At 41.8% G+C, this 71,794-nt stretch overlaps 2 protein-coding genes, 1 non-coding gene and 1 pseudogene across 3 annotated transcripts; 3 read left to right on the top strand and 1 right to left on the bottom strand.

Moving 5' to 3' along the window:
* The first annotated feature begins 20,703 nt into the window (after positions 1 to 20,703).
* DPPA4 (developmental pluripotency associated 4) lies at positions 20,704 to 29,154 on the top strand. The gene is made up of 7 exons (XM_043448645.1): positions 20,704 to 20,815; positions 22,464 to 22,614; positions 23,741 to 23,910; positions 23,993 to 24,043; positions 24,160 to 24,415; positions 27,090 to 27,285; positions 28,996 to 29,154. The coding sequence occupies exons 1-7, from the start codon at positions 20,795 to 20,797 to the stop codon at positions 29,024 to 29,026; spliced, it is 876 nt and encodes a 291-aa protein (XP_043304580.1). The 5' UTR covers positions 20,704 to 20,794; the 3' UTR covers positions 29,027 to 29,154.
* A 171-nt stretch (positions 29,155 to 29,325) lies between these two features.
* LOC122428776 lies at positions 29,326 to 30,747 on the top strand (annotated as a pseudogene).
* Positions 30,748 to 44,598: 13,851 nt separating this feature from the next.
* On the top strand, positions 44,599 to 56,743 carry DPPA2 (developmental pluripotency associated 2). The gene is made up of 7 exons (XM_043449009.1): positions 44,599 to 44,694; positions 47,407 to 47,551; positions 48,953 to 49,113; positions 49,424 to 49,477; positions 49,894 to 50,149; positions 53,285 to 53,480; positions 56,465 to 56,743. The coding sequence occupies exons 1-7, from the start codon at positions 44,671 to 44,673 to the stop codon at positions 56,571 to 56,573; spliced, it is 945 nt and encodes a 314-aa protein (XP_043304944.1). The 5' UTR covers positions 44,599 to 44,670; the 3' UTR covers positions 56,574 to 56,743.
* Positions 56,744 to 61,633: 4,890 nt separating this feature from the next.
* Positions 61,634 to 61,740, bottom strand: LOC122429010. The gene has a single exon (XR_006265881.1). It is a non-coding gene; the product is annotated as a U6 spliceosomal RNA (small nuclear RNA).
* Positions 61,741 to 71,794: the final 10,054 nt, after the last annotated feature.

Raw genomic sequence — 71,794 nt, 5'->3', positions numbered from 1 at the left:
GAAGGAGGAGAAGGGGACGACAGAGGATGAGATGGTTGGATAGCATCACCGACTTGATGGACATGAATTTGAGCAAGCTCTGGGCATTCGTGAAGGACAGGGAAGCCTGGCGTGCTGCAGTCATTGGGCTGCAAAGAGTTGGACACAACTGAGCGACTGAACTGAACTGAACTTCCCTAAAATGAAGCTTCCTGTGCTTGGGGTCTTGTCTGTCTTCTTCCTCTTCTTCTTTTTTAAAATTTATCTGGCTGCCCCAGGTCTTAGTTGCAGCATGCAGGGTCTTTGATCTTTGTTACGGCATGTGGGATCTAGTTCCTTGACCAGGGATCAAACCCAGGTCCCCTGCACTGGGAGTGCAGAGTCTTAGCCACTGGACCACCAGGGAGGTCTGCTTGTCTCTCTTTTTACAGCTTTATTCCCAGCACCTAGAATTTGTTTGAGACACTGTGGGTGCTCAGTAAATACTGCTGACTATCTTTCAGCAAAATGGTGTGGATTTGCTGTCTTCTCATCCAGTTATGGTAATTGGGATGAAACATTAGGATTCTTTACTTTTAATGCATCAGAAAGACAACAAAGTTTTCACGATAGTATTGCTTTTTAGAAGACCTGAAAATTACAGTTCTTCAATAATGAAACACTGAATTACAGAAGTATACTTGCAAATCTGAGGAATTCTCTTCCCTCAAAGTAAGAGGATAACAAAAAGAGATTGGATCTTTAATGCCACTTTAATTTCTGTCACTGTGACTAAAACTCAAATTGGATTCACTGTCTCAGAAAGATATCCTGGGCCATAGTGATATAAAATATAGAGAGAATCAAGAAGAGAAATCTTGGCAAGAAAGGCATCTTAATATTATTGATAACTCACAGAGCATCTCACAAATAAACTTACCTCAAAGAAAAGTTTTATTACAGTTGTGGGTCTGTAACTCATTACCAATATATATTTTGTTCCCCCTCCCCCCAAAAAATTTTTATATATGCTTTGCCTTGTAAGCACTGCTGATAACTGATAAACCATAGCAATTTTAGGAGGAAGACAAATTTGCTGTATTTTATACTGTAAGCCACTACCAGAGTTACTACACCGTGTAAGTTTTCTATAAACTACCTTCTTCTCATATTTCTCACTGTTTTAATTCTAGCTGTGTATTCCACATATATTTAAAGGAGAATTTCTTCTTTAACTGAATCTGTTTTTCACACATAACATGACTTATATGGGGCTGTTACACTCCCGAGAAAGAAGAAGAAAGCATCTGCCACTTGGGCTTTTGTTTAGCTTGTGAGGTGTTTAACTTGAGTCTAATGGAGCAGATGTCATCCAGTTGGCAAAGCAGAGCTTTCTTACCCATCTGTGTGTGCTCATCTCTGCACCTGATTCTCCAGCTGTATTGCTCTCTGCCTCCTTGTGTAAATAACAGTGTTGAAATACTTCCCAAGAAACATGCCACTTTTTCTTAGCTTCTACTTCCTTGCCCACAAAGCACGTGGGAGTCATCTGCACTCACCTCCCAGCGCCCTCAGGATCCCTCGCATGGTACCCAAAGCATCACAGGTGCAGTAATGTTGCCCCATCCGTAAGCGTAAGAGACTTCTGAAGCTGACTCAATCAGCTGGGATTGTAGCCTACTTCTGAGTTCAGCTAGGCTTCATGAAGAGCTTTGGCAGAGATGCTTCCCTTTCCTGAAGGATGCGCATAGATTATTTCTGCAAACTAAGAGCAACTCATGCTGCGCCAACATCAACAAATGATGAAAGCATGTTGAAAAGCATTTTCCCAAAAGCCCCAAAGCCACTGAAACATTTTCATGTCATTAACAAATATTATATATCGGAATAATCTACCAGGCTTATAAATCAATTATACCAGTAGAGCTCATCACTTTGAAATTCATTATTTAGACAATATCCTTCCTATTAGTTAATATCTGCTCTACAAATGCTCAAACTGAGAAGAAAGTAACCCCTGATTCACCAGGAGAATAGGGAAGAAAAACAATTGTTTATATGATAATAGTAATAACTAATATTAATTGGATGGTTACTATGTGTCAGGCCCTGTGGAAAGAGACTTACATCCATTACCTTTTTTCCTTTTTTTGGCCACCCTGCAGAGCTTGTGAGATTTTTAGTTCCCTGACCAGGGATTGAATCTGGGCCCTTGGCAATGAGAGGGTGAACTCCTAATCACTGGACTACTAGAGAATTCCCTACATCTATTATCTTCTTAAACCTCATACGGATCCTAAGATTGGTAATATTATTACCGCCATTTAACAAAAAAGGAACCTAATAATTACTTTACCGAGGGTCACATGGTGGATGGATAAGCCATGCAGGCAAGATTCTAAACAGAATATATATAAAGAAAAAATTACTTTGAATTTTTAAAATTTCAATAAATTCAATAATTTCATAAATTAGGGTTAAGAGAGGAAAAGCTATGGATGCTGGATTTCTCTTTCCATGTTTATTTTGACAGCTTTTAAATGAACACAAATTGGTTGTTGCTGCTTTTTAGGTACTAAATTATGTCCAACTCTTGTGACCCCATAGACTATAGCCTGCCAGGGCTCCTCTGTCCATGGGATTTCCCAGGCAAGAATATTGGAGTGGGTTGCCATTTCCTTCTCCAGGCATCTTCCCAACCCAGGGATCAAGCCTGAGTGTCCTGCTTGGCAGGCAGATTCCTTACCCCTGAGCTACCAGGGAAGGTCACACAAAGCGGAGAGAACACAATCGCGCATTTCCCTAAGCCAAATGTATCTTACCAAATGTCACCTTCCTTCATCTATCCTTCTTTTTCCTCTTTGTATCCCTATTTTAAAACAGATCCAGGGACTTCCCTGGTGGTCCAGTGGCTAAGACTCCACGCTACCAATGCAGAGGGGCCCAGGTGGGATCCCTGGTCAGGGAGTCAGATCCCACATGCCACAACTAAGACCAGTGCAGCCAAATAGATAAGTACTTTAAATAAAAAAATCTATAAATAAACAGGTCCTAGGTATCATATTATTTTGTATCAACATATTTTAGCATGCATCCCTTTAAAATGTGGCCATTTTCTTACTCAACATTCAAAAAATGAAGATCATGGCATCCAGTCTCCTCACTTCATGGCAAATAGATGGGGAAATAATGTAAACAGTGGCAGACTTTATTTTCTTGGGCTCCCAAATCACTGCAGATGGTGACTGTAGCCATGAAATTAAAAGACACTTGCTCCTTGGAAGAAAAGCTATGACCAATTTAGATAGCATATCAAAAAGCAAAGACATTACTTTGCTGACAAAGGTCTGTTAGTCAAAGCTACGGTTTTTCCAGTGGTCATGTATGGATGTGAGAGTTGGACCATAAAGAAGACTGAGGGCCAAGGAATTGATGCTTTTGAACTGTGGTGTTGGAGAAGACCCTTGAGAGTCCCTTGGACTGCAAGGAGATCCAACCAGTCAATCCTAAAGGAAATCAGTCCTGAATATTCATCGGAAGGACTGATGCTGAAGCTGAAACTCCAATACTTTGGCCACCTGATGCGAAGAGCTGACTCACTTGAAAAGACCCTGATGCTGGGAGGGAGGAGGAGAAGGGGACAGGGGGCAGGAGGAGAAGGGGACAACAGAGGATGAGATGGTTGGATGGCATCACTGACTCAATGGACATGAGTATGAGCAAGCTCCAGGAGTTGGTGAAGGACAGGGAAGCCTGGCGTGCTGCAGTCCATGGGGCCGCAAAGAGCTGGACACAACTGAGCAACTGAACAACAATTTTCTTTCTGATTTAAATGTCAAAATCAACCAAACGAAATTAAGAATCATCTTTGATGTTTACTAATAACCAGCCCGGGCTTCCCAGGGCAGTAGTAAAGAATCTACCTGCCAGGGCAGGGCACAGGGGTTCAATCCCTGAGCTGGGAAGATTCCACGTGCTGCAGAGCTGGTAAGCCTGTGAGCCACAGCTACTGAAGCCTGCGCCCTCTAGGGCCTGCAAGCCGTGACTAACGAGCTCGCATGCTGCAACGACTGAAGCCCATGCACCTGGAGCCTGTGCTCTATGGTCAAAGAAGCCACTGCAATGAGGAGCCCGTGCACTACAGCTGGAGAGGAGCCCCCAGCCTCCACAACCAGAGACAGTCCTCACGGAGCCGCAAAGACTCAGGGCGCTCAAATAAATAAATAAAAATAAATAAATCTATTAAAAACATTCCTTCTTGCATTTAGCTTGTTCAAAACGAGATCTCCGTGAGATCCACATGGCACATTTGCTCATTTTGACTCTTGAGTCTCTCTGAGTCTACAGTAGACCACTCCAACTTTCCCCCGTGTCTTTAATTTGTCAGGGAGAATATGCCATATTCTGGATGTGTCTGTTCCATTCCCCGTGCAATCACTTAATTTGTCTCTTTCCCACACTGTTTTTGTAAATGAAAGTGTGCCCCAGAACCTTGATTAGATTCAAGTTCACTGTTTGGGGCAGTAATACTTAGTGTGTGGGTTAAGCACCACGATGTCTGGTTGTTTCTCTATATTTCTGTAGGTATATCAGTATATTTGTGCAGTAACTACTGAATCCCTCCATTGTAAACATAACCATCAGCCTTTCACCTGGTTTCATTCAATGATGTTGCTTGAATTATTACATTAGGAGCTGCAAAACACTGACTTTCCAATTCTATCATTCCTTCCATTTTCTCTACCTGTAACTTCTGCAGAGGAGAACTTTCTGATACTTACTGGGACGATTTCTTAACTTTGTCAGGCAGTCTAATCACATTCTTAACACTGTAGGAGGGAAGTGTAATTCTTTTTATCTAATTGTCAAATTTAAGATAAAAGGCTGATGTTTTAGCAAGTTCTAATGCTGTGCCGTGAGTTGAAGGGGATGAGGTTGGTGGGGACTGAGAGAGGGGCTCTGTTTCCCTCCCATCTGTTCCATTATGACTTTATCCTTCTCTGTTAATAACTATTCATTGATATCATTGATTTCAGAAGTGTCTAGTGTTCCACTGTTTGTCTAGATTAATGGTTCTCAAAATGTGTTCCCTGGACCAGCATCATCAGCATTCCTTGGGAACTTATTAGAAATGCAAATACTTCAGCTTCACTCCAGCCCTACTGAATCAGAAACTCTGTGGGTGAGGTTCAGAAAGATATGTTTTAACAAACCCTCAGGGTGGTTCTGATACCCACCAAAGTTTGAGAGTCAGTGGGCTAAATCATATTTAAATTAACCACTCATTTATTGTTGCTATTATAACCTGCTTTACTTTAGAATGACAAGCAAGCTTTATATCCTTTTCTGGTGAGGCCATAATTATGTAATGGCTGTTTTTGATGGTGGGAGGAGGTGTGGGGACTTTGCTGTTTTGTTATTGCCTACGATTTCAATGTGCTCATCTCAGGGTTTGGCAAATATTGTTTTAGTTCTTTTTTTTTTCTTGTATGACTTTAAAGTAGAAACAGTATTCATATGAATCATAAAAACAAGTATCCAATTTTCATGTTAGAGAATGTAATATATTTATTTCTCAAACAGACAATAATAAGGGTGAAGGAAGTTAGAGTTCATTTGTAACTGCTGCTTTGTTTAGAAGTGGCTGGAAAAAAATGCTTCCCAAAGCAAGGTCAGTTCTTTAAAAAACATGTACATTTAAAGTCTGTTTTTTAACCAATATATTACTTGAGATCATCATCAAATCCAACAGATACTATGTATCAGAATCACTGAGAAAGACACTTGCTTTAAAACATTAAATACTACCATTGGAACTTTGCTGAATCTTATGGACAATTATGAAGATGCCATTAAATTAAAGGAAAGTAAATGTGGAGTTTACAACTAGTAAAGCCCTAATGTTAATTTTTACTAAAGCTGAAATATTCTCCCTATGAAATAGAAGGTTGTTGAAAAGATTTTTAGGTAAGATAGATTTTATTATGCATTTTTTGAAGTAAGAGGAAATCTTTCAAAAAGAAATGATGCAATATAAGATAAATATGGGGTATCACATTGCACTGTAAAGCAAGACTAGCAAAGATTAAATGGGCATGCCAGCTTGAGCCGTTAGAGATTTGGCACATTCCCCTTGGATGGAATACTCTGCACTCCAGGACTTGTTCTTTGCATTTTGTATCCCCGTGCTTAATGCAGTTCCTGGTACCTATTACCTATTTAAGAATTAAGAAAAGGAAACTCAAAATTTGATCAGAATAGTAGAAGGGCATTAAAAATAAATATACCTGTATCTTCTATCCTGTTTTTCCTATGCTCGTCACCACGATAGCCTCCCCTAAGCTCATACCACCACCAACATCACCAGCATGACTTACTCACCAAAGACCTGACTTGTCACACATACTATACATCAGTACTAACTGGAGAGCAGTTTGAGCCAGTGTCGGGATTCCTGTGGCCAGACACCCAAACATCGTCTCAGTAGCAACGAGAAGGACTAAACCAAGCCCCGGAAAGTTTGTTTGCTCATCCATTCAGTCATGTATTCATTACTTAGCCAATATTTGTGTGCAAGGCTCTTAGACATAGGCTGACAATACAAAGTTAAATAACGCAGAGTCCTTTTAATCTAGGAAATCCTAATCTAGAAAATTGTTATAGAATAAGAGTCCTGCAAGATCTGCAAAAGGCAAGGAGGGAAGAATTAAATGGGGTGAAGCAATTTGTCAGATAATTAACTAGGACATTTTTATCAAGCTGGTTTTAATTTGGACCACTAAATGGACTCCAGAATTTTCACTTTTCTTTAACAAAGAAAGATACATGATGATTCTACCTTCTATGCTGACCTCAGAATTTTAACCAAAGCCTGATAGATACTTGATTACATACCTTTGGATTTATTATATATCGGGTGGGTCATGGCAGGAAATAACACCTGTCGGTGGTTGCTAAGTGCTGCAATCTACTTATTTATTTATTTGGCCGTGCTCAGTCTTAGCGGAAGCACGTGGGATCCAGTTCCCCAAGCAGGCATTGAACCCAGGCCCCTGCATTGAGATTGAGGAGTCTTAGCCGCTGAAGTACAATAGAGGTCCCTGTGCTGCCATCTTTAAAGTCCAGGACACGTCTCCCTTCTATGTTCTCTTTGGTTCAAACCTGGTGTTAATCTTACCACCATCTTCCTGGTACCCATATTTAAACTTCACTTTTATAAATAATTTCAGCCCTCCAATATTCCACAACATTCAATCCCCCAATATTTTTATAACTAATCTCAATCCCCCAATAAGTTCCCATGGGATTTTACCTCATCATGCTTCACAGAATCTTCCTTGTCTCTCCAGTTCCACCAACAAAAGCTTCATTCGGGTCTTCGTGGTCTCTGTAAAAGAATCCCACACTCCTTCCTCACCAGAGTAATTTTCATAAAGCACAATTCCCATCATACCTGTCTGAGAAACACAGCTGTGCTCATCATTAAATTCCCGTCAGTGCTGACCCAGAAGCAGTCAACAAATGTTTGTTAGAATTGACCCCTGGCTTCACTAATGAAGTTACCGAGGTAAGCAGAAGGGATTTAATATTCACAGTATCTGCTTCACTGCAGTATCAAGAATGTTTATGTCCAGTAGCTGGAGTTTCTATCTCCTTTGGACAGTTGTAAATAAATTGAAGAACTGACACATTCTTTTTCTCTACTCACTCTTTGGTTTATAACAGGACATGACTGCACTGCCTCTCTGCATTTGTATCCATTTCAAATCAGGTTATAATTTTGAAGTTTACAGATTTTTTTACATTTTTTTTGAATTTCAGGTTGGCTACTTTCTAATGATTTAAAGGGCCAATATTTGTCTGAAAATTGCCTTTGAATCATATCAAATGAGTTATCATACCTGTATATTCTTGCATGCTTTAAAAAAAAAAGGTATTTACCATAAGAATTTTTGTATCCTTTTACCAAACTCATAGCTAGGTCATCTTACTTGTGAATCAGAATGGTTTTCACTGCCTATATAGAATATTCAATCTGTGCAAACAAGCTAATCACATTTGGTATTGTGTGGACTAATATAAGGGTCATGCGGGTTGAATGCTGTCAACTAATCTCTTTAAAACTAGCTCTAGGGACTTCCCTGGTGGTACAGTACATAAGAATCTGCCCGCCAATGCAGGGGACCCGGGTTCGATCCCTGAGAGGAAAAGATTCCACATGCTTCGGGCCATTAAATCCTGTGAGCCACAACTACTGTGCCCACAAGCCACACCTAATGAGTCCACATGCTGCAACTACTGAAGCCCAGGCGCCTAGAGCCCGTGCTTTGCAGAGAGAGAGAAGCCACAGCAATAAAACAAAGCAGCACCATGAGAGTGCCCTGCTCACTGCAACTAGAGAAAGCCCGCGTGCCGCAATGAGGACGCAACGCAACCAACAATAAAGTAAAATAAATTAACAAATACAACTAACTCTACGCATAGGCAACAGAGAAGGCAACGGCACCCCACTCCAGTGCTCTTGTCTGGAAATCCCATGGACGGAGGAGCCTGGTAGGCTGCAGCCCTTGGGGTCGCTAAAGTCAGACACGACTGAGTGACTTCACTTTCACTTTTCACTTTCATGCATTGGAGAAGGAAATGACAGCCCACTCCAGTGTTCCTGCCTGGAGAATCCCAGGGACGGGGGAGCCTGGTGGGCTGCAGTCTATGGGGTCGCACAGAGTCGGACACGACTGAAGCGGCTTAGCAGCAGCCCACATAGGCAATGTGGAAAACTTCCCGGATATGTCCTACACAAGGCTGTACTGACTCCAGTGTATTTCTACCACTATTCTGTGATTATTGCTAACTGACTGTAGTAGTGCAGCTCCTTAGAATTGAGGAACTAAAAATAAACCTTAGGCCGGGATCAGTTCAGCTCAGTTCAGCCAATCAGTCACGTTCGACTCTTTGCCACCCCATGGACTGCAGCATGCCAGGCCTCCCTGTCCATCACCAGCTCCCGGAGTTTACTCAAACTCATGTCTATCAAGTTGGTGATGCCATCCAACCATCTCATCCTCAGGCGTCCCCTTCTCCTCCCACCATCAGTCTTTCACAGCGTTGGGGTTTTTTTCCAATGAGTCAATTCATCGCATCAGGTGACTAAAGTGTTGGAGTTTCAGCTTCAGCATCAGTCCTTCCAATGAATTCAGGACTGATTTCCTTTAGGATTGACTGGCTGGATCTCCTGGCAGTCCAAGGGACTCTCAAGAGTCTTCTCCAACACCACAGTTCAAAAGCATCAATTCTTTGGCGTTCTGCTTTCTTTATAGTTCAGCTCTCATATCCATACATGATTACTGGAAAAACCATAGCTTTAACTAGACAAAGTAATGTCTTTGTTGGCAAAGTAATGTCCCTGCTTTTTGATATACTTGTTGGTCATAACTTTTCTTCCAAGGAGTAAGCGTCTTTTAATTTCATGGCTTCAGTCACCATCTGCAGTGATTTTGGAGCCCAAGAAAATAAAGTCTGTCACTGTTTCTACTGTTTCCCCATCTATTTGCCATGAAGTGATGGGACCAGATGCCATGATCTCAGTTTTCTGAATGTTGAGTTTTAAGTCAACTTTTTCACTCTCCTCTTTCACTTTCATCAAGAAGCTCTTTAGTTCTTCTTCGCTTTCTGCCATAAGGGTGGTGTCATCTGCATATCTGAGGTTACTGATATTTCTCCCTGCAATCTTGATTCCAGCTTGTGCTTCCTCCAGCCCAGCGTTTCTCATGATGTACTCTGCATATAAGTTAAATAAGCAGGGTGACAATATACAACCTTGACGTACTCCTTTTCCTATTTGGAACCAGTCTGTTTTTCCATGTCCAGTTATAACTGCTGCTTCCTGACCTGCATACAGGTTTCTCAGGAGGCAGGTCAGGTGGTCTGGTATTCCTATCTCTTTCAGAATTTTCCACAGTTTATTGTGATCCACACAGTCAAAGACTTTGGCATAGACAATAAAGCAGAATTAGATGTTTCCCTGGCACTCTCTTGCTTTTTTGATGATACAATGGATGCTGGCAATTTGATCTCTGGTTCCTCTGCCTTTTCTAAATCCAGCTTGAACATCTGGAAGTTCACTGTTCATGGACTGTTGAAGCCTGGCTTGGAGAATTTTGAGTGTTACTTTCCTAGCACGTGAGATGAGTGCAATTGTGTGGTAGTTTAAGCACTGTTTGGCATATCCTTTCTTTGGGATTGGAATGAACACTGACCTTTTCCAGTCCTGTGGCCACTGCTGAGTTTTCCAAATTTGCTGGCATATGAGTGCAGCACTTTCACAGCATCATCTTTTAGGAACTGAAATAGCCCAACTTGAATTCCATCACCTCTACTAGCTTTGTTCATAGTGATGCTTCCTAAGGCCCACTTGACTTCACATTCCAGGATGTTAGCTCTAGATGAGTGATCACACCATCATGATTATCTGGGTTGTAAAGATCTTTTTTGAATAGTTCTTCCATGTAGTCTTGCCACCTCTTCTTAATATCTTCTGCTTCTGTTAGGTCCATACCATTTCTGTCCTTTATTGTGCCCATGGCTAGTAGTTACTTTATTGAACGTTATATTATATAAGGGGGCTTCCCAGGTGGCCCAGTCCACCTGCAATGCTGGAGAGTTGAGTTTAATCCCTGGGAAGCTCCCTTGCAGAAGGAAATGACAACCCACTCCAGTATTCTTGCCTGCAGAATCCCCTAAACTGAGGAGCTTGGTGGGCTACAGTCCATAAGGTCGCAAAGAGTTGGACACGACTAAAGTGACTGAGGATGCACATATGCAAATTTCCTGGAGCCATTTGCTCCAGAGTGGGAGTGGGGTGCAGGTGGAGTTGTTTCCCACATCAACAAGTTATTCCCTGAAACCAGCTGGGTGTCCTACAATTCAACTCAATTCTGACACTATGTTACCAGAGAGACTTTCAGATCCCACAGTCCCACAGGACTCCCCCCTACCCGCTACTTCAGATGCCAGTCACAAGGGCAGGCTATCACCTGCATGTTTGACCAACCAGCTAGAGATTGGAGGTTAGAGCAATCACCTCCTCGTGTTCCATTAATGTATGAGAGCAGCTCACAGAACTCAGAGAAACATTTTACTTACTAGATCTCTGGTTTATTACAAAAGGATATAACTCAGGAACAGCCAGATGGAAAGGGGGCCTAGAGCAAGGCATGGGGAGGAGGTACAAGCTTCCAGGTCCTCTCCAAGGGTGTCACTCCCCCAGCGCCGCACAAGTCCAACACTTGATTAAATCAGTGGCTATTGGTGAAAAATTCAATCTCCACTCCCTTTCTCCTCCCCAGAAGTCAGGTGGGAGGGGAGGGAGATACAGGAAGTTTCAGTCCTCCAATTCTCCAGTTGGTTCCCTTGGCAACCAACCCCCACCCCTAAGTACTTTTCAAAAATCACTTCCTTAACTTAAGAAAAGATGCCTTTACTGATCTACCAATTCAGAAACTTCAACAGTTTTAGAAGCTCTGGATAAAAAAGGGGGGAATGAAGACCAAATACACACAACTGATTTTTCTTTTACTACAGATTGTATGTCTCTGGCTAACTGGAGAGCCTCTTTTGGAGATCTTTCAGACATCTAAATGTGAGGCTCTTTGAGAATGTGAAAGCTGGATATCTTGGTTTTCTTTATGGGGGCCACAAAAAATCAGTGGAGCCAAAAAGAAGATTATAACCTGGGGACAGCCCCTTGGAAATCTCTAAGAACTGTTTTACCCTAGAGATCAAAGCACAAGTATGTAAGTTTCTGAGACAAATGGCTGTACATTGAATAATGTATTATTGACAGCTTGCACAATCCAGATCTACACATACAAAGCCAGTAGTGGGTAATGGGTCATTGTGGCCCTATACAAGATTAAGAAGGAAGGTTATCTCCTAAGGAGTTGTGACCCTTGATGAGATTAAGAAGGAATGTTATCTCCTAAGGAGGTTTGGTGAATGTGGATGCACACTAAAGGTGAGGGAGTAGGCCTGAACAGACGGAAAAAATGTTATGCTTAAATTTTTTTCATATTGCCATAAAATATGAATTTTATTTCATTAATGGTAACACCTGGTCTTATTTATCATGAACATTTTAATTATTTGAGGAAAAATATACTGTTTATTTTTGCTTATATTATTTTTTCTATGAGTGATTAACCATCAAAAATGCTCTTGTTTTTAAAAATTTATTTAGAGACTCAGAGGCTTGCTGTGTAATTTCTATTTTGTCAGGAATCAAAAGTGAATTCACATATAGACAGGTACTGTTCATGACTGTGTGGAGCACAATAAACTGGAAAATTCTGAAAGAGATGGGAATGTCAGACCACCTTACCCGCCTCCAGAAAAACCTATACACAGGTCAAGAAGCAACAGTTAGAACTGAACATGGAGCAACAGACTGGCTCCAAACCTGGAAAGGAGTACATCAAGGCTGTATTTTGTCACCTTGCTTATTTAACTTATAGACAGAGTACGCCATGGGAAATGCTGGGCTGGATGAAGCATAAGCTGGAATCAAGATTGCCAGGAGAAATATCAATAACCTCAGATATGCAGATGACACCACCCTTATGGCAGAAAGTCAAGAAGACCTAAAGGCCTGCTTGATGAAAGTGAAAGAGGAAAGTGAAAAAGTTGGCTTAAAACTCAACATTCAAAAAAAAAAAAAAAACACTCAACATTCAGAAAACTAAGATCATGGTATCTGGTCCCATCACTTCATGGCAAACAGATGGGGAAACAGTAGAAATAGTGACAGACTTTATTTTCTTGGGCTCCCAAATCACTGCAGATGGTGACTGAAACCATGAAATTTAAAGATGCTTGCTCCTTGGAGAAAAGCTATATGACCAACCTAGACAGCATATCAAAAAGCAGAGACATCACTTTGCTGACAAAGGTCTGTATAATCAAAGCTATGGTTTTTCCAGTAGTCAAGTACAGATGTGAAAATTGGACCAAAAAGAAGGGTGAGCACCAAGGAATTGATGCCTTTGAACTGTGGTGTTGGAGAAGACTCTTGAGAGTCCCTTGAATTGCAAGGAGATCCAACCAGTCAATCATAAAGGAAATCAACTCTCAATATTCATTGGAAGGATTGATGCTGAAGCTGAAACTCCAGTACTTTGGTCACCTGATGCAAAGAGCCAACTCATTTTAAAAGACCTTGATGCTGGGAAAGATTGAAGGGAGGAGGTGAAAGGGGCAGCAGAGGATAAGACAGTTGGATGGCATCACAGACTCAATGGACAAGAGCGAGCAAAATCTGGGAGATGGTGGGGGACAAGGAGACCTAGCACGCTGCTGTCCATGGAATTGCAAAGAGCCAGACATGAGCAAGCAACTACATAGCAACAATAGACATGTACTGGGCTTTCCCAGTGGCTCAGCCGTAAAGAATCTGCCTGCAAGGCAGGAGATACAGATGACTCAGGTTCTATCCCTGTGTTGGGAAGATCCCCTGGGGGAGGGTATGGCAACCCACTCCATATTTTTGCCTGGAAATCCCATGGACAGAGGAGCCTGGAGGGCTACAGTCCATGGGGTCACAAAGAGTTGGACACGATTGAAGTGACTGAGCATGGTCAGGTACTATGTGAACATTTTCAAGTCACCAAAACAACGCGAGGTTACAAACTCACCAAAGAAAGTGTGTAAAGAGGATCAGTTGCAACGTATTTCTGGAAACTTCTAGATCTACTCTCAATATGCAAAAAAGCTCTTAGTAGTGCAGTTCGGGGCTCTAATAGGCATAACTTCCATCTCTGCCACTGAGCACATCCTGTAAATCTTTTGCCCCTGCAGAGTGACCAGGCCAGCTCTCCTATGAGTTCTTGAAGTGTTAAGCATTGTGATTGAATACATTCTGGGGAGCAAAAGATTGTTTTATGTCCATCTTCATATGTGTATTTTTCCATCAGAACTTCAGAAAAATGTCCATCCATCACTCCTCATTATGTTTTTCTCCATGATAGCAAATGCTTCAGTGCAGCAAAGGCAGACAGTGCTCCGTCGATGTCTTCACACCTCGGGGTTGATGTTAGAGGGGAGAAGAAAGAAACCTGTGTTCAAAACCAGTACACGCTGAATTCTAGAGATGCTTCAACTCCGTGTAATATTTGAGAAGGGAAACACTCAGGAACAAGGAAATTGCCTAGTTGTCATTTTCCACCGTGACACTGCACCAGCTCCCCGCCTTCCTTTGAGATACTCAGATGAAAGGCAGGCTTGTCTGAATGCAAAACGTTATTACCTATCTTGTCTTTGAGGTTGCAGTTATTTAGTAATCATTCTCATTTAAGTTACTCTTCCTGTTCTATGCATGATTATGCTTTTAGCTCAGGAGGAAAGCAGTTCTTATAAAAGCCACCGTACTTCAGAGCTGGGTAACATTTAAAGTCAAAGAGAGTGAATTATATTTAAAAGTAGTTAAGGCTTCTGAGAAGAAAAATGAATACATGCCACAGAATTAAATTAAGTCTGCCTTTCTACAAAATATCACTCCTAAATTCCTTGGGATGGTAGCTTAGGTAAAATTAAAAAAAAAAAAAAATTCATGTATTCCTACTTCCTATTCCCTTTGTTACTAGAACTCTAGAACTGAAAGGACTCCGGGGGACACCATTCAGGCCCCTGTCTCCTAGTGGTCAGCACAGCCTCCTAGAGCAAGCCTTGTGTGAAGGGTGGTTTAGAAAGGGGAGACTGAATAAAGATAAGGAGAGCAAAAAGGAGGCTACGCAGTGCTTCAGGGGAGAAGAAATGAAGTCCTGAGCACAACGGTAGCTGGCAGGATGAAGATGAGGAGTAGCGGCGCTGGGAAACGTCGAGGAGATGGACCCAACAGGCCTTGGTGGGGAATGAGGAGGAGGAGTAGGGATTTGTCTCTCACAACGAAACAGGAGCAATGGTCTCCTCACCGAGTCCAACTTCACACTACTCACGGCACAACACACCAACAAATCGAGAGACGAGCTGCTGGGACAGGGAACAGTGTCGTTATTTGAAAAGTCAGCAGACCAAGAAGCTGGTGAATTCCTGCCCCAAAGAACCATCTTGCCTGAGTTAGGCTTCCGGGTGTTCCTTGGCAGTCCAGTCGTTAAGACTCTGCACTTCCACTGCAGGAGGTATGGGTTCGATCCCCGGTCCGGGAACTAGGATGCCCGCACACCTCACAGTGTGAATTCCGGTTTATTTTATACTAAAAGGGGAGGGAGTAAAGTCAGTCATTATCTGTTCAGCCTCCAGAGTGAGTGAAAAGTGAAGTGAAGTCGCTCAGTCGTGTCCGACTCTTTGTGACCCCATGGACTGTAGCTTACCAGGCTCCTCCGTCCATGGGATTCTCCAGGCAAGAATACTAGAGTGGGTATTCTCCAGGGAATCTTCCCAACCCAGGGATCAAACCCGGGTCTCCCACACTGGGGGCAGACGCTTTAACCTCTGAGCCACCAGGGAAACCTCCAGAGGGGAATGTGTTAATTTCTACCTCTCTGCAGTCATCTGTAGGTGGGCCTGTTTAGGATGTTTCCTGTGAGCTTGAACAAAGATATTTTAGCTTAAGGGTCACTACCTAGAGCTGGGTCCCCAGAGATGTGCCCTCACGTATAATTTAAGCTTATGGGCAACCTCCTTTTAGTGACTGGTTTATAGTAGACTACAGCAGGTTCTTCCCTATCACAGTTTTCGTCACCACGTCTGGTCCAACTCTTTCTACTCTCCTTGCTTTCTTTGAAGAAGGTCACTGTGTCTAGGTGAGTTTGTCTGATCACTAGTGTGAAGACTAGGATGGAACCAGGTATTACCCTGCTTTCAGTTGAAATTGGTTCAGTAAGGCCTGCAGGCTCACAGCTGCCCCTCTTCCCCAGTAACATACAAAGACTTGGTAAATCAACACTCATCAGTCTACAAACACTATCAGTCGGCTTGGTGAAGAACAACTTTGGGAAACATTAGTATCCTCCAGGCAGTGATGAATCTCTAGAGTATTGATGGATAAAATTTATTTTGGCTTCAAAAAGCATTTGAAGATGTCCTCAGTAACATATTTGAAATAAACCAGGGGGACTTCCCTGGCTGTCCATTTCGTTAAGAACCTACACTTCCACTGTAGGGGGCACGGGTTCCATCCTTGGTCAGGGAACAAAGATCCCATATGAAACACAGTGTGGGGAAAAAAGAAAAGAAATAACCAGGTACACCGAACTGCCAGAGTAAAAGTACATTGTACAGGCTGTGGCCTTCACACAGGAGCCACAGAGAAAGGATGTTAATTGAAGCGAGAATAAAGCTCAGAGGCCTCTTGCCAAGCCCTGCAGCCTCACTCAGGGCAGCATCAGCCTGGAGAAAGTGGCAACTTCTTTTTTCTAATTGGCCCAGCTGAGTGGCTGCTTTTTTGCAATTTGCCAGCCCCAAAGTGTTTATCAGTTTCAGATGTATACTAAATTTCAAAGTAATTTCACAACGACTTTGGCACTTAGCATCTACAGGAAGATCGGAAGTTAGAACCCTAATAAGCAAGTAATGACTCTCCTGGAGCAGTTAACTGGAAGGAGAGAAGGGAAGCTGGGAAGGGGAAGCAAAGAACACACTAGATGTGATTGTCAAGAATGCTATTGTTTTGTGCAAACATTGCAGAATTTGTGAATCATCTTTGAGACAGAGCTACAGGACCTAAAACTTGTATAACTGCGGAGTTCCCTGTTTAAGAAAAATAATATAAAATTATGAACACACAACTGCTAGAGTCTTCACAGGAATTGGGATGAGCCAGTGTAAGTCAAGTACCTAGAACTTAAACTTTAGTGCCTTCCTGGTAAATCTGCCCCGATAAGCATGTTGTGTTCTTTAAAGTGGATGTCAAAGGAAACTAGGTATGTAATTCATGCCACTATATTTGCTCATGTTTTGGGAACTTCTACTGTGAAGGAAGAATTTAAACCACCTTCTTATTCAGTTCAGTTCAGTTCAGTTGCTCAGTCATGTCCGACTCTTTGGGACCCCATGAACCGCAGCACACCAGGCCTCCCTGTCCATCACCAACTCCTGGAGTTTACCCAAACTCATGTCCATTGAGTCAGTGATGCCATCTAACCATCTTATCCTCTGTCGTCCCCTTCTCCTCCTGCCTTCAATCTTTCCCAGCATCAGGGTCTTTTCAAATGAGTCAGCTCTTCGCCTCAGGTGGCCAAAATATTGGAGTTTCAGCTTCAACATCAGTCCTTCCAGTGAACACCCAGGACCAATCTCCCTTAGGATGGACTGGTTGGATCTCCTTGCAATCCAAGGGACTCTCAAGAGTCCTCTCCAACATCACAGTTCAAAAGCATCAATTCTTCTGTGCTCAGCCCTCTTTATAATCCAACTCTCACATCCATACATGACCACTGGAAAAACCATAGCCTTGACTAGATGGACCTTTGTTGACAAAGTAATGTCTCTGCTTTTTAATATGCTGTCTAGGTTGGTCATAACTTTCCTTGTGCCTAATACAAGAAGGAAGGAAGACAGGGAGGAAGGAAGTTGGGATGGAGATTATAAAGAGACAGATTTTTTTTCTGCTTCATGATATCAGCTCTACCATCTACCTCCAGTTTTTTCCTTAAACAAGAATTATTTGCTTTTGTCTGTGCTCCATCTTCACGGCTGCATGCAGGCTTCCTCTAGTTGTGGCAGGTGGGGGCGCCTCTGTTGTGGTGCCCGGGCTTCTCACTGCAGTGGCTTCTCTTCTTGTGGCTCCAGGCGGGGGCTCGGTAGTTGTGGCTCAGGGGCCTAGCTGCATCGTGGCACGCGGAAGCTTCCTGGACCAGAGATGAGACCAGTGTCCCCTGCATTTGCAGGAGGATTTCTGTTTCCTGTACCACCAGGAAAGTCCCCAGTTTTTCCCTTTTTTAACCAAAGTTACTAACAAACCTGATGGTCTACTTTACTGTCTAGATTTATTTCTAAATGACTAGCCTGTTTCTTAAAATAAAATAACCCCATAAAGAGCAATAATTTCCCACTATGAGAGATATGATTTAAAAGGTAGGTGGTCACAAATTGTGTCATAATTGAATAATTAAACTGGTAAAAATCATTCTGGATAAGACTTGAATTATATGTACATTTTAAATGGGGCTTCCCTTTGGCTCAGCAGTAAAGAATCCACCCGCCAAGCAGGAGATTCAGGTTCGATCCCCGGGTCGGGAAGATCTCCTGGAGAGTGGAAGGGCAACCTGCCCCGGTATTCTTGCCTGGGAAATCCCTGGAGAAAGGAGCCCAGCAGGCTACAGCCTACGGTGTTCCGAAGAGTGAAACACGACTTAGTGGCTCAACAACAGCAATACATTTTAAGTAAGCCTAACTTTGAACATAGCATTTCTTTTTTTTTTTTTTTTTGAACATAGCATTTCTATGAATACACAGTGCAGAGAGATTCAAACACGTTCTCCAACCAGCCTCCACAGTCACACCTCCCACAAAATCGCTGTCTCCTCAAATGTGACATGGTGGTTGTGTATGATATAATCCTGTTTTGTCTTCTGTGTATGAAGATTAACGACTTTTTAGGAGTCATTGCCTCCAGGTAAACCACTATAGGCTTCATTAACTCAGCTTCCTTTATTCAATCAAAATTTGGGGAGGAAGAGGAAATACAAAAACAAAGAGAAAAGAAAACCTGGCAGAAATACTCATGTCTCTCTAATCTGTCTTCTTTTTCAACACATCTCCACTTCTTTCTCCTCACTGCAGTTGAGAAATCGTTCTTTTATTTTTTTAAATTTAAATTAAATTAAAATTTTAATTTAAAAATTAAAAATTTAATTTAATTTTTTAATAAATTAAATTAAATTTTAAATTAAATTTAATTTAATTTAAAAAATTATTTTGGCTGCGCCAGGCCTTTGGTGCCGTGTGGGCTTTCTCTAGCTGTAATCGGCAGGGGCTGCTCTCCAGTCACAGAGCACAAGCTTCTCCTGTTGCAGTGCACAGCCTCTAGAGGGGGGGCTGAATAGTTGTGTTTCACAGGCTTACTTCCCCTGCGGCAGGCGGAATCTTCCTGGACAGGGGATTGAATCTGTGTCCTTTGTATTGATAGGCAGATTCTTATCCACTGTACAAGCAGGGATGTCCTAGAGAGATCTTTAAAATAATGCTCATCAGAGTCCACCCACTCCCATCCATCCCCACCACCATCTTTAATTTTTCATTAACTTTCTCTTGCTTTCAGCCTACAGATGGAAAGGCCACCCTGTCCAGACCCAGTTTACACTTTCCTCCTCAGAACAGGGTTGGGCTGGTCCCTCCCCACCTTCCTCTGTTCAGTTAGGTAAGCTCTACCTTCAGATCTACTTTCCTGACTTCCTCAATGAAGTCTAAACCCCTATCACGGCTGCCAAATGCTCCTCCTTTTCTTTTTTTTTTTTAAATGTTGATTTACTTATTTAATTTATTTGTCTGCCCTGGGTGTTAGTTGTGGCATGTGGGATCTAGTTCCCTGGTCAGGGATTGAACTCGGGCCCCCTCCGTTGGGAGCGTGGAGTCTTAGCCACTGGACCACCAGGGAAGCCCCAATGCTCCTCCTTTCCAAGCATCATAATTGAATGTTTATTTGCTTGGATTATATATATGTAATATATATATTATGTATATGTATATAATATATATAAATATGAAAAAGTTATTTGGCTTTTTGCTTCATTCAAGAACTCAGTAGTATTATTTTTAATTATGCTCAAAAATTTTAACTTATTCTAATCCTTCTTATTGTAAGACATAAGCTATCCCTTTTTTAAATGGTTGGTGAATTCTTTCAGAATTGTGTTTCCCCAAATGGTGGTTGGCCTAAGAATTTCTAAATTATAATCTCAACACACACCCCATTTATTAACACACAAATTATTGTATCTTGCCCAGGATTAGGTATCTCTTACTTTAGAACTCAGAAACATTACCTTCAGTTACACTGGGAAAATGAAGATGATTCAATCAAGTACTTCAGAGTTACTCAATCAGTTGTGTCTGACTCTTTGCAGCCCCATGGACTATAGCCCACCCGGCTTCTCTGTCCCTGGGATTCTCCAGGCAAGAATGCTGGAGTGGGTTGCCATTTCCTTCTCCAGGGGATCTTCCCGACCCGGGAATCGAACCTCAGGTCTCCCATATTGCAGGCAGATTCTTTACCATCTGAGCCACCAGGAAAGCCCATTTTAAGTATAAATCTTGAGTAGTAAATGTATACTGTTGTTTAGTAGCTAGGTCGTGTCCAACTCTTAGAGTTGGAATTGTAAGTGTTCCCTTGGAATTTTTCTGAAGGAGCTTTCAATTTCCCAAAGTCTCCGGAACCACACCCTTAATGATAATGTTAAAAAACTCACAGGAAAGGGCCTCGAATATATTCATTCATACAATAAAGTGAAGTCACTCAATCGTGTCCGACTCTTTGTGATTCCATGGACTGTAGCTCACTAGACTTCTCCATCCATGGGGTTTTCCAGGCAAGAATACTGGAGTGGGTTGCCATTTCCTTCTCTCTTCCCCACCCAGGGATTGAACCCAGTTCTCCTGCACTGAAGGCAGACGCTTTACCCTCTGAGCCACCAGGGAAGTCCCATTCATACAACAGTCACTCATGAATGAGAAAGCAGGCAAGCTTGGCTTTCACATGTTACGGGGGAGGGGCAGAGGGGAGGAGGAAAAGGAAAGTGCTTACGGCGGCGGCGGAAGGAGGAGGAGACTTTTTAAAGAGCAATCTTGGGCCGGAGCCATTTCAGCAGTAAGGAGAGCCTTCATTTTATCAACCTTGACCTTTCTGAGCATGGGGAGCACAAACAAGGAGGTGAGTACAGTCTGAATGGGTTTGCTTCTGTCTGTCTTGGTGAATCGCTGTCGGGCACACTTACTCTCTCTTTTGAGGAGAACAGAAGGCGCCTTAAGAATTGGAATTCTGAGAGTTCTCTTAGAATCCCTCACTTCTTTTTGAGGAGAAAAGAAGATGCCTTGATTCTTACGTTAAGAATTTCCTTCTCTTGTTAAAAAAAAGAAACTCCTGGATAGGATCATCGCCTGGTATATTGGATGAGATCCTTTAGTTTCCCTTCTATAGACACAGGTTCGAAACCAAAGTCGCTGAATCTGCCTTCACTGTTCCCCTGGGTCATTAGGGCCAAGGAATAATCAGAAATCAGACATACAGAGGAGCACTGCGGACAGCCATTAAGGCTGGAGAGGCTGTGGGGCTTGTCTAGAAACATTGAGCTCCTCTGCCAGAGAAACTTGAGCTTTCTCCAGATCTGTTTCTCAGAACCAGGTCATTTTTGCCCTCCCAATTTTAATTAAGAGGGGTAAGGGGGTAATTTTCTGTGTGGTCCAGTGGTTAAGACTCAGCATCCTTCTTGGGGCCAGGGTTTGATCCTTGGTTGGGGAACTAAGATCCCACTAGCCTCTTGGTGTGGCCAAAAAAAAAAAAAAAACCCTTTTGTGCAGCCCCAAAGTTAGTAATTTGTGTAAGGGCTACGCAAATGTGAGATTTGAGTATGAATGTAAACCTGCTATAGAGATGTAAAGATGCCATACAAATGTTAATTTGTCCCATACTTCCATTTTGGAGGTGACAGGATTTAGATTTGGGAACAAAACTGAGATTTTTAATAATGATTTGTGGTTTGATTTCCATCTTAAATGCTTACCTGTGTGTCCTTAGTTATATAACCTCTGAACCTCAACTTCTGCATCTGAAAATTGAAAGAAAGAAAAGGAGTGTTGTCCTGTGGAACAATACCTGATAGAAGGTATAGACTCAACGGATGTTAGTTTCTTTGTCAAACAGTTTTATCCCTACTGTTCTCTTGTTTCTTTTGAATTAACCAGTATTTCTTACAACAAAAGGGAAAGGAGTAAGGGATGGTGGTGTGTGTAGAGTTGAGTGATATCCCTTCCGGCAAAGTAAATAGTTTGGGAAGGAGTTTTCGTGACAGTAGCTTGGAGCAATAGTAAAGGAGAGGTTTATCTGGTAGAGGTCAAGGAGGGGAATAGGGGAACAAAATCTTCCAGGTGAGGGAGAAAGGATATGGTGAGAGATCTTAGGGTTTTCTCCAAAGCAGAGGCTAGTTTCTTCTGTCTTTTTTCTTTTCTTTCTTTTGGGGGGAAGGGAGCTGTGCTGATTGGCTTGCAGAATCTTAGTTCCCCCACCCCCCAGCCAGGGATTGAACTTGGACCCTTGGCAGTGGAAGCACAGAGTCCTAACCGCAGGGCAGCAAGGGAATCCTCTCTTTTCTTGCACCTTCAGATCGACCTTCCATGTCCCCATCGCGGCTTCCCTTTCTTATAAAAAAAAACCCTAGTGTTAAGATGATGTCCGGAAGGGATTCCACACTGCCAACACAGCTCAATGATTGTCTCAGTACCTTGGACCGGAGGTACCTGAGGTTAGGCAGTGGGTGCAGTGGGTCGGACCCCAAAACAATGACCGCTTCCTCTGTCCCCAGAGCAACTCCACAGAGAAATCTGAAGAACATATGAGTTGCAGGCTTACATCAGTAGAAGTTGAAGAGGGACCGGGAACTTCTGCTGAAACAGAGATAGCAAAAAGCTCCGCACAGGGGACCAAAAGGAAAAGAGACACACAAAATAGCACAGGTAAGAGAGCCACCGTTCCCCAAATCGTGTTTCCTCGGGTCTGAGAAGACTGAGGGGTTTTTCTGAAAATGTAGGAAAGACATTTTCATCCTGTAAATCCGACACTTTGAAGCCTCCCTTACGTCTCACCTCCTGGTTCTGAGCATTCTCTCTCCTACTCTGCGCTGGGAGATAAGGAGCTCAATGCGTAGAGATCTGAGTACAGATGGGCATACATTTGAAATCCCACTGTTGAAGCTTCACTTTATGCTAAGCTGAGTCAAGGTCAGGGTGGAGGGTCAGTTGTCATTCACTCAGAATAATTAGGTAAATAACCTATGCTCAGTGTCACTATAGTTGTGACTGTTCTGGAGGCGTGTCCTTCGAAGCTTTCCTGGATGGTAAGAGGATGTGAGGGGCATCAGGAAACCGGAGCGCTGCCCCGCTGGGGTGGGCTGCAGGAGTTCTGGGCACGGGTAGCTGTGTGGCATTGCTGAGTGCTTTATTTTGTCTGATGGTGAGAGGGCCAGGTATCACTGAGCATTGATGACCTCAGTTCTAAAACTTTCTATTATTGCGTTGGGAATTGGAAGTGCACTCTCTAGGTCAGCCTTGAGAGAAGTGCAGTCTTGGGCTGCACTTGGGTCTTGGGTCCAAGACCTCTAGAGTCTCAGCCTCTTCAGAGTCTGTGGCTTATTGCTCTCACAAAAAAGCAAGTGTGTGTGAGTAGTAGGGGGTCTTAGGAAGTAAGAAAACAGGGGTTCAGAAATGTCGTCAGCCTTAGGTTTGAGGTTCTGTCCCTTGGAGTTTGTGGCTTTCCAGGTGGCTCAGTGGTAAAGAATCTGCCCGCCAATGCAGGAGATGAGGGTTTGATCCCTGGGTCAGGAAGATCCCCTGGAGGAGGAAATGGCAACCCACTCCAGTATTCTTGCCTGGGAAATCCCATGGACAGAAGACCCTGGAGAACTACAGCGAAGAGTCAGCCGTGACTGCACACGCACGCCCTTGGAGGTTAGGTCATCTTTTGGGAGTCACTGAATGGTACGGTGAGGATTAGACTCCTGAGAACTAAAAGTGATTGCCCTCTTGACACGGTAAAGGTCTACATGAACGTCAACTGCTGCTCATTCTCTCCCATTCCCCTCAGCCTGCGGTCCAGGAGACACGTCACAACGCTGTGACGGCGTGAAACCTCCGAGGACCCCGACGCGGATCCCCATCCCCCCTCTTCCTTCTGTCCTGCCGCCTGTCAACCTGGTCCACAGGGATGTCATTCGAGCTTGGTGCCAGCAGCTGAAGCTGAGCACCAAAGGCCCGGTGAGAGTCACAGTGGGGTGAGGCTCCTGGGAGGGCCCGCGAGCCTTAGTCTGACTGTTAACTCGCTCTCCTCTCCTCTTAGAAACTGGATGGATATAAACGACTCTGCGAATATGCTTACCCTCATCAAAAAGTGAGTAATCTGTAGGGAATGTGGCTCAGTAGAAGGTTTAGTTCTCATCCTAATTATTTATTTTCACATCAAGAGATGAGCAGAATTGTCTTTCATCTTTTCAACCCTCTTTGTAGAACTTTCCTGCCACGGCACAGGAGGCCAGGATCCTGTCACTGTCGAAAAGGATAAAGATAGAAAAGGGGGAGCTACCCCTGGAAGGCTCTGAAGGGGCTGCTACAGGGGGGCCACCTGCCCTCGAGGGAGCTCCTCCGCCTCCTGAGGGAGTTGTCTCGACTTCTGCCCCCAACTCAGAAGCTGTGTTTGCCGCCTGGAGCAGGATGACAACCAGGGCCGTGAAGACGGAGCCAGTACACTCGCAAGAGACTGGTGGTGAGCTCATTATTAAAATATATATATATATATATATATATATATATATTTCTTTGCGGTTGCACTGGGTCTTCGTTGCTGAACATGGGCTTTCTCTAGTTGCAGTGGGTGGGCTTCTGTTTTCTCTAGTTGCAGTGGGTGAGCCTTCCCTTGTCGAGCACAGGTTTGCAGGTGAGCCAGCTTCAGTACTTACAGCACTCGGACTCCAGGTAGTTGTGGCATCCAGGCTGAGTCACTCCATGGCTTGTAAAGTCTTCCCGTACCAAGGATACAACCGTGTGCCCTGCACTGGCAGGCGGGTTCCTATCCACGGGGCCACCAGGGAAGTCCCAGTAAGCTCTTTTTTTTTTTTTTTTAAGAACAGGATCTGGTTCAGGTGGGAAAAGAAGCTTCATTGATATTAACCACTGACTCACTTCAGGACATTATCAATGTCACCTGAAGGCATGGTGATTCCTAAGTCCCAGTCACAGATTTTTCTGATTCAGGTCTGGGTAGGGCCTGGGAATTTACATTTCCAGAATTTCCCAGGCACTGCTAATCTGGGGACCACACTTTGAGAAATACTGTTCTGAATGAATGATGTCATCAGAAGAGGACAGCAGACTGGCTTAATTTTTTCCCCCTTTCTTTAAAGAATTTCAAAAGTAAAAGCAGGCTGTAAAATCAACTGCCTGAGCTAAAACCCTGTATCTCCTAGCATCTGTTAAGTAAGTGACATTAACAGCTATTTAATCTAGTTCCCAGGTTGCTCTGGGTAAAGTAGGTTAATAATAATATACCTACTTCGTGATGTTTTTGTAAGAGTTACAGGAGATAAAATTCAGTTCAGTTCAGTTCAGTCTCTCAGTCGTGTCCGACTCTTTGCGACCCCACAGACTGCAGCACACCAGGCCTCCCTGTCCATCACCAACTCCTGGAGTTTACTCAAACTCATGTCCATTGAGGTTGGTGATGCCATCCAGCCATCTCATCCTCTGTTGTCCCCTTCTCCTCCCACCTTCAATCTTTCCCAGCATCAGGGTCTTTTCAAATGAGTCAGCTCTTCACATCAGGTGGTCAAAGTATTGGAGTTCCAGCTTTAGCATCAGTCCTTCCAATGAATATTCAAGACTGATTTCCCTTAGAATGAACTGGTTAGATCTCCTTGCAGTTCAAGGGACTCTTAAAAGTCTTCTCCAACACCATAGTTCAAAAGCATCAATTCTTCAGCACTCAGCTTTCTTTATAGTCCAACTCTCATATCCATACATGACTACTGGAAAAACTATAGCCTTGACTAGATGGACCTTTGTTGGCAAAGTAATGTCTCTGCTTTTTAATATGCTATCTAGGTTGGTCATAACTTTCCTTCCAAGGAGTAAATGTCTTTTAATTTCATGGCTGCAGTCATCATCTGCAGTGATTTTAGAGCCCAAAAAGTAAAGTCTGCCACTGTTAGTGGGAACAGTTTCCCCATCTATTTGCCATGAAGTGATGGGACCAGATACCATGATCTTAGTTTTCTGAATGTTGAGCTTTAAGCCAACTTTTTCACTCTCCTCTTTCACTTTCATCAAGAGGCTCTTTTATCAAGGAGATAAAATTAAGGAAGACCATGTACTGCTTAGCTTATTACAATGTCTGTTGAGACCCTTGTCCCCTAGTGACCTCCCCTGCCCCTCAGGAGCAAAGCCTGGGACCATATCCTGCCCAGTGTCTTTTGCACACAGTGGGTTGTTAGTCCAGGACTTTGCTTCAGATGTGTAAGATACCCCTCTCCATTAAACCATTGATGTCACTAAAAAATTTTTTTTTTAATTTTTTTTAAGATATGAGACAGCTGAACTGATGGCCTTCCCAGACCTAATCTGGTTTAATGTTTCTCTTGAAGGGAACCAGAATGAATGCTTTTTGCCACAAAAATCTTGAGCTGAAGGCAATTAAGAAGCAGCAAACCCAGAAAAGGTTCTCCCTTTCTCGCCTAAAGGCAAGATATCCATTTTCCTTTTGCTGGAGACAGATTTATCCAGAGTAACCTGCAAACATACCTCATCCATGAGTTTCCTCTCATATATTTACCTTCCCACTGTTTGCCGCCCGTGGGAGCCTCAAACTGCTTCCCTTTGTCCTGTCACTTCTCTACAAATGTATTGTTCTTTGTCGGAAGTTGTTATATAAGAAGGAATATTCTAAGCTGCCATTTTGAGCCAGTTTTTGCTTTTTTCCCCTGAATTGTGTGTGCTGCCTGAACTCATCAACTGTTCTCCCCTTGTTAATGTTTTGGTTAGAATCCCAGCTGGGCAAAGGTAAGGTTTGACCCCACCCCCACCCCAGAACACACGGCCATCTGCCCACTTGCCTCTACACATCCAACTGTATTATTTGTTTCTTTTAAAACAAATTTCCCAGGAGCTGTTTTTGCATTATTTTCTAAGAGGAACAGAATGGAATAAGCATGTCTCCAGTGTTGGTGTCTGAGAGCTGGCACTTGAGAAAGACAGTTAGCTGTATCACAGGCCACGGTGCAGACTTGGACATCAGGCCTGGGTCAGTTAGTTGCATCACAGGCCGCGGTGCAGACTCAGACATTAGGCCTGGGTCAGTTAGTTGCATCACTAAGGCCGCGGTGCAGACTCAGACATTGGGCCTGGGTCTTGCTGTGCTCATCCTTGCCTCTCTGTTCCTCCCGCAGAGGTCCGGTGGTGCGTGGTCCACGGGAGAAGTCTCCCAGCTAACACAGGCGGCTGGGCTCAGTTACAGTTTCACGCTGGGCAGGCCTGGGTGCCTGGAAAGCGAAGGAGGGTGTCCGCACTCTTCCTGATACCTTCTGGCGATTTCCCACCCCCACACCTGGAGGACAACATGCTGTGCCCTGAGTGTGTACACAGGTAATTACCCGGTACTTTTCTACACTGAATGTGGGCATCCGGTTTTTAGTTGGAGGGAGAAAGGAGATACGTATTTATCTCAATTAGCCCTGCATTTCAAGCACAAGTTGTCAGTAAAGAGTTTCACAAAATTTCTCGCTAGGAAAGTATATTCCTAGGAAAAAGAACATTTTTGGTCAAGGCTTAATGCATCTACCTGGAGACCCATAACTTTGAGGCAGTAACCACTGTATAATTACTATATCCCAGGTATATGTACTACACAGAAATAACGACTAGCGAAAAAATCCTTCATTTAAGTGGCCTACAGTATAATGCGGATAACTGCTATGTAAACAACTGTGTCACCATGCGATGACTGTGATCAAACGGGAAGTTTCTTAATTTAAAGGAAGAATTATCTAGATGTAAAGGAGGCTGTAAGATCATTTTTCAGTATAGGGATCAATGCCAAGGTTGTGAAAGGACTTAGGATAAAGAAATTGCCAGTAGTGACAGAATGTCATGGAAAATAAGCTTCAGACCATCCCTGGGTGATGGACCACTGAAAGGTTTTAAGCAAGGAAATGAACCGAGGCTTACACAGCCGAGGAGGGTAGGATACAAGATCTATTAGAGAAATCATGTGGGATAATTCAGTTTCTCGTGTTTAAAGGGCCTGGCACCTTCTATAGGTGCCAAAAAAGAAACCTGGCTACTAGATAATTATTTGGGAATTACACTTAAACAAGAATAAGGATAAGAGCTGCTTTGGGGCTGAAGACAGCTTCAAGGAACAGCAGTGGCATATCAAATGAAGCTGAAGAAGAGACAGATAACATCATAGATTGGAAAGGACTGAAGCAGTGGAGAATGTAGAGGATTTGGGTTGGTTGAATAAGGGGAGGAGGGAAGCGCAGGCTGCAATGGGAGGACTTTTCTGAAAGGCGCGAATGGGGGAGTGGCAGGATGCTCAGAGGGAACTGTAATGTTTTCTGCTGGACAGGGCTGAGTGTGCTTCTGGGCTTAGCTTAGGAGAGGGGCCTATGGAGGAGGCGGATGGAAAGAGATCCATCCCTCTGAATAGAGGGGCTGGCTCAGCCCAGACTTGGTTCCCAGGGATCCATCTCCTCACCCCACAGTTGTGCAGGAAGCCATCCTGGGCTTCATTCCAAGCTCTCTGTTGGCCTGCTGGGGGCCCACGTTTGGTATCATCATGACTGAACGCCAGAGGTCTGGGGCAGTTGGAAAACTAAAGACTCAGGCGGTGGGGGGAAGAGTCTCCAGCGAGACTGTCCCCATCCACAGCCAGAAGCGCCAGCCTTCAGGCCCTGGCACAGGTACCCGTCCCACAGGAGGAAGGATGTGAGTCTGCACTCCTCTTTCCCATTTCGGCTGTTCTGTTTCCTGCCACAATCCTTTGTCAAGCAAGTTGAATACAATGGAGGTCACTTTGGGTAGCCTTTTAATAACATTCTTGGGCCACTGGGCAAATGGTTTACATTCCCGGTGGGGTCTCTCCTGCCCATGAGCTGCACGGGAGGAGAACATATTAGAGAATAATATAACTTGAATATTGTCATTTCTTGATGGCATGGCCACATGCTTTCCACACATGGTCCTAAAGTTTAAGGGAGATTTTATTGGGATTTCAGGGTGGGTTTCTTGGTTCTTTTCAAGAATGCAACTGATATTTCCTCTCAATTCTGAAACATTTCATTTGCTTTGTAGGAATAAAGTTTTAACAAAAAGCCTGCAGTGAGATCATAATAGCAGGAAAAGGGTACAGCTATGATTATAATTAATGATAGAGAAGTGACTACAATCAACTCCACGGTGACTTTAGACAGCTGGACTCAGGGCCACTCCACTCTCTCCATGCCTCCGGCGTCCAGGGTACACAACCTGCTTACAAGGTCACGTGAAGAAAGAAAGTTGATGGGAAACACAAGCAGAAGTGACTGTCTCTCCAAAGATGACCAGCCCTAAGGGAGCAGAGGATAAAGGAGATGGGGACATTTAAAAATACTAAGTCACCAAATGGAATTAATTTGCTTGAAAATGCCTCAAGTAAATTTCTACATTGGACAAGACAGATCTTATAGGCAACAGTTGCAATTTGGTCATGTACACCTCAATCAGATATTCAACTTTATCATCACCAGGCATGGTACAAGCAGAAACGTGTTGTCACTGACAATATTCTTGCCCCAAAGACTCTATTCTCAGGGAAGTAATCAGTCCTGACGATGCCTCTTGTCTCAGCGTAATTAGGTGAGCTTACCTTCTGTTTGGTGTCAGTTACCTAGATGCACCCATCCGTATGTAAATATTCACAACCTATGCACTTAAGACGTCTATTTTATGTATATGTGAGTTATATATAATTTTTTTTAAGTGTTCTGGATTGAATGATACATTATAGTGCATCTAGTAAAAAGGCAACTAGAAAATTTTAAAATTAAAACTTTTCTTTTAAAATAAAAATACTCTAGGCCGGAGCAGGACTGAGGCTGGGCCAGGGCTGAGGCAGCCGACGCCCCTCCTTCCCATCTCTGGATCCTGCCCAGGGTAGGGGGCGGCTGCAGGCGAGGAGGGCGGAGGACCGCTGGGCGGTGCCGGCTGAGACAAGCTGTTTGCAGTTACAAGGCAGGGATCGGGGCAAACACCCACCACAGAAGCACTGTGGCATTTCTTCCCCCGCCCGCCTAGCAGCCCCCAAGGAGACTAACTGCTTACTCACACAGAAACTAGTGGAGACTCTGAAGCCCTTTGGGGTTTTTGAAGAGAAGGAGGAACTTCAGTGCAGGATTTTAATTTTGGGAAAGTTAATTTGGGGAAAGACTGGATACGAGAAATCGGCAAAAGCAAGAATCTTCCGCAATCTGTAACTGAACATGCTGATGGGGAAATGTTTACATCTGGATCTTACAGATTAGGAGTGCATACCAAAAAATGCCAATATCGATGCGTTGTGTGTTGCACCAAGACATGTTGACTGAAGTGACTTTTTCACCTCATTCTATGATAAGTTGAAATTACAGGAAGAAGTAAACGATTTAAGAGCTGTTGAAGAGGCATTTGTACCAGATATCAAACTGTTTGATGGGATAGAGATTGATGGTTTGTTTGCAAGATTAGCACTGCAGACCATTCCAGAAAACTTGGACTTAAAACATGACAGTCTGCTTAAAAATTTACATGTGTATAAGAAGTCTTAATGATTGCAGGGTTTTGATTTCATTGCAAATCAATGAAATGGTTTTATGAGATGTTTTACATCTAGTATCAAACATTGACAACTTCAGGTTAACCCTGAGGGCTATCAAACTGTGGGCCAAATGTCATAACATCTGCTCCAATATATTAGGTTTCCTCCGTGGTATCTCCTGGGATATGCTCGTAGCAGGAACTTGCCAGCTTTGTCCAAATGCGATAGCATCAACACTTGTACATACATTTTTCTTGGTATTTTCTAAATGATATGTGTTTAGATTATATTAAAATAAAGTTGATTATAGACACTGAAAAATAACATACTCCATTGTGTATGTGAAATGATCCTTCTGAAATATACTGGATCATGACAATGCTCAAAACCCTTTCTTGAATCCTATTGATTCAGAGGGAAAACCAAAGTCCTTGTAATGACTTACAAGGCCTTGCTAAAGTGCCTTATACCCCACACCCCCTTTTCCTTAATGCTTATCTCCTCTAATTTATAATTTGTTTGTCTTCCCCAACAGTATAAAAAGATTTGTCAATTTTGTTTGTGCATGTGGACATCACAGCCTCCTAGAACCGCCAAACACATGGTTGGTAACTCAATAGATGTTTACTCAATGAATGATGAATGAAAAAGTTTGAAGTGAATTAGGAAAGGAGACAGATTGCAACTTACTTAGAAATCTATATTTTAAAATAAACTTCTGCCCTGTCTATATTCTTTTGGAAAGTAATTGCTGTGAGTTACCTCTTGGACAGGAAAAACTCTGTTGTGTTGACGCCGTGTTCTTCCTCCGTAACTCTTTTCATCATCTACAGTCTACTACCCAAAGTGAAAAAATAACACTTCTCTTTATTCAACTAATGCGTAGGGTGGGAGTCATTGCCTGGAAGGGGCAAAAAGAGACTTCTTTGGTGAGGGAAGTATTTTCTGTCTTGACTAGGTAGTTGACTACCATTTTTCAAAACTTATCAAATAGGACACTAAAAATCTGTGTATTTTACTGTAAATTTTACCTCGAAAAGGGTTTGGTGATCAGAGAGGAAATGGTGTCTGTCACAGGTCTGTACTCCTAGGATCTGTATACTGAGACCTCAGTATATATTATATATATACACATATATATATAATATATTGAGGAGGCCCTCTTTTTTCTTATGATGGATGACAAAGGAGGACATGAGGAGAATTTATAACTGAGGAGGGTTATATAAGAGGCTCACAGAGACTGGGCAGGATTTTCTCTGTCTCAGGACTCATGTAGCTCTAATGAAAATGAATGTCAGAACTTCTTCTGCTCTTCCTCAAAAGCCCTGATTAAATCTTGCTTCATTGGTATCATTCTTTGATATATTCTGATTCTTAAAACTACTAAAATTATCTTTTTTATCTATACTGGATTGAAAGTCACTTATATCTTACTGTTAAGAAACACAAAAGGGACTGGCCTGGTGGTCTAGTGATTAATACCCTGAGCTCCCAATGCAGGGGGAAGGGTTTGATCCCTGGTCAGGGAACTAGATACCCACATTCCTCACCTGAGCGTTCACATGCCACTTTCCACTTGAACTCATGTATAATTGTCAAACCAATGCTTTCACATACTTCTATCATACAGCTATCCCTTCTTATAGGACATCTTCAGATTTCATTGTGGTTTTGAAATTACATTCTCTGAATAAAAAGCTCTTCCAAAAAAAGTTTGCATGTCACAACTAAGACCTGGTACAGCCAAGTAAAATAGTTAAAAAAACGGGGAAAAAAACACAAGAGCTCAAACTTTGAGGGCAGCTAGATAAAAGTTAAGTTTCTATCCTCAAAGCCAGTGAAGTTAACAGCTCACCTTTGCTAGGTTGAAACAAAGTTTCTTTTTCAAAAATTACGTTAGGAAAGTGACAGGCACTCAGCAAGAGTAATTGCTGTAATATCTACCATGTTTTGCCTCTACCTTTTCTACATGAAGTGATCTGTAATTACCAATCACTTATTAGCCACTTCAAAGTTGTGTGGCTTTCGGAATTTATTTACTCTCTCTAGCCTTAGTTTTATTGAACATACAGTTTTATTTACATACAGTTAAATTTACCCATTTTAATGTATGTGTGTGTGCTAAGTCACTTCAGTCATGTCCCACTCTTTGCAACCCTATGGACCATAGCCTACCGGGTTCCTCAGTCCATGGGCTTCTCCAGGCAAGAATACTGGAGTGGGTTGCCATGCCCTCCTCCAGGGGATCTTCCCAACTCAGGGATCAAACTCAGGTCTCTTACACCTCCTGCATTGGCAGGAGGGTTCTTTGCCACTAGCGTCACCTGGGAAGCCCACTTGAGTGTACAGCAGTATCTTAATTGTGGTGTTAATTTACCCTCCATATAGATTCTTGATGGAATAGCAGTTAAAGAATTTTGTTCTTTTGGGGAGAAGGGATTATTTGTTGTATTATTATTGACTTAAGGAATCCTTTACACATAAATTCAGAATCAGCATGCCACGTTTTGCAACAAGAATCCTGCTGGGATCCTGATGAATCTTCCGGGCCAACGTGTGATGAGAAAAGTGGTATGTTGTAGGCCTAGAGTTATGGATTAACTCTAGAAAAATATCTGGGGTTGCGTCATAATGTGGTTAATGATAGCTATGTTTCTTGCAATAAGAATGCATTTAAATATGTTCCTCTGTAAGCAAATATCTGGCCTTAAGGAGAACGCAGTGTGTAAGAAGTTATGTAGAGTGAAAGAAGGCAGTAACGGAACGCTAGTGCTGGGGAAGACTCTTGAGAGTCCCTAGGACAGAAAGGCAATCAAACCAGTCAGTCCTAAAGGAAATCAACCCTCAAGATTCATTGGAAGGGCTGATGCTGAAACTGAGGCTCCAATACGTTGGCCACCTGATGCAAGGAGTCAACTCATTGGGAAAGACCCTAATGCTTGGAAAGATTGAGGGCAAGAAGAGAAGCAGATGACAGAGAATGAGATGGTTGGATGGCATCACTGACTCAATGCACATGAGTTTGAGCAAACTCAGGGTGATAGTAAAGGACAGGGAAGCCTGGAGTGTAGCAGTTCATGGGGTCAGAAAAAGTCGGACACAGCTTAGCAACTGAACAACGACAAATGGAATGCAGGTGGGTTGTATGTAGTGTGGAGGGTATTGTGAAATGAAGGTAATCATCACCTGTGTTAATTCGAAGACTTTGTTAATATAACTCAACTAGTATCTAATGCAATGATCTGACCTGTGGGTGGGGCCTATAAAACAAAGGAGATGATACATATGTGCGTTTTGTAAAGTGTTAATAACTCGCAAAGACTAAGGAAGTCAGGAGTCCAACACCTAGGTTTGAGACCACATGTGCCATTTTAGTAGATGGTTGATATTATCCATTACTTAAATAGTAATGATGATGATATTTATCTCAGGATTATAAAAATAAATGAGACACATTAATATATTAACATCTCATATAATTAATTAGAGATGTATAATATACTTCATTCATTGAAGGTCTATGCAAATGTTATTTATGACTATTTTATTTCATTCTTTCTTAGTTTCTGTTGCCCCAAAGAGAATATCAACTATTAAGTTGCTCTAAACAGAATATTTCCCTGGCCAACCAGTCTGCTCCTATGGATGGGCTACCTTGAGACACTTTATGTAGCTGGTGCCAACAACATAATTTGAGTAGTGATAGCAAGGTTAGTAAATTGGGAATTTGTGCTGCTTAGAACAAAGATGGGAATGTGAATTCTTTTATTGACTTTTTATTTCTCTCTTATTCTCTGCAGGAAAGAAAAAGCAATTTTGTGTAAACACGCGTTATTTTTTAAAGTCACTTTTTGGAAAGGCATTAGTGGTATAAAATCATAATTCTTACACTGAATCATTTTGCCTAATTTTGGCATAAAGAAAGGCCATAAAGAAAGCAGGCAGATAAAGAAGGGGAGGACATTATTCCTAGTGTCTATTCTCATACATTACTCTCTCCACATTCCATGTTGAACTATTGAAATAAATAGCACTCATTAAAAAAATGGTAGTAGTATCTTACTTTTGGACACTGATCATGAGAGAGACCTGTTTGTAGAATATGCTCACCTTAGCAGAAAAGGTCCAGAAATTGTCACATTTGAGAAGAGACCTGATATTATCTTGCTAAGAATGAAAGAAATATATATATATACACATATATCAACTAAAAGAACCAAAAAGAGAGAGTTCAGCAATGCCTCAGCAACGCCCTACATGAGGCAAGAAGATTGAAGTAGTCACTACCTTTCACATGGCTAAAAGATTTGTGATAAATAACTCAGACTAAGAGTCTGTACAATTATTACATTTGAGAAAAAGATCAAGATGGGAGAATCCTGTTGCAGTTGCCCTAGCTGCTGGTAGTACCACTTCTGCGTTGTGGACCCAGAAAGTCTCTGGTAAGACTGATAAAAGTGCTGGTCAGAAAAGGGGCAAGAAGCTTCATTTTAATTAGCTTCAAATGGAAATAAAGTGATGGAACAAGACACTTACCATTTAACCGTTCATAAGTTGGAAAATATTTTTTCCATAAAGCTTCTCTCCACTGGCTGTAGCTCACTTACTACCGGCAGATGTCAATGCTTTTCCTGAATTGATTTCTAAGCCAAGTGATTTGGCCCATGTTCTTTTCTCATCACTGAGTGTAATTATAATTTCAGAGAAAAGAATAAAGTGTTGATGTGCTCAGAAGAGGGTGCCACAATCTGAGTGTCCTCTATTTCTCTTCTTTCTTCAAGGGATTCTAGTGAAGGGAGTATAGCTCTGTGGTGTGACAATCATGCAAACGTGCCTTTCAACTCTGTACTGCGGGTCACTGGCCCCATCTTGCACACCACTGCTATGAAGTTCACACCTGCTCTATAACTTCCATCTATTCCTCCCAGCCACTAAGAGTAGCAGGGATTCTAAAGTTGGGGCAGTCTTATGCCTTAGACTCAAGGACTCCTCGTCAGCCTTGCTGAAACACCCTTAGAATGGCCCTGTATATCAACACTCTTCTACCCAAACCCCCTTCCTGCCCTTCACATGGGTCAGACCTACATCACAGTCTTACAGCTCTCCTGGCCTTCTGTCTCCCTTCTTATTTTCCTTTGCGGTTGTTTTCTATACCAAGTCTCTTGCACACCCAGTCCCTTCATGCCATCTGCTTCTTGAAAGACATGAACAAATACATACCATGCCAGAAGCAGTCAGAAGAAAACAAGCAATGCGATTCTGGAACGGGCTCACTGATCTGCTGGTGAACACAGAAAGGCAGCATTCTGAGCGCTGTGCAGAGGACGGACAGTCCCTGGCACACAGCGGTGGTCCAGTCGCTGAAGGTATCACTGGAGGAAGTCTGGCAAAACGTCCTGATAGGAGGGGAATGCCCTCATAAGTGCTATAATTCAGGCATTTGGAAAATAAAGGTGTCAAAGATCCTATAAAGTTAGTGGAGTTGGCTGCTTACTGGTAAGTTGTATTAATGTCCATCAATGGGATAATGAGAAACTGAGGGCCATTAACAAGCCTTGGAAGACTAAATATGAGATGTGAGAGCCAAAAAGCATCTAGTAATTTCCAGAGGCCCGCATCTCCTGCTGTTAGATGAGTGGACACAGCTGAACGGCAAACAGGAGCTCTAATAGCTAAAGTTGCAGAGCTACAGAGCCTTAACATTTTAGCCAAAGCAGGTCTAATATGCTAAAGTCAGCAAACTGATTGGGAAAAATCTTGGACCCTGAAACATCAGGTGGGGACATTGGGATGGACGCCCGTGAAAGTGTTGGCTCTGTACAGCCCTGTGAATTCTCAGACTTCTCAGAGCTGATCTGCAGTCCCCTAGTAAGAGCTAACACAACCTGCATGCTGGAGGATGCTGCACAATGCCCCCGCCCCCCTCCTCCCAAAGATAGTCGTGACAGGTGCTACCATCAAAAGTGTCCTCCAGATTCCTCTCCCAGCTACTAGGCCAATAGCTGAGAATTACATTCCAGCATAACCCAGCTGAGGACGTGATGGGTCTGGCAAGGGAGGAAAGAGAACATACACTGAAGGATCTGTAGACATTAGCCAGCATGTACTGGCAGGAGTTAGGGGGATAATTCTTTCGCTAGTTTTTAAAAGCAGTTGATCAAAAGGACTGGACTATGACATTAGATCGGAGAAGGCAATGGCAGCCCACTCCAGTCCTCTTGCTTGGAAAATCCCATGGACGGAGGAACCTGGTGGGCTGCAGTCCATGGGGTCGCTGAGTCAGACATGACTGAGCGACTTCACTTTCACTTCCCACTTTCATGCATCGGAGAAGGAAATGGCAACCCACTCCAGTGTTCTTGCCTGGAGAATCCCACGGACGGCGGAGCCTGGCACGCTGCCATCTATGGGGTCACACAGAGTCGGACACGACTGACGCGACTTAACATTAGCATGACATTAGATAAGCAAGAATTCACTGGGTTGGGGGAATATTTTCTCTTTGCACAGGATTTAAGCTCTTAGCAAGGATCTCATGAGATGGGACAGAGTCACAGCTAGGATGATTCTTAGAGGTCTGGGGAGAGGGGGAAAGTAATAGCCAAGCAAAGTATAAATGCCCAAGCTTCCCTGGCAGAGGGTGGAGGAGGGAATAAAGAGGTGAGCAAAGTGGACCTGCAGGGCAGGAATGTTACGTGAGGCTGGAAACCCACCAGAGGATGCTCCATGGGAGGGCCCAGCTTTCACCATGGCCATCAGGAATGTGATGGAGAAGGGGAGGCAGTATTGCTGAGAAGGTCAATGGTCCTCTGAAGATCAGGATGATGGTAGGTGAGGCTGGCACAGAACTGGGCTCGTTAATGTCATTCTGGGGGTGATGGGCCCTGAAGTCAATGAGCCAGATGGTGCCACTTAACAAGCAGAAACCAGGAGGCTACAAATACCAGGAGGGTTGGAGGGAAGCCAAGGTGGCTTGGTTCCCAGGAGGCTGTGGAGATGGTTAATAGACCGTGGTGCCTAGGGTCAAAGTAGATGGGAAGCCAACAAGGATGCTTCTTCATTTTTTTTTTTTTTAATGTAGAGGTGAGCAAATACTTTTATTTTAAAAATTTCTAGTTTTATTGAGATGTAATTGACATAAACCACTGTACAATCTGACTCATTTGAGAAGACCCTGATGCTGGGAAAGATTGAAGGCAGGAGGAGAAGGGGATGACAGAGGATAAGATGGTTGGATGGCATCACCAACTCGATGGACATGGGTTTGGGTGGACTCCGGGAGTTGGCAATGGGCAGGGAGGCCCAGCATGCTGTGGTTCATGGGGTCGCAGAGTCAGACATGACTGAGTGACTGAGCTGAACTGAACTAAATTGTATAAGTTCAAGGTGTGTAACAATAATCTGATACATCTGCTGATGAGTACTCAGTCGTGTCTGACTCTTTGTGACCCCATGGACTATAGCCCACCAGGCTGCTCTGTCCATGGAATTCTCCAGGCAAGAAGACTGGAATTCATTGTCATTTCCTATTCCACTGGTACACTTACCTATTGTGAAAAAAGATGCTTCTTAACACCTACAATTAAAGTCAAGAATAGAGGAGCAGGAGGACTTCCCTGGAGGTCCCAGGTTGGGGAACTGGGATCCCAGAAGCCAAACAGTGTAGGCAAAAAAAAAATAGAGAATCAGGAGGCTGAGGGCAGTCACTCTAATAAAAAAAGTCACCATCTCTTGCTTAGTTCCCAGACATGAACTGATTTTTAGATCTAGAATCCACTAGTTGATGAGATGGTTGGCTTCCTATGAAGGACTCTATAACCACCATAAAAAGCAAAGTATATATTGCTTATGTTCATTCCTCCAGTCTTTCCCCAAAGGGATATATAGCCATTTAATGATGTAACTGTACACTGGAAAAGAGAAATGAGACCTTTAAAGACTATTGGACACAGGGTCTGTATTGACTATGATCTCAAATTATCATCATGACCCTCTTCTTCTTAGCTTGGGGGCTTAAAGGAGCCCAGTAGTGGCTGAGTCCTGGCTAAAGTCTAGCTCGAGGAGGCCCAATGCTTTTTATGAAAACCAGGGATGGTTTGTCCAGTCTCTGAATGTAAAAACTGGAATCGATGTATTTGTCACGTGAAGTAACTGTCATATTGGGTCCTTGGCATGAGGAATAAGAACTATTGCAGCAGGAAGGCCAATTTGAAACTTCTCAGACTGCTTCCTATCCCACCTTGGTGTGCATAGATTCTAAATTCCCTAGTCATGAAACTCAGCTTGAGGTAACATATATTGGTATTTCACAGCATCAAGAATGGGTTGAAAAATTCTGTAAAGCAATTATCCTTCAATTAAAAGATAAATAAATTTTTTTAAATGTACATGCTAAAAAAATACTGGGTCAAATCTGAAAAAGAATATGTATATATGCATATATATATACATACACATATATATATACACACATACATACATACATACATATACAAAATCAAATCACTTTCCTGTACTCTTGAAACTAACCCAACATTGTAAATCAACTGTATTTCAATTAAGAAAAAAGAATAGGTTGGCTGGGAGGTATTATGGTCAGCAAGAAATTTCAATAAATGATTAGAGATGCTTTAGACAAGAAATAAGACAATGGCAGTAGAATTAAGAAGAAATAATAGGAAGCAAGATATGTCTTTGACTCCACAGGACTTAAACCTATTGGAATTTAAGGAAAAGGGGTGTTTTATGTTTTCACCTTTAGATGGCTAGGTGGATGATAATACATCTCAAGGAGAAGAAATACCAAAAGTGGTAAAAATTTGGTAGGGATGTCACTGAGTTTATTTCTCTTCTTCAATTTTTTTTTTCTTTTTTACTCCACCATGCAGCAGGTGGGCATGCAGAACTTCCTCAAGCAGGGATAGAGCCCATGTCCCCTGCAATGGAAGCGTGGAGTCTTAACCACCGGACTGCTGGGGCAGCCCACTGCGTTTATTTCTTGTTAGGTTTGAAAGGCATAAGCAGGATATACCACAACTTGGGTCAGTAAGGCAGGCAAAAAGACTGGGCTAGAAATATATATGTAGGACTCATCAGCATGTAGATGGAAGTTGAAATTGGAAAAATGGATGAAACTGTTCTACAGAAGCATAAAACATGATCAAGAATAGATGGACATCAATATTTTAGGAGTGGGAAAGGAGACAGAAAAACAATTAGACGAAGGTGGAAAGGAACTAGACAGAGTAAAAAGATGTGTACAAGGCTTCCCTGGTGGGTCAGTAGTTTAGAGTGTGCCTTCCAACGCTGGGGACACTGGTTTGATGCCTGGTCTAGGAAGATCCCACCTTCTGCAAGGCACCTAAGCCCAGGCGCGTCTACTGCTGAGCCTTTGTGCTGCAACTGCTGAAGCTCACGTGCCCGAGAGCCTGTGCTTGACAACGAGGAGTCACCGCAATGAGAAGCCTGCAACTAGAGGGTAGCCTCCACTCGCCAAAACTGGAAAAAGCCTGCACACAGCAATGAAGGTCCAGTGCAGCTAAAAGATAAAGAAAAGATGTGTTCAGAAAGTTGAACTGGGAAAGAACAGAGAGAGAGCGAATAGTAAGTAAATAAAATGATCGTGTTAAAAGAGCTGAGTGTTTTAAGTGGGATGAAGTTAAACACCTTTGAGTGCTAGTAGGATAGAATTTGTAAAGAGTGAGAGGTGGAAAACTCAGGAGGGAACAAATGACTGATAGCGACATAGGAGGAAATAACTTCAGTTTACATTTCTTGGCCTGAGTCCCCATCCTTCCTCACCCACAATCCTCATATAGTGGCCATTGCTCAGGGCTCCAAAAATTTTTGGCACCGATCTTCAGCCATGTCAAGAGGACAACATGGATCGTCAACTTGTCTCATAGCTATTCCATGTCTCATAGGAGATTTATCTTGGTGAAAATGCAGAATGCATTCAATATGGAAAGAGGAAGGTGAAACAAGACTTGGTTCGACTGGCCAAGATCACTTGCTGCTGGGGCTAAATTTGCAACTATTATTGAAGAATCTACAGCCAGATTAACTCCCTATCCATTCATTGAAAGTTTTCCTTGCTTCCTCATCTCACCTGACTGTCAGGCTCTGTCCTAACCACATCCTCTGAGTCAGTACAGAACACAAGATAGCCCTTATTAGTTTGGATTCTGAATTTAAGATTCTCCTAATTGTGACTGTTGCTTCCTGACAGAGATTTTTTTTTTTCTGTAAAAACAAAGAAAGAAAAGAAAGAAAAAGAAATCTGCTAATATATTCTTGATCAGAAGGTGAAGATCGGCAACTAGTGCTGTAAAGTAGAAATAAAATTTCAGTAATCCTTGTAAGTGGGGATTCTTGAAATGAAGGATGATGTAGCAAGGTTGGGAACATCTTTCAGAGTGCAAGTTATTCTTTCCTCCTCAGGAAATGGAAGAACTCAGCAGCTATCCCTTCTGCCTGAGAGGGACACTGTGCCACAGTGCCCAGAACTGCTGTTTCTCAGAACCACAGTGTTCTGGGAGCTCTCTTACAGGTTTTTAACTTTCGACCAGAGTGCCTCCAGTTTTCTCTCTTATATGTTAGAACTGTCTTGCAACGCAGGGGTCAAAATTATAGAGTATGTTCCTTTGACTGAAAAGAAAAAAGCTTTTGAAAAACATTTATCTAGACAAAACAATACAATGCTTTACATATTTAACTTATGTAGTAAGTAAAGTATATTTGAAATAGGTAATGCATTTAAAAAAGACTTTAGAAATGTATTATAATTTTGTTTAGTTGGTGGGCGGGGGCCCCTTGACTCCTCACTGCAGGGGCATTTTTTGTAACAGAGTGTGGGCTCTCGGTGCACGAGCTTCAGTAGTTGCAGCCCTTGGACCCTAGAGCACAGGCTCAGTAGTTGTGGCTCACGGTCTTAGTCACTCCCTGGGATGTGGGGTCTTCTTGGATCAGGGGTCCAACTGGTGTCCCTTGCCCTTCAAGGCGGATTCCTAACCACTGGACTATCAGGGAAGCCCTAGGTAATGCATTTTATTTCATAGGTCCATATATAACTGTGGTTAGAAAAAGTCCTCTTTTCCTGAATTTGTGAAAGATACTAAGTCTGGTATTTCCTTCAAAATAACCCAAGGGAGGGAGAGTAGGTGGCCATTCAGATTAAATCAGACTGCGTGCATGCTAAATTGCTTCAGTTTTGTCCCATTCTCTTCCCTGTAGCTCAGACGGTAAAGAATCTGCTTGTAATGCAGGAGACCTGGGTTTGATCCCTAGGTTGGGAAGATGCCCTGGAGAAGGGAATGGCAATCTACTCCAGTATTGTTGCCTGGAGAATCCCATGGACAGAGGAGCCTGGCGGGCTACGATCTGTGGAGTCGCAAAGAGCTGGACACGAACTGAGCGACTAACACTTCTATGGACTGTAGTCCGCCAGGCTCCTCTGTCCATGGGATTCCTCAGTAAGAATATTCTAGTGGGTTGCCATTTCCTTCTCCAGGGGAATCTTCCTGGGAATCCCAGGGATCTGAACTGGGGTCTCCTGCATTGTAGGCAGATTCTCTAGCATCTGAGCTAATAAGGAAGCCTGAATCAGGTTAGCTGGGGGTCAACAGTTGTCAAAGCTTGATGACTGATCCATGAGGACTGAAGATATTACTGTCTGTTTTTATATGTTTGAACTTTCCCATAGTGTAATGTTTTCAAAAAGCAGGAGATTAAAAAGCCTAAGAAAATAAATAAGATAATTACATTGTAATAAATGCTAAGAAATACGGTAATGAATGGTCTTTCCACTCAAAGTCCTATCTTAACCTAAGGCACTGGACTCATTCTGTACTGGCTACCAGATCAACTCTCTTCTAAATCATCCAGAAAAAGCCTGTCAGGTGGGGCCACACCCAAGCGGAGAGATGAAGTGTTTTCTTGGCTGAATCTCTATGGGCCAATTCAGTTTCCACCCTGAAAGGGAGGAGCCAGGATTCCAAGCATTGTCTGCTTAATCTAAAACCATTTGGTCACACCCTGATCTAGCCAAAGTTTATAGATTTTAGGTGCAGGAAGAACTACCCTGAGGGCTTTCAAAGCACGGATTTCTGGATCTTGTCTTGTGCTCAAGGATTTGATTTTGAGAGTCTGGTTGGAGTTTCATAGTTTACTTTTCCAACCATGCATTTGTGTGTGCTCAGTCGTGTCTGATTTTTTTCGACCCTATGGACTGTAGCCTGGTAGGCTCCACTGTCCATGGGATTCTCCAGGCAAAAATACTGGAGTGGGTTGCCATTTCCTCCTTCAGGGGATCTTCCCCACCCAGGGATTGAACCCAAATGTCCTGCATTGGCAGGTGGATTCTTTACCACTGCGCCCCCCCAGTTCTTAAGCAAATCGAGACTGAGTCCTTGCACTTTGAATACTTTATAGTACTAAGCTAAAGCTACCCGTCAGATATGCAGATGACACCACCCTTACAGCAGAAAGTGAAGAACTAAAGAGCCTCTTGATGAAAGTGAAAGAGGAGAGTGAAAAGTTGGCTTAAAGCTCAACATTCAGAAAACTAAAATCATGGCATCTGGTCCCATCACTTCATGGCAAATAGATGGGGAAACAGGGGAAACTGGCTGACTTTATTTTTCTGGGCTCCAAAATCACTGCAGATGGTGATTGCAGCCATGAAATTAAAAGATGCTTCCTCCTTGGAAGGAAAGTTATGACCAATCTAGATAGCATATTAAAAAGCAGAGATATTACTTTATCAACAAAGGTCTGTCTAGTCAAGGCTATGGTTTTTCCAGTGGTAATGTACAGATGTGAGAGTTGGACTATAGAGAGGGCTGAGCCCCGAAGAATTGCTGCTTTTGAACTGTGGTGTTGGAGAAGACTCTTGAGAGTCCCTGGGACAGAAAGAGATCCAACCAGTCCATCCTAAAGGAGATCAGTCCTGAATATTCATTGGAAGGATTGATGCTGAAACTGAAACTCTGATACTTTGGCCACCTGATTTGAAGAGCTGACTCATTTGAAAAGACCCTGATGCTGGGAAAGATTGAGGGCAGGAGGAGAAGGGGACAACAGAGGATGAGATGGTTAGATGGCATCACCGACTCAATGGACATGGGTTTGGGTGGACTCTGGGAGTTGGTGATGGACAGGGAGGCCTGGTGTGCTGAGGTTCATGGGTTCGCAAAGAGTCGGACACGACTGAGGGACTCAACTGACTGAAAGTTACCCGGGCTCCCTGGGTCCTGAGACCGATGGCCTCTGGGCAGAGAAAGCCTGTTATGGATGACCAATGGATGCCAGGGCTGCCCTATTGCTTGTGAAGGTTTTCCTTTAGAAGCTCTGACTCATCAGAATGGCCTATGAAAACATCTGTGACTTCTCCAGCCTCATCTCTTGTCACATCCTCCCCCCAACATCATCCTCCAGCAGTTCCCAAGAACTGCAGTTGCGCAGTTCCGTCTGCATTCATTAGCAGGTCTCTTGCCTCGGTGTTTTGTCTCCTGCTGTTCTCATTCTAAATTGCCTAGCCTTTCCCTTCTACTCAGCTCACCATTATTGTGGGCTTAAAATTTGTGTTTACAGCTAGATCTTGGAGTGATCCTGTTATCTAAACACTACAATCTGAATCTAATCTCCTGGTGAGTAACACACCCTCAGCCATAAATCAGTTACAAAATACCTTTGAATTTCTATTCCCTCCACAAAACATCCTTCAATCTATCATTAATATTATTTTTTGTTGTTGTTTTTTTTTATTTAAAAAAAATTTTTTTTCATTTATTTTTGTTAGTTGGAGGCTAATTACTTTACATATCATCAATATTATTTACAAATATTGTTCGTTTGTAACTTAACAACTGTTTTTCATTTTTTATTTTCTAAGTCTCATCTTAAAGGAATAAAAACCAAAAATTTTGAAAAAGATCAGGAGTGATTATTTATTACCCAGTAACTTAACTCTCACCTAATAGACAAGAGTGTGTATAAATTTGATGAAATTATCACACTGAGAGATAACAAGGGGGAGGGGGGAAGAGGAGGAATACAGCTCTTCTGGGAAAGAGGAAGTAGGGACATTTACTTACAAAAGGAAGGAGAAACTGGACGAGAAACCCTCAGGTTAAGAGGATTAAACTGCAGAGATTGAACACCGTGACTCTGCCTTTCTCTGAGCATTCCTTGAAATGGCATACTCAAATTACGGGAAGGTAAGTTTGGTTTTGATTTCATTCATTTCCCACAGATTCACTTTTTAAAGCTTTTCTAGAACTCACTTCTCTTTCTTTCTTGCCACAAGTCTTAATTTCTGGATGTGAGAAATTTCTGAGAATCTCCTCTTTGCAAGTGAATTATTTTCTTTCATGGGGTTGGGTGAAAGTAAAAGGGAGAAATTAAATATTTCTCTTTCTAGTTCTAAGTAAGATACTTTTTTCATAGAAAGACATGTTGTAGCTGAGCAAGATAAAATGGTAAAGAAATGGCCGGCTGCAGTGGAAAGAGCGAAAAGGGTAATATGCCTAAGGTCAGACAGTGAATTGACTAGTGGTTTCTTTCCTTCAGGGATAAGAAGCAACCCACTCCCAATGCCCTTGCTACAAAACAGGTTTCCTGACTTTGCTTGGGTAGTCATTAACTAGATGAGAATATAAATTGAGCAGGTTTCATTCACAGGAACCACTTGGAGAAGGGAATGGCCACCCACTCCAGTGTTCTAGCCTGGAGAATCCCATGGATGGAGGAGCCTGGTGGGCTAGAGTCCACGCGGTCGCATAGAGTCAGACACGACTGAGACACACAGACACACACGGAGACCACAGTGTGGGCTGAAGGACAGAATGGGCCAATATTAAGAATAGAATTCATGGGCAAGTCGTAGAGCTTTTACCTCTTGACTGGAATGATACTTCTCCCAATAATGCCAGTTTGTTTTTTAAAGCTGACCAGTGAAGTATGTCCCAGAGTACTTTGAAAAAGTGGTGTACAAATGCAAAATCCCTAGTTGCAAGTGAAGTGTGGACGCAAGGGGAAGTCTTTGAAAAGATTTAAACAGGGGGAGGGAAGCCTGGTGTGCTGCAGCCCGTGGGGTCGCACAGAGTCAGACGCAACCTGACGAGTGAACTAACAGAGGGAAAGGCGTGTCAAATGCAGGTGCGTCTAGCTGCTCAGAGAGTGAATCACAACTGAGCTGGAATGGAGTCTATTTGCCCTTGGATTGAGAGGAAAAGTTAAGAAACTTAAGCATATGTGACTCTGTGGCATCGATCATTTAATTTCCGAGCCTCAGTTACTTCTCTGCTGGCTCAGACGGTAAAGAATCTGTCTGCAATGCAGGAGATCCCGGTTCTGGGTGGGGAAGATCCCCCGAAGGAGGATCTTGCCTGGAGAATTTCCACGGACAGAGTCTATAGGGTCACAAGGAGGAGGATATGACTGAGCAACTAACTCTTTCAGTTGCCTAATTTGTAAAATAGGAAAACCAGTAAATTACTCTAAGTATGTTATAGGATTAAGTGAGAGCTATAGACAGCTCCTAGCACAGTGCATGCATACTGTACAAAACCCATAAATATAGCTCCTTTCCACCTATCCACTTTATCTTTCATTCATGAAATTGTTAAAAGAACACTGACTGTCCACTGCGTACCCTGTGATTGCTGTGGAGAGTGAGACAGATACACTTGCTTCCCTCAGGCCATGGGGCTTAAACAAGGTTGCTATGGCTGAAGGTCGGAAAGCTCAGGGGTCTTAAACTAGAAAGGAAGGCAGGGGCCCCGCGGTTCAAGAATTTACAGGCTGCATGAGGGAATTTTGTCTTTAATGGAAATATTTTATTTTTAAAAATTATTATTCTAATAATTAAATTATTATTTACTTTTAAAAATTGGAGCATAGTTGCTTGGCAATGTTGTGTTAGATTCTGCTGTACTATACGGTGAATCAGCTATGAAAAGCGAAAGTGTGAAAGTGTTAATCACTCAATCGCGTCCGACTCTTTGCGACCCCACGGACCTTAGCCCACCAGGCTCCTCTGTTCAGGGATTCTCCAGGAAAGAATATCAGAGTGGTTGTTTATATATAATCCCTCTGTGTTTGAGTCTTCCTCACAACTGAAGTATTTTAAATAAGCTTGAGAGCAGTCTGTAGAAAGGGGCAGAGATGGATTTTGGAATAACAAGATAATTGCTCCAGCCAGTGAGAGCTGATGCTTACTTGAATCACACAATAGAAGATGAGAAGGCAGAAACACTTTCCACACAGATTTAGGAGATAAAATGAAAATATGTTTTAGCTGATGAAGAGAAAGGCTATGAGGGAAATGGTTTCCCCAAACCCAAGATCTACGTTCTAATTTCTTCTTATTGGTCAGTTCAGTTGCTCATTCGTGTCCGACTCTTTGCGACGCCGTGGACTGCAGGACGCCAGGCTTCCCTGCCCATTAGCAACTCCTTGCCCATTAGCAATTCCTTACTCAACAGCTTACTCAGACTCACGTCATTGAGTTGGTGTAAATCTGCTTTTGCTCATTTCCTCATTGTTTTTCTTATCTAATAAAGGGTCTACTAGGGGCTTCTCTGGCGGCTCAGATGGTAAAGAATCTGCCTGCAATTCAGGAGCGGTTCAATCCCTGGGTTGGGAAGATCCCCTGGAGAAGGGAATGGCAACCTACTCTGGTATTCTGGCCTGGAGAATTCCATGGACTGTATAGTCCATGGGGTTGAAAGGAGTTGGAAATGCCTGAGTGACTTTCACTTTCACACTTCACAATAAAGGGTCTACGAATCAATGTCAAATTCAGGAAATCTCGGTCTTCCCATCCGACTGCTGGCTTCGCAGTCTCTTATCCATCAGTTGCGCCGTGAAGTTACACATCCTAGTTTACAGCATTAAATGAGAACAGTCACTGACACTTCCTTTTCCAGAATTTCTTTGAGGGGCCATTAGAAGAAGAAAATGTGATTCTTACATTGTATCCAGTTAATGAGGAAATTATTGAAGACCATCAAGTGGATCCAGGTGTTTCTTCAACTTCAGAAGTCAAAGAGGCACCGAATACAAATGATCAAGGTATGAAGACCACAGGGTTAGCTCCCAGGAAAAGTAGGTTCCCCTGACTTCTAGCTACGTGACACCCAGCTGAATTCTCACCTTGATAACCTGTGGGAAGAGATTTCTCAAACTCTCGTACTTCTCCTTCGCTAAGCACCCTTACTGTCTTACTTTGGAAAAGACAAAAAAAATAGTCATGTGGAGTGTTTTGAATAGAGCATGATCTTATGTGGCAAGTAGATGTGAGCTCAAATTCCCAACCGACGAAGCTCAGTCTTCTTTTCATTTTGGTGAATATGCTTTTTACATACCTCTTATGAAGACCAAATCATTTTTTTCTGAGTTTTTTTGTTATACATAATTGACACAGAAAACATTGTATAATTTTAAGGTATATAATGTGATGATTGATGTATGTGTCTATTGCAAAATGATGACCAAATAAGATTATGAACAATAATAAGAAATTAAGAAATGATGACAAAATAAGAACACATTCATCATCTCACAGTTAACTCCCTTCACCATGGTGAGAACATTTTAAGATTTACTCTCTTAATTTTTCAGAATACATTATAGCATTAACTATAGTTACCTTGATATGCATTAGATCCCTAGAACTTACTCATCTTATAACTGAAAATTTGTACTCTTTGATCCAGGGAAACTCCCCATTTCCCTTGCCCCCAGTTCCTGGCAACCACCAATATACTCTCTGTGCGTGAATTCAGCTTTTTAGATTCCACATATAAGATCAGATGGTATTTGGGAGGCTAAATCACTTTGAAAACATCTAGTGTTTTGCTTGGTGAGTAATTACTGATGAAATATCTAGTAGACTCTTCGTATCTGTTCTTGGGGCTTCGTATAGAGGCATCAAAGAAGTATTTTTAGAATGATCTTATTTGGCAGGGGCAAATAACGAGGGCTTCAAGATAGAGCAGATAGTGACAAGTTAAAGCTAGCCAAAGCGATGTGAGACAGGGTAACATTTCTCTGTTGGGGAAAATGAGGCAGGTGGACAGAAAGGAGGACTGTTGTGGGACGGTGTGGTTTTAATGATTTCTACAAGGACAGATAGTTTGTGGACCCACATCCAGATGTTTTGGAGAGCAATCCAATGTAATGTTCTATTCAGGAGGTTGGTGATGGCTGTAAAAAGTAGTTTACTGAAAGTAGTATAAAAAGTTTATAATTTCAAAATGTGGGTTTGAGTCCTAGGTCTGCCATTTTCATGATGGTGTGATCTTGGTTAAGTCCTTGAATTCTTTAATCTATTACCTTATTTGTAAGATGAGGACAAAATACTGGATACGTATATGTGCAAATTGAGTTGTGGGGAGTGAGAACTTTGCAAAACTAGAAAGAATTTTACAAATAGATTAATGTATTACTATTTTGGTCCCCTTCTTTCCTCAGTTCCTATTCCTCAAATAAATGAGCTTGAGGAAGATTGTCCAAGCTCCAGCTTTAGAAGATCAGTTTGCCCCTTGCCGACCACATTGCCTCCAATTAACGATGTGAGTCGGGACACTCTGCGGTACTGGTGCCAACAGCTTAAGCTGAGTACCGACGGCCAGGTGAGTGCACTGGTGGGAATCTCTGGTGCTCGGAACAAGCATGGGAGCGCTGCCAGCTTTTAATTTTTATGAGAAGTGAAGTTGCTAAGTCATGTGCGACTCTGTGATCCCATGGGCTGTAGCCTACCAGGCTCCTCCATCTGTGGAATTCTCCAGGCAAAAGTACTGGAGTTGGTTGCCATTTCCTTCTCCAGGGGATTTTCCTGACCTGGGGATCAAACCTAGGTCTCCCGCATTGCAGGCAGACGCTTTATCCTCTGAGCCACCAGGGAAGGCCTTTAATTTTTATTTCCCTTCTTAATTTCCTTAGAAAATAGAAGTTTATCGGAGACTCCAGGAACATGCTTATCCTGAAAAAGATCAGGTGAGTGAGGAATGTGGTGATGTAAGTGCTGTAAATTTCCCCTCTTCTCCACCATCTCTATACCTTGTACCTTGAAGGCAAGGTTTCTCATTCAAGACAATTGGCATGTGGGGCCAATTAGTTTCTTTTTCTCCTGAGGGTGGGTTGTCCTGTGCATTTTATTTATTTATTTATTTGTCCTGTGCATTTTAGGATGTTTAGTAGGCTAAATATCCCTGGATTCTACCCACAACGTGTCAGTGGCCTCCCTCCTCCTACACACAGTTTAGCAAACAAAATGTCTCCCAGCTGAGAATCAGTAGTCTGAGGGAACTGACATTCCTAAACCATTTCTACACTGACACACACAGGTCATGCATGAAGGCCAATGCATGGAGAATGGTAAAATCGGCACTTATTGTGAATTCCATTTGCAGTACATTCCTAAATCATCACGGGAGGCCCGAATGCACTCGTGTTCAAGGAAACACAACGTGGTGACCAAAGGAGGAAGTGTACAGAAAAGGAAGATGAGGAAGGGTGAGGAACAGACTAGCGTGGTTGAGGTGGTGACTTCAGCTCAGGCGGCCATGCTGGCAGCGTGGTCAAGAATTGCTGCAAGGGCTGTTCAACCAAAGGCTGTGAATTCACGTGCCCTTCGTACCTCTGAATCCTTTCTGCCACAAGCCTCAGGTAAGATCAACCTTAAAGAGTGGTTACCACGCCAGAGAAAGAAGGCAGTCTTTTTTAAAAAAAAATTGCTTTATTTTATTTTTTGGTTTCACTACATGGCATGTGGGATCTTAGTTCCCCCCACCCGGGGATTGAACCTATGCCCCCTGCATTGAAAGTGTCAAGTCTTAACCACTGGACCTCCAGGGAAGTCCCAGAAGACACACTTTTTTAGTCCAATACTAATGGTAGTTAAAGTGAGAGTTAAAATATCTGCTGATGCAATGTTAGCTTCACAGAGGGCTTAGCTTTTGATTGATAGTCAAGTTTTGCCTGAATGGCTCTGAGTCAGGTGACTGAGTTGGGGATATTTTCTCACCACTAAACAGAAGGTGGGAAGAAAGCATAATCTGATAACGAGGCCAGCCATGGCCAGAGATCTTCCCCTTTCTCTCAGAGAAACCCAAGGTTTCTCAGTGTAAACCCTAATATCCTGATTTATAAAACTGAAGATATCAACTCTTCAACTTCATAGAATGACTGTGAGGCTTATGAGATACAACTTGGCTTATTAAAAGTAGGCAACAAGTAATTGAATATGTGGGGCCCCTGTCCTCTTGAGAAATCTTGAGTGAGCATAACTGGGCTTCATCTTTCTTCAGTTCCTGCTCCTCCTTCTGTTTTCATTTCCAGGACAACCTCCCTCAGGTCAGTACACAGTCACTGTCTTCTGTGGCTTGAATTCTTTTCCTCCCTCCACCCCATTTCCAGAGGCGTCTGAAGCCTGTTATTCAGGACTGACTTGTGTGGCATTGTTCGCCACACAAAGACCCAGATGGAAAAAGAGAACAGATTGGGAGCTAAAACGGGTCTGCTGGCTGCCCCCCACCCCCAGGCTGTACTTCCTTCTGTGAGGAGAAACGAGCGCCTTTTACTAGTGTTCAAAAGCAGTATCCAGCCACAAAGCTGTCTCGGAGACCTGCTTCCCCGACGAGAACACCTCTTTCTAATTTTCATTAATGTGCCATATGAGCAAGTGGCACCCAGACTTACCCTTTCAGCTCCTCTTCATCCAGTTTATCAAGGTGCTTCATGCAGTTATCAAGCACCTACTGGGATACAGGGAAGTGCCTAGCCACCATGTATATTGTGCCGTAGCATCTTTACTCTTTTTAAATTTATTTCTTTAAAATTTATTTTATTGAAGTCATAGTTGATTTACAAAATTGTGTTAATTTATAATGTATAGCAAATGATCCAGTTACATATACTCATACATGCTTCTGCATATTCTTTTCCATTATGACATCACAGGATATTGAATATACTTCCTTGTACTATACAGCAGGACCTTATTGTTTATCCATTCTATATATAATAGCTTGCATCTGCTAATCTCAAACTTCCCATCCATCCCTCCCACACCCCTCCCCCTTGGCAACCACAAGTCTTCATTCTCTACATCTGAGTCTGTTCCACTTTGTAGATAAGTTCATTTGTGTCCATATTTTAGATTCCACATGTAAGTGGTATCATATGGTGTTTGTCTTTCTCTTTCTGACTCACTTAGTATGATAATCTCCAGGCCCATCCATGTTGCTGCAAATGGCATTGTTTCATTCTTTTTTATGGCTGAGTAATATTCCACTGGGGCTTCCCAGATGGTGCAGTGGTAAAGAATCCACCTGCCAATGCAGAAGACTTGGGTTTGATCCCTGGGTCGCAAAGATCCCCCGAAGGAAATGGCAACCTGTTCCGGTATTCTTGCCTGGGAAATTCTTGCCTGGTGGGCTACAGTTCATGGGGTTGCAGAGTTGGACATGACTGAGTGAGTGAGCACAATATTCCATTCCATTCCATTCCATCTTCTTTATCCATTCGTTGATGGACATTTAGATTTTTTCCCCCATGATTTGGCTATTGTAAATAGTGCTGCTATGAATACTGGGGTGCATGTATATTTTTGAATTACAGTTTTGTCTGAATATATGCCCAGGAGATGGATTGCTGGATTTTATGGAAATTTCTACCTTTATGGTGTCATGTCTTATATTGAAGTCTTTAAGCCATTTTGCATTAGTTTTTGTATGTGGCATAAGGATGTATTCCAACTTGATTGATTTACATGCAGCTGTAACTTTCCCAACACCATTTCCTGAAGAGACTGTCTTTTCTCCATTATACACTCTTGCCTCCTTTGTCAAAGATTAGTTGAGCCAAGTGTGTGGGTTCACTTCTTGGCTCTCTTTTCCATTCCATTGGCTCAGATGTCTGTTTTTGTGCCAGTACCATGCTGTTTTCATTAATGTACCTTGTAGTGTTATCTGAAGTCTGAGAAGGTTATGCTTCTACTTTGCTCTTTTCCCTCAGCATTGTTTGGTAATTCAGGCTCTTATGGTTCCATATCAATTTTAGGGTTACTTGTTCTAGTTTTGTGAAAAATCTCATAGGTAATTTGATAGGGATCACATTAAGTCTGTAGATTGCTTTGGGTGGTATAGCCATTTAAACAATATTAGTTCTACTATCCAAGAGCATGGTAATCTCTACTCTTTTATAGTGTGGGGAGCTTTTATAGCTACTTAAGCCTACATTGATTGATCCTTTCTCTAAATTTCAGACACTGGATATCTACTCCCAGTAGATGGGATTTCCTCTGTTGTCTCTCAAATATCCCATCTCCCCAATTAGATTGTTCCTCTGACTTTTAAACAAAGATCTTTCTGCCTGTTTTCTACGGTTGAGGTAGTACAATGTAGTGGCCAGGAAAATGGACCGTGCATCTAGAATACCTATATCCTTGTTTTGGTTCTGGGAAAATTATGTTCTTTTCACACTGTAAGCTTCATTTACCTCACCTGTAAATTAAAGCAAATACTAATAATGTCTTAAGAATAAATATATTAATACGTGTGAATTGCTTAGCAAAATCCTAGACACAAAGCAAGTTTTCCTGAAAGTCGATTGCTGGTGCCCTGTGTGCTGTGCAGTTTGTGAATCAGATTATGGTGCCTTTGGTCTACATTCTTTATGCTTATTCAGTTGATTCATCAACAGGACATAAGAGTGAAATTAAGAGAGACTCACTGAGGGGTTGAATTGGGATGCTGTTATCTGATCTTAGCCGTTTACATTTGCTTGTTTTTCCCTGTCTAGGTGTCCGGTGGTGTGTGGTCCATGGCAGACCGCTCTTGGCAGACACAGAGGGTTGGGTTCGCCTGCAGTTCCAAGCAGGTCAGGCCTGGGTGCCCGATACCCCCAGGAGGATGACCTCTCTCTTCATGTTACCTGCCTGCATTTTCGCACCCCCAGACCTGGAAGATAACCTGTTATGCCCTGAATGTGCTAAGAGGTACCCCTTAAGTATATATATTTTTTTCTTTTTTATTTATTTTTATTAGTTGGAGGCTAATTACTTTACAATATTGTAGTGGACTTTGCCATACATTGACATGAATCAGCCATGGATTTACATGTGTTCCCCATCCCGATCCCCCCTCCTGCCTCCCTCACCATCCGATCGCTCTGGGTCTTCCTAGTTCACCAGCCCTGGGCACTTGTCTCATGCATCCAACCTGGGCTGGTGATCTGTTTCACCCTTGATAGTATACTTGTTTCAATGCTGTTCTCTCAGAACATTCCCACCCTCGCCTTCTCCCACAGAGTCCCAAAGTAAGTATATTTTTAAGTATGGCTAGATGGCTAGATGGGTTTCTGAATAATTTGGTGGGAGAAGGCAGAGGGGAAGCATGCTGTTTCATTAATTTGTCATACAGATCAGAATCCATATGCCATATGTCCAGAAAGCCATATAGAATTCACCTGCAATGCAGGAGACCCTGATTTGATTCCTGGGTTGGGAAGATCTGCTAGAGAAGGGATAGGCTACCAACTCCAGTATTCTGGCCTGGAGAATTCCATGGACTGTGTAGTCCATGGGGTCACAAAGAGTTGTACATGACTGAGCGACTTTCGCTTTCAGGGAAATAGGAAGCAAAAATAATTTAGTGGTAGATTAGAACTCAGATAAATACGGCTTCTTCTTAGCAACCTTAACAAAGCATCTGACAAGTTGGACCTTAACTGTCTCAATTTTAGAGAGATCTATTCCTTTTGTTGTTATTGATTTTTGGTTGTGCTGGATCTTCTTTGCTGCATATCGGCTTTCTCTAGTTGCATTGAGCAGGGGCTACCCTTCATTGCAGTGCACGGCCTTCTTGTTGTGGTGGCTTCTCTTGTGGGACATAGGCTCTAGGCACAGGCTTCAATAGTTGTGGTGCATGGGCTTAGCTGCATCTCGATATGTGGAATCTTCCCAGACCAGGGATTGAAACCTCGTCCCCTGCATTAGCAGTTGGATTCTTATCCACTCTACCACCACAGAAGTCTGAGAGATCTGTTTTAAGAAAGAAAAAATTAGAGTTCTTACCATATGTCAGATACTTAGCTGGGGATACAAAAATTAATAAGACAAAACCCATTTAGCATGCCGGGATGAAAATGACTAAGAGATGCTATGAAAATATATGGGTAGTACTTATATTGGAGTGACTTAGGGAAATTTTAGAAGGGATTACATGTACTGAGGAAGAGCTCACCAGTTAGAAATTAACAATTTGGGCATTTTGGTAGTGAAAACAGCCCATACCAATACCTGAAAGTGGAAGAATATGACCTACTTACGGACTGCAAATAGGCCAATAAATTGAAGCTTATTGATGAGTAAGTCTATAAAGGGAAGGAGCAGACTACTGGTTTTATATCTATATTAAAGGTCTCTTATATTATCCTGCAGGTCATAGTCTCCCAGTCACTTTTGGGACATAAGACTTCTTTGAGAAAATAATGATAGTGACATACCCTCCATCCAAGAAAATACACATTAGGAATACACACAAGCAGTGCCTTAGGTTTTATGTAGACACATAATTCCCAATGGTCATCCATAAGTACAAAATCCAGCTTACAGTGATAGAATTGGCTGGAGGTGATTCAAGATTGGTGTGAAGGGAAATTATAGTATTTTTTTTTTTTTTGGATGGTAGACTGAAATCTTGCAACAGAGACTAGATTGGAAGGTAAGAGATTATTGTAATAATTCTGGGAAGATGTAATTTATGACCTTGACAAAGAATTTAAAGAGAAATGTAAGCGTTGCAGGAGTGTAGAGAAACAGATGCCATCTTATTAGAGGATAGGTATTAATAGAAGTTCCTCTGAGCCACCAGGGAAGTCCATTAATAGAAGTTCAATTCGATGGCCAAAAATTACATGTGGTACATGCTTGACATGTGTCCAGTGTTCAGAAAGTATGGGTTAGAGAGAAACATCTTTGGGAATTAGAAGGGACTGCAGAATAATCTCGAAGGCAATGGCACCCCACTCCAGTACTCTTGCCTGGAAAATCCCATGGACGGAGGAGCCTGGTGGGCTGCAGTCCATGGGGTCACTAAGAGTCGGACACGACTGAGCAACTTCACTTTCATTTTTCACTTTCATGCATTGGAAAAGGAAATGGCAACCCACTCCAGTGTTCTTGCCTGGAGAATCCCAGGGACGGGGTAGCCTGGTGGGCTGCCATCTATGGGGTCGCACAGAGTCAGACACGACTGAAGCAACTTAGCAGCAGCAGCAGAAGAAGAATCTTAAAGAGAATCAGCTTATTGATGACAAGTGAGCAATGAAGACTGAAAAAGTGCAGCTACAGGTTGGGAGATAAGTGAGAAAGCCAAGGGTAGAGAGTTTCAGAAGGAAATGGTTGGCAGTAAGATAGCGATGCAGTGCTGTTGCGAATGTCAATTTGGGATGCTACTGGTGGTCTTTTTCAGAGCAGGTTGAGAGGGTCAGGTGATAGTTACAGGAGAGCATGTGAAGAACTAGGAACAGTCATACTGATGACCTCTACTACTTGAACTGAGCAAGAGGAGATAGCAGGTGAGGCAATAATACCAAGGGAGCTTGCTTGTGTCTTTCCCTCCTTCCTTCCTTCTTCTTTTTTGTTTTTAAAGGGCATACCAAGAGCTTTGTGGACAGAGAGGGCATTTGGAGAGAAGCTGTGAGGAGGAAAGGGAGGGTATAAAGATAAAGGTGGCAGCACCAACTGTAGTGTACAGAATAGGAGCCCTGATATTAAGCGGACAATCTTTCTTTTGTTTGCCACATAAAATCTTGTTACTTTTTAAAAATCTTTTTAATTTTAAAATCTTTTAGGTGGTAGGGCAAACTACTCAGACTCCAGAAGTGTATTCCTTATCGATCATTTTCAAGGATTTGGTATGGGATAATCTATCTTATTCTAAACATTTTTTCAAAATTCTTTTCTGATTTGCTTTATAGGAATAAGAAGATTATGAAAAGGTTAATCGCAATGGGGAGGAGGAAGAAAGCTGGTTTGGATACACCAACATCATTGCTTTCAAACGGGCCATGTCTTAAGACAGACTAAGTGATCACCAGAGGGGAAGGAATGGGAGGTGGGGAAGTGGGTGAAGGGGTGATTTTATGGTAATCATGGTAACTAGATTTTTGTAGTGTCAAATATCGAATTACTGTGTCGCATATCTGTGGTGGGTGTGTGCATGTGTGTGCTCAATAGCTCAGTCCTTCAGTTGTGCTCGATTCTTCGGGACCTCACAGAAGTCTGCCAGGCTTTGCTGTCCATGGAATTTTCCAGGTGAGAATGCTGGTGGAGGACTTGCCATTTCCTTCTCCAAGGGAAACTTCCTGACCCAGGGATCAAACCTGCATCTCCTGCATTGGCAGGAGGATTCTTCACCACTGTGCCATCTGGGAAGCCCTGTACCTCTCTAACGTAATGTTTTATATGATTTTACCTCAGTTTTTAAAAAGTTAGAATCCACCACTGAAGTCATCTGGTCTTGGACTTTTGCTTGATGAGAAGATTTTGATTACTGATTCAATCTCCTTACTAGTAATCAGGGGGAAAAGGATAAATGGTGGAGAGCCCACAGTTAAAGTCATTCACATCTGGATGACTACTATTCTCTGTTCTCACCGTCCTCAGCGTGGCCTGATGCCTTAACTACGATGGGAATGTCTGTATTCTGTACTTAAGGTTTACCTGAAAGTTATTGTTACTAGCTATGTGTTGATAGAATGTAATTTGGTTTTGTTTTAGTTAATACATTTTTTTTTAGCAGTTTTTGACTTAATGCTGAATACTCCATTGTCTGGATGTACCATGATATATCCATTCATATCTTGAAGGCCACCTTGGTTACTTCCAAGTTTTGGCAATTATGAATAAAGCTGCTATATACATTTGTGTGCAGGTTTTTGTGTGAACACACAGTTTTCAACTCATTTGGGTAAATACCAAGGAGTGTTATTTCTGAATCTTATAAATGTATGTTTAGTTCTGTAAGAAGCTGCCAAACTGTCTTCCCGAAGTGGCTCTCCTGTTTTGTATTCCCACCAGCAGTGAATGAGACTTCTTCTGCTCCACATCCTCACTAGCGTTTGGGGATGTTTGTTAGTGCTTTGGATCTTGGCCATTAAAGGTGTGCAGTAGTGCCTAATTTGCAATTCCCTAGTGATATATGATATATGATTAGGACATCTTTTCATGTATTTTGTTAGATCAACTAAGAATAAGAAAATAAAAGATTTTTAGCTTCTTTTATTTCTTCTCTAGAAATCTTTCTTTCTTTGGAGTTGAGTTTCTGACCTATATCACATTTTTTTCTAGAGCTTTTTAAAAAAAATAATCCAGCTCTATTAAGCCAGACATTAATTTGCAAGAGGTTTGTCAAACAATGTAACTCTTCTGGCTAAATTTATTTTAGAGAAATATATTATGTTTCATAAAGATATTTAAGTAACAGGTTTATTGTTACTTTTAATAAACAAATATTTTAGAAAAATTTGTTTTAATGTCTCATCTGGCAGTTAGTGATAGACAAGCAAAATCTCAATAATTCTCAATTTTTAAGTGTGCAAAAGCTATAAGACCAAACTGGTGAGAATCATTGAACTAGTTCAACCCTCTCTTGTTCCCTCGATTTTTAGAGGCTTGGAGTGAGAAGAAGTCCAGGGAGGTTGTGGCTCTGGTCCTGACAGTCTTAGTTGGTGTAAACCTTTGAAAACAGTTGTGTCTGGAACACCTTCTCGCCAGTGTATTCAGTGTCTCTCTTCATTGGATCCTTATCTGGTTTTAAACATCTATGAGGTTTTTTGTTTTCTTTTTAAAGCCCTGTCTCTATACATGTTCCTCCCTCCACATTACAACTGCTAGGTCCTTGTACCAGACATTGTTCACACTCACATTCTTACTTCCTCATCTTCCACTCACTAATTCAATATATATTTATTGCAAGCCAACTACGTACTGTGTATAGTTCTACATGCTGATAACTCAGCAATGAGTTAAACAAAACCCTTATTCTTTTAAATCTTAGAGTCTAGGGATTATATAGGTGTCCAGAAAATATTACCCAGAACTGATAAATAGGCAGTAAAGGATTATTCTTTATGCCCAATGAAAGGAGTATCTTTCATTGCAATGCTGGGGTATGCATGTGTGCAAACTCAGTCATGTCCTACTCTTTGTGACCCATGGATTGTAGCATGCCAGGCTCCTCTGTCCATGGAATTTTCCAGGCAAGAATACTCAAGTGGTTTGCCATTTTCTTCTTCACCTGGGGTGTATCTTTGACCTTATGTTGAATAAGCTGTCTTAGAACTTTGTAGGAGTAGAGGCCAACTTGGCAGAAAACTGATAGAAATAATTCTTGTCTGAGAGCAACATAAATAATTCCTATCCCTAGTAATACAAATGGATTTTGTTAGTAGAGGTAGCGTTATTTCCATCTGGTAGTAGAAATAGCTGCTGACATTACAGTTTATTGCTTAATAGGATATTAGTGTTTTTGCAACTATTAGCAAATTTATTTCAGCTTCCCTTTGGCTGATAATCTAAATCTTTGATACAAATTCTCATTTGAACAAGTCTTATGTACCATATTACTGGTTCCCTCATTATTTAAGATAATAATGGATGAATAGTTTATTATGATGAGTACACTCTTTGTCATGTGTTTATTTTATACTTTTTTGAGACATTTGTTTTCAACCTTTTGAAAATTACTTAGACTATAAGAAAATAAAATACCTATCAGGTGGTAAGAAGTCAAAAGAATAAAAGCAGGGTAAGATCACAGCTCCTAACTGCTGGCATAGTAGGTACTGTTTTATTTATAGATGGGGTCAGTAAGTCAACAAGTCCTGCACTTCTCTCTCTCAACTGTATGTGGAATCCATCCTCCTCTCTCCTTTTTCACTGCCACCGCAGTAACCCAGACCACTGTCTTTTCTCATCTGACCTCCCCACCTTACTCCTACCTACTCCAACTATCGCCTATCAGATGATCATTCTTATAAACAATTATCTGATCATGTTCCTCTTTTCCATTGGCTCCCTATGTGGAGTCGTTTGGGGAGGTCTAAACCTTACACAATTCGAGAGTTCCTCTTTGAGAAAAATACTGCAAAACTTAGGTACCGAGCCTTGAAAGTAGCGCAAATGATAGGTTCTGAAACTTCAGGTTCATTTAGCTTCATTATAAATCCGCCTCTGCCTACAAGTCTAGCCCCGCTTTTTTTCTACCTTTCTCCGTCAATTTCTGCCCAGAAGGCTCTTCCCATTCCTCTTTGCCTAGATAACTCTTTCAGTACTCAGCTTCCGATCCTCCCTGAAACCCCAGTTGGATTAGGGACCTCTATAGAGTCTCCCAAGCCCCAAGCATCCCCTCAGAGCTCGCTTTCTGGCAGACGTTGCTCTTTCAGCACCTTCAAAAGGCCCCTGGCTGGGCGGGGCTTGCTGCTGAAATGTGTCAGTGGGCGGGGCCCCGGCAGAGAGCGCGCCGGGGTCCGCTCTCTCTTTGGTCCGGAGGCGTGAGCCACCTTACCGGAACCCGCGCGTCTCGCATTGCGGCTCCGGCCGGAATTAACCCGGAAGCACACGCAGACGGGGCCGCACAGGTTCCTGGGTTGCGCGGCAGCTAGTGGCCTTCGAGACGGGGAAAGAGCGACGTCAGGACTTGGCAAGGTCCAGTGATGGCAGCCTCTTGCCACCACCCTTCGGAAAACTTTTTTCAGCCTTTCCATTCTTTCCGCACCCTCCTCTGAAAATTTTCTGACTGTTCTTTGGAGACAGATCTACTGGTGACCAAGTCCCTCCGTTTTTGTCTGAGAAAGTACTTCCCCTTCACTTTTGAAGGATAATTTTGCCAAACACAAAATTCTATTTTTTTTAAAAGTACTTTAAATATCACTTCACTCTTTTTCTTACTTGCATATTTCCTGAAGAGAAGTCATGTTGTTGTCCAGTTGGTAAGTCGTGGCCCGCTCTTTGTAACCCCATGGACTGAATCCTGCCAGGCTTCCCTGCCCTTCACTATGTCCAGGAGTTTGCTCAAATTCATGTCCATTGAGTCCATGATGCTATCTAACCATCTCATCCTCTGCTGTCCTCGTCTCCTTTTGCCTTCAACCTTTCCCAGCATCAGGGTTTTCTCCAATGAGTTGGCTCTTCAAATCAGGTTGCCAAAGAAAGTATCCTGGCGTCAGGTTTTGCATGAATTCTTCCAATGAATAGTCAGAGTTGATTTCCTTTAGGATTGACTGGTTTGATCGCCTTCCAGTCCAAGGGACTCGCAAGAGTTTTTTCCAGCACCACAATTTGAAAGCATCAATTATGCGCTCAGCCCAACCTTCTTTATGGTCCAACTCTCGCATCCTACATAACTACTGGAAAAACCATAGCTTTGTCTGTACAGACCTTTGTCTGCAAATGATCTCTTTGCTTTTGTTTTTCCTGTAGTCATTTATGGGGCAAGCCCCTTTGCCAGGACAAGGCTGTGATACATTAAGGGGAGAGAAATCATAGATTTCCCCTTTCTTCTCCAGACCTTCATTATGAAACTGTATATGAAACAGTGAATAGTATGTTCCTAATTATCTCCCTTTCCATCCCTGATAGCTCAGTTGGTAAAGAATCCTCCTGCAATGCAGGAGACACCGGTTTGATTCCTGGGCTGGGAAGATCTACTGGAGAAGGGATGGGCTACCCACTCCAGTATCCTTGGGCTTCCCTTGTGACTCAGCTGGTAGTGAATCTGCCTGCAATGCGGGGGACCTGGGTTCAATCCCTGGGTTTGGAAGATCCCCTGGAGAAGGGAAAGGCTACCCATTCCAGTATTCTGGCCTGGAGAATGCCATGGACTGTATTGTCCATGGGGTCACAAAGAGTTGGACGACTGATCGGATTTCACTTCACTTAATTATGAAAACATTAGAATACATAGAATTGAAAAAGCAATTTGGTGAATACCTATATTCCCTCCGCCTAAATTTAATGTGTTAATATTTTTCTATATTTTGTATGTATTATTTTAGCATATACAAATTTTTACTAAATTATTAAACATTGTAGAAATCATGATATTTTACCAAGAAAGTCTGCATGTAGTTCTTTCTTTTCTTTTTTTTTATATGGAACGCTTCACAAATTTGCGTGTCATCCTTGCGCAGGGGCCATGCTAATCTTCTCTGTATCGTTCCAATTTTAGTATATGTGCTGCGGAAGCGAGCACTGCATGTAGTTCTTAAGAAAAAGATAGTCGTTAAATGAGCATAATACCATTATCATCCTGACGAAAATAATACACATCCATAATATCTAGTAACCAGAGTATTTCATTTTGACATTTGTTCAAAATGTTTCTAGGCAAAATCCAGCCAATGTTTACACATTATATTGTTATTAAATCTTTTTTCAGAATCAATTTCTCCATTATTTTCATTATATTCTTTTGGGGTGGGGGGGCCTCACTATGTGACTTGCAGAATCTTTGTTCCCCTACCAGGGATTGAACTGCTCTGGAGCAGTGAAAATGTGGGGTCCCAACCACTGTATTGCCAGTAAATTCCCAATTACAGTGTTTTTTGAAGAGTCTAGTCAGCTGTTTTGCAGAAGGACCTACTTTATTTTTTTAAAGTATAGTTGGTGTATAATATTTCAGGTATGCAGCAAAGTGGTTCAGTTATAGGTATACAGATTTGTTGTTGTTTAGTTGCTAAGTCATGTCCAACTCTTTTGTGACCCCAGAGACTAGAGCCCACCAGGCTCCTCTTTCCATGGGATTTCCCAGGCAAGAATACTGGAGTGGGTTGCCATTTCCTTCTCTAGGGAATCTTCCCAACCCAGGGATTGAACCCAGGTCTCCTGCTTGGCAGGTGGGTTCTTTTACCACTGAGCCACGGGGAAGCCCAGGTATACATATACATACACACATACATAGGTATACTTTTTCAGATTATTTTTCATTATATGTTATTACAAGATATAAAATATTCTTTGTGCTGTACAGTAGGCCTTTGTTTATCTGTTTTATATATAGTAGTGTGTACTTATTAATCCAAAATTCTCAGTTTATTCCTCCTTCCTATTCCTCTTTAGTAACCTTAAATTTGTTTTCTACTTCTGTGATTCTATTTCTGTTTAGTAAATAAGTTCATTTGTGTCATTTTTTTTTTAGATTCCACATATGAGTGATACAATATTTGCCTTTGTGTGATATATTTCATTTAGTATGATAATCTCTAGATTCATCTATGTTGCTGCAAATGCCATTATTTCATTATTTTTTATTGCTGAGTAATATTCCATTGGTGTGTATTCCAATGCACACACACCACATATTCTTTATCCATTCATCTGTTGATGGACATTTGGATTGCTTCCACATCTTGGCTATTGTAAATACTGCTACTATGAACATTGAGGTGTATGTATTTTTTCCAACTAGTTTTTGTCTTTTCTGGGTATATGCTCAGAAATAGGATTGCTGGACCATATGCCAACTCTGTTTTTAGTTTTCTCAACAACCTGAATACTGTTCTCCGTGGTGGTTGTACCAGTTTACGTTTCCACCAGTGATGTAAAGGGGTTCCCTTTTCTCCACACTGTCTCCAGCATTTATTATTTGTAGACTTTTTTCCCCACTGGGCTGCTGGCCTTGCAGGGTCTTAGTTCTCTGACTAGGAATCGAACTTGGGCACCCAGCAGTGAACTCACTGAGTTCTAACTACTGGACCCCTAGGGAATTCCCTGTTTATAGACTTTGATGATGGGCATTCTGACCACTGTGAGATGTTACCCCATTGTAGTTTTGATTGATATTTCTCTAATAATTAGTGATGTTGAACATCTTTTCATGTGCCTTTTGGCCATCTATATGTCTTCTTTGGAGAAGTATCAATATAATATACCCATTAATAGAATGAAGGAAGAAAAAAAACCACATCTCAACTGATGCAAAAAAAACATTTAGCAAAATTTAGGAAGATTCCCTGGAGGAGCACATGGCAACCAACTCCAGTATTCTTGCCTAGAGAATCCTGTGGACAGAGAAACCTGGCTGGCAGGCTGCAGTCGATAGGGTAGCAAAGAGTCTGACAAGACTGAGGCGGCTTCACATGCACACATGCACAGAACACTGTTTCATGATGAAAACATTGAATAATCAAAGATTAGAATGGAGCTTCCTCAATGTAGTAAAGGTCACATTTGAAGAACCCACAGCTAATCTCATACTCAGGGGTGAAAAGCTGAAAGTTTTCCTCCTAAAATCAGGAACAAGTCAAGAACGCCCATTTTTTACCACTCCTGTTCAACATGGTGCTGGAAGTTCTAACCAGAGAAGTTAGGTAAGAAAACGAAAACATTATCTTACTTGGAAAGGCAGAAATGAATTTATGTCTGTACACACATAACATGATATTACATATAGAAAACTCTAAATCATCCACCAAAAACTATCAGAGCTAATTAGATAAGTAGAGTGTAAGACTCAACACAGAAAAGTCAGTTGTATTGCTTTATACTAGCATTGATGATCTGAAAAGGAAATTAAAATGATTCAATTTACCATAGCATCAAAAATGACATAAAATACTAAACTAGGAAGGCATAAGATTTGTACATGAAAACTGTAAAGCATTACTGAAAGAAATTGCTTTTTCCCCTTAGTTAGTGTGATAAAAACAAAACAAAAACCCCAAACTGATCAATTTCAAATGTTGAAACACACTTGTATTTTTTATACTGCTAGCTTATCATGATTCATTTTGTTGTTATATTTTGTATGTTTTATTTGAAAAAAATTTGCACCAAAGAAAAGTTGAAAGAACAGAAATAACTTACCATTTGTTAACATTTTGGCCATATTTGATTAACCTCATTTTCTGTTTGTTGTTGGTTGGTACCCTGCCAGACAGAGTTAAGCAGACACATTCTTGGCCCCTCAATACATATTCTAAGAATAAGGACATTCTTCTCCATAATCATGCTATCATTATGAAACCTAAGAAATAAACAGCCATTCCATAATAGAATCTAACATCTAGTTCATATTCAAATATGCTTAATTGTCCTCAAAATATGTTCTGTAGTTTTCTTTTAAAAATCTAGGCTTGAATAGAGTCTTAGGCATTCTATTTGATTGTTATATCTTTTTAGTTCCTTTTAATGAAAAAAGATCTCGTGTTTCTTTTTGTTTTTAATGACACTGACTTTTTGAAGAGAAAAGGTCAGTTTTCTTGTACAGTATGCCATGTTCTGGTTTGTTTGTCTCCTTATAGTGTTCTTTGACTAATTTTCTATATTTTCTGTAAACTAGAAATTAAGCCTGGAAGCTTGATTGGACTCAGATAAAACATTTTTGGCAAGAATACTTCATGCATGAGATTGAGGACTTTATACTGCATTATGTGAGAAGGTACACAATTCAGATTGTCTCATCATTACATTAAAAATATTAACACTTTATTAAAGTAGTGACCACCAGATTTCTCCAAGGTCTAGATGTAGATTTCATTTTGAATTTGTAACTACTCTTTAAGGTGATACTTTGATACTATGTGACTGTCTTGCCTCTTCCCAACAAACCTTTCCTTAATGTGTTTTAGCAACCAATAGTCATGCATATCTGAATCAATAATTACACTGAAGGTTGCAAAATCTTATCAGTCTTTATTCAATTTTTAGCTGACATTCTACTGTAAAGAATTTTTCTTTCCCTCTTTCCCTTTTGAGTACCATTATGGCCTCATGATTAAAAACATTTTAAAAATTTATTTTTTTAATTAGAATTATTTTTATATTTAACTTTTGATTATGTGCTATGACCAATTAATATTACAATGCATTTTTAAAAATTCTTAGATTCAAATAGCTCAATTTTATTTGAAATTTTTGCTTTACATGAGTGATTAGCTTGATCGTGTTTTTTACATACCAATTTTTTAATAATGTAGATTATATAGGTTCATTTACAGAATTTGGAAATATTATCTCTTTCTAGTCTTTGAAACAATTTGTATAATAAGGGAATTGTTTAGTAGTTGAAAGCTTGTGATTCACATGTGAAAACATCTAGGCATGATTTGTATTGAGGGAAATAGGTGATGATCATTTCAGTTTCTTAAATCATTAATGGTTTGTTCAAGTTTTCTATTTTTATGCTACTTATTTCATATTTTTGCAGAAATTTGTTTCCTGTGGGTTTTCAAAGTTATCACTGTAGGGTTTTTTCCTGCTCTTTTGGTTGATTTCTGTTAGATTCTATGTTTTGTTTGATTTTTCTTTTGTTTTCTTATTCAGTCTTTTTAGAGGTTTATTCATGTTATTAATCTTTCCAAAGACCAATGTCCAGGTAGGGTTCTTCAGGAAGCAGACTCTGAAGAACCTCTGGGACCAGTTGTGGTGCTAAAATGTCAGTTAGCCCACCTTAGGTCAGGTGTTTCTGCCCTATATCCTAGCTAAGTTACTGGGTTGTGGGCTGCTCAGGGAAGGGTATGACCTTGGGCAAGGGCATTTGCCTGCAGCTAAGGGATTCTTCCAGGGGCTGACATTGGAGACTGTCTTCTGACAACACCCTCTTTCATTGAAGGGGAATCTGGGCAGCTCATGTCCAAGTCCATTATAGTTGATTTCTGCTTTTGATCACTCTCTGCCTACTGTCTTGTTGTCTATTTCCTTAATTTCTGTTATTATCTTTATTTTTTCCTTCCTCTATGGTTCCCTGATGGTTCTGTGGGTAAAAAGTCTGCCTGCAGTTCAGGAGACGTAGGAGACATGGGTTCAGTCCCTGGGTCAGGAAGACCCAGGAGGAAATGGCGAGCCATTCTCGTGTTCTCGCCTGGAAAAGCCCATGGCAGGGGAGCCTGGTGGGTTGCAGTCCATGGGGTCGCAGACTTGTATACAACTGCGTGACTAAGCACACATGTTTCTTTGAATTTATTCAATGGCTCTTTTTCTAGCTTGAGTTGTAATTTTCCTTGAGTTAAATCATTGGCTTATTTATATTCAGTCTGTTTTCTGATCAGTAGTATTACTTTTATCTTATAACCTTGAAATGGACAAACTGTTCTTCTGCCTACTGGGCCAACATAATGTCTTTTGCCAGGGACTGAACCTGGGCCACAGCAGTGAAAGTGTTGAATCCTAACCTTGGTAAGGCATCTGCCAGATGGAAGGAGTCTAGACCAAGGAGTTTCTAGATTCTTCCTTCTCTCTCTGTTTGCACAGAGTAAATTTATGCTACCGTAAAAGGCGGCAGATCTGCTCCTCAGCAAGCCAGCGAGATCCCCCCGCTTCCAGGGTCACCTCAGGGTCAGCGGGAGGAAAGCCTACCTATGCTTCTGTTGCTTGTGTCCCAGCCACAGTTGCCAGATGCTCTTCCTTCCTGTTAATGTTTATGTCTGATCCTTCACCCAGACAGTCAGCTTTTGGTTATTGTACTCTCTCCAAACGCTTCTATTTCATAACTGTGCTTTTAAAGCCATCTATAATTTGTCCTCTGCTCTGAGGGGATAGAAGGTAGGCAAAGAATGGTTAGTCTATGGTCTCAAGTACTTTCACCATTTACACTTTTACTGTTTACAGTTAGAACTCTGTAGTCTTGAGAATATGAATGTGTATGACCTGCAATGTATTTTGTAAGACTGAGGTGAGAGTAACTTGAGCTTAGGCTGTTGATAGCTAATGACAGTGTCTAATCATCTCTCTGTTTTAGAGGGAGCCCAAACCAGCAGGGAGACTAGAACAGAAAGACCAAATGTCACTTGGAAACCTTCCTAGTAGAGTGCTTTGTTGGACTCTCAGGGCAAAACAGGCTTGGAGTAAAGTGCTGTGAGGTCTGTCTTCTAAAAGCATTGTGAATGAACTGTCTGCTACTGTAAAAATTTTTTGCCTAAAGACTCTGACCTGGAGACAGACCTGGAGCACAGGATTAAAAAAAAAAAATGTGATGGCGTCAGTCTTTGAAATAACAGAAGGAGTCTAATTCAGTAACTCAAAGAAAATCAATTCTGGCTATTTGTTATTTATTTTCCACTATTTCAGTCTGTCATTCTTTCTTCATTAAAGGTTCTATTCATTCTACTTTTCCTTATTTTCAGAGCAGAAAAACCCTATCTTTCTTGTTTTCAAAATCAATGTGTATAGCTGGAAGCTTCTCTTGATTTTTATTTACGATTTCAGGTTTGCCTCGAGGTCCTAGAGAAAGAGGGGTGTACTTTCAGACCATGTAATCTAATATGAAGGAATAGAAGAGAGCATTTGAGTTAATCTGTTTGACCTGGAAAACGGAACTGCAGTGATTAGGACTCTACAGGGAAGGCTGTTGCTTGAGTGACACAACCCCATCTGAAGGAACCTTTTTAAGGGCTTGAAAAGCCAGTGAAATAAAAGCATTGCAATTAGTCTTTTATTTGTCCATTCACTGTGTATGAATGATCCCAGGGAACCTAACTCTGTTTTCTGTGATGGCTCAAACTGATGAAAGCACTGCTCGTGCTGACAGTCTGGCTGGGGATACGACAGGTGAGACTGTTACACACGGGACAAGTGCCTGACTCAGCCAGGAAGGCTCGGAGTAAATGGGGCTGTTCAGGCTGAATCCTGGAAACCAAGGCAAAAAGAATAAGAACGGCTTGTATCTGTTAGTGGGCTCTATGTGCCAAGGTTGTGTTAGGAGCTAAGTGAACTCTGGTGAAAAAAATAGTTGTGGTCCCTGCCCTTATATAGCTCAGAGTATGGTAGAGAAGACCCATATTATGCAGTGTATGAATGGAAATCCAACTTCTGTGAATATGGAGAGCAGGGCCAATAAGAGTCAGTACTAGAAGGCATCTTCTCTCATTTTTTTTTCTTCTCTTAATTTAAAAAATTAATAAAGAATTTTTTGATTGCACTGGTCTTTGTTGCTGCACTCGGGCTTTCTCTAGTTGCGAAGAGAGCAGGGGCCACTCTTCACCGTGGTGGGCGGGCTTCTCGTTGTGGTGGCCTCTCTGGTCGAGGAGCTCAGGCCCTAGGGCTTGAGGCCTCCAGTGTTTGCGGCTCGTGGGCTTCATTGCCTTGTGGCATGTGGAATCTCCCTGGACCGGGGATCAAACCTGTGTCCCCTGCATTGGCAGGTAGATTCTTCTTAACCACTGGACCGTCAAGGAAGTCCTGTCATGTGGTTTTAAATAAGTCACATCTGGACCCAAAGAAGGAAAAGGAGCTATTTGGAAAACTGAGACTCAAGGAGGCCAGTAGTTGGCCTATGGGAATAGAACTAATACTTTTTTTTTTTTTTTATGCTGCAAAAAGCTTTATTGTTTCCATTTGGTCCAAGGCTAAACTAATACTTTTTGAATCCAGAATTCAAATCAGGTTGGCCTGACTCCAAAATCATAGCTGCTATTTAATGACTCAATAGTTCCCCAGAGGGTGAACTTCTCAAGGGCAGGGGCTACATTTCTATCACTCTTTCTTAAATCTCACACATAGTTGACACTTAAATAAATTCACTTGAAATATTGAGCTGTTATAGGAAAAAGAGTAGAACATTAAAGGCACTATAACAGTCATTTTCAGAAGGAGGGAGAGGCTTGCTTTCAAATCTTTGACAAACAAACTAGACAACTTGGGTTACCAAGGAAATAAAGGAGTGTGTTGGTGAAAGAGAATTAGGAATAAATATTAACATCATTAGGGTTATGTTTGGAAAGAATGTATTACATAAAGCAACCCTAAAGATAAACAGTGAGAAAAGATCAAAGTAAAATTAATGATGAGAAATTTTTGTAATGAACTGCTTCTTTTAAATATTGGTCTCTTTTTTTATTTGAAATATAGTTGATGTACAATATTTTATGTTACAGGTGTACAATATGATTCATAGTTTTTGAGGGTTATACTCCATTTATAGTAATTTATAAATATTGGCTATATTCCTTATGTTGTACAATATATCATGGTAGCTTATTTTATACATAATAGTTTGTACCTCTTACCCGCCTATCCCTATGTTGCCTCTCCCCACTTCCCTCTCCTGATAACCACTAACTTATTCTCTGTATTTATGAGTCTGCTTCTTTTTTGTTACATTCACTAGTTTGTGGTATTTTTTAGGTGCCACACGTGAGTGAGATCATACAGTATTTGTCTTTCTCTCTCTGACTTATTTCATTAGCATAATACCCTCCACATCCATCCATGTTGCTTCAAATGGCAAAATCCCATGAGTCTTTTTTATGATAAATTCCTTGAAATGGACTTGCTAAGGGAAGAGATACTAACTGAAAATGTATTTTTTGCCAAATTGCCCTCCGTAGAGAAGTGTATGCTCCTACTCACCTCATAATGTATAAAAACACCTGTTTCTTTACACTTTTACCAACAAAGTATAAAATAAAATTTTAAGCATTGCCAATCTAATAACTGAAAATGGTGTATCTGGATAGAATGTTTTATTTTAAGATAAAATTTATTTTTTATTATAGTTTTAGATCTACAGAAAAATCGTGAAGATAGTTTTCTTATACCCCCTTCCCAATTTCCCTTATTATTAATTAATGTCTTACATTGGCACAGTACATTTATTACAATTAATGAAGCAGTGTCAATACATTATTATTAACTCAATTCCATACTTTATTCAGACATCCTTAGGTTTTTCTGAAGCCCTTTTCCTGTTCCTGGATTCCATCCAGGATACCACTTCATGTTTAATTTTCATATCTCCTTAGACTTATCTTGACTATGACAGTTTTTCAGACTTCCCTTATTTTTGATGATCTTGACTGTTTTGAGGAGTACTGGTTAGGTATTTTGTTTAAAATGTTCCTCTATTTGAATTTGTCTGTTTTTCTCATGATTAGATTGGTGTTGAAGACCCTTTAGGGAGGAAGAACACAGAGGTAAATTGCTGCTCTCATCACATCATATCAAGAGTACATGCTATCAATACACATACACGTGAGAGTCCATACTGTCAGCACCATGTAACTGTTGGCGCTGACCTTGGTCACCTGATTGAGTTCGTGTTTGTAAGGTCTCTGTGCTATTGAGTTTAGGTTCCCCCTGCCTCCTTTCCCAATGGTGCTGTTTGAGAGGAGTTAACCATGTGCGGTTACCATGTACAGCCCGTCCTTAAGGAATGGGGAAATCCTGCTCCACCTCCTTAAGGAATGAGTATCAGAATGCATTATTTGGAATTTTCTGCATGGGAGATTATCTGTACAGTTTTAATTTTTTTGGTTAATATTGAGACTGAGCATTTTTTCATAAAGAGTCATTTTTATTTCCTTTCTCCTTAAACTATTTGTTCAAATTTGTTGTCTGTTTTTTTCATCAGGTTACTTGGGCTTTTTGTTTTGTTTGCCATGCCAGACCATTTTGTTTTTACGTATATCAGTTTATCCATTTTTTTTCTGAATGATTTCTGGATTTCTTCTTACTTAGAAGAATGATTTTCCTCATTCTTAGATATTACATGTGTGCACATATAGACAAATTTTTGTGATTTATTCTGATTACATTTAGAGATTTGTTTCAAATATTTACGTTTTTATATCTACTTGGAACTATATATGGTGTAAGGTGTGAGCTATGGACTCACCTTTTTCACTCTGAATTGAAATGCTACCTTTATATTTGTTGAAATAAATGCATCTGTGTATTTGAGTCTATAGCTGGGCTTTGTGTTTTGTTCTGTTGATTTGTAAGAATATTCGTAGGTTTGCATTTAAAAACTAGGAATATATTTTATGTTTGGTTGCGTTGGGCCTGCACTGCTGTGCTCCGGCTTTCTCCTCTGTGGTGAGCAGGGCCTGCTCTCCATCACAGCCTCGTGGCGCACGGGCTTCTCACCGCAGTGGCCTTTCTGATTGCAGAGCTCAGGCTCTAGGTGCCTCTGTCTCGGTAGCTGGAGTGTGCGGGCCCTAGGGTGCACGGGCTTTGCTAGTTGTGGCACACGGGCTCAATTGCACCACGGCATGTGGAACCTTCCTGGACCAGGGATTGAACCCACATCCCCTGCATTGGCAGTTGGAGTCTTAACCAGTGGACCACCAGGGTGGTCATAGATTGGTATTTTTAAATGTAGATTTATAATTAATATTGTAGGAAAAAAAATCACTCTACCTTTCTGAGTTCCTGACTGAGACTTTTATAGTAAGGGATAGATTAAAAAGATAAAAACAAACAAGTTTATTAACATTATTTCATGTCTGCGTGCGTGCTAAGTCACTTCAGTTGTGTCTGACTCTCTGCGACTCTGTGGGCTGCCAGGCTTCTCTGCCGTGGGATCCTCCAGG

This window comes from Cervus canadensis, chromosome 27 (genome assembly GCF_019320065.1).
Source record: "Cervus canadensis isolate Bull #8, Minnesota chromosome 27, ASM1932006v1, whole genome shotgun sequence".
NCBI lineage: Eukaryota > Metazoa > Chordata > Mammalia > Artiodactyla > Cervidae > Cervus > Cervus canadensis.
This window is presented reverse-complemented; position numbering and strand designations above follow the sequence as displayed.

Coding starts and splice junctions, on each gene's coding strand:
- DPPA4 (XM_043448645.1), top strand. CDS start 20,795: ATGGGGAGCACAAACAAGGAG. Junction 20,816..22,463: donor TGGGGAGCACAAACAAGGAG/GTGAGTACAGTC, acceptor CTCTGTCCCCAG/AGCAACTCCACAGAGAAATC. Junction 23,911..23,992: donor AGCTGAGCACCAAAGGCCCG/GTGAGAGTCACA, acceptor CTCTCCTCTTAG/AAACTGGATGGATATAAACG.
- DPPA2 (XM_043449009.1), top strand. CDS start 44,671: ATGGCATACTCAAATTACGGGAAG. Junction 50,150..53,284: donor CTTTCTGCCACAAGCCTCAG/GTAAGATCAACC, acceptor TTCCCTGTCTAG/GTGTCCGGTGGTGTGTGGTC. Junction 53,481..56,464: donor TGCCCTGAATGTGCTAAGAG/GTACCCCTTAAG, acceptor TTTGCTTTATAG/GAATAAGAAGATTATGAAAA.